At 47.6% G+C, this 60,948-nt stretch overlaps 3 protein-coding genes and 1 non-coding gene across 7 annotated transcripts; 3 read left to right on the top strand and 1 right to left on the bottom strand.

Moving 5' to 3' along the window:
* The first annotated feature begins 586 nt into the window (after positions 1 to 586).
* ATP6V1G1 (ATPase H+ transporting V1 subunit G1) lies at positions 587 to 9,056 on the top strand. The gene is made up of 3 exons (XM_059657865.1): positions 587 to 760; positions 5,014 to 5,114; positions 8,531 to 9,056. The coding sequence occupies exons 1-3, from the start codon at positions 679 to 681 to the stop codon at positions 8,702 to 8,704; spliced, it is 357 nt and encodes a 118-aa protein (XP_059513848.1). The 5' UTR covers positions 587 to 678; the 3' UTR covers positions 8,705 to 9,056.
* LOC132212901 (small nucleolar RNA SNORA58) lies at positions 5,993 to 6,128 on the top strand. The gene has a single exon (XR_009447840.1). It is a non-coding gene; the product is annotated as a small nucleolar RNA SNORA58 (small nucleolar RNA).
* Positions 9,057 to 16,693: 7,637 nt separating the features above from the next.
* On the top strand, positions 16,694 to 39,254 carry TMEM268 (transmembrane protein 268). Of its 4 annotated transcripts, none has more exons than XM_059657863.1 (9): positions 16,694 to 16,852; positions 21,181 to 21,367; positions 25,503 to 25,612; positions 27,862 to 27,969; positions 29,297 to 29,446; positions 32,570 to 32,680; positions 34,575 to 34,655; positions 35,538 to 35,726; positions 38,029 to 39,254. In XM_059657863.1, exons 2-9 carry the CDS (start codon positions 21,259 to 21,261, stop codon positions 38,206 to 38,208), a joined length of 1,038 nt encoding a protein of 345 aa, XP_059513846.1. In that variant the 5' UTR covers positions 16,694 to 16,852; positions 21,181 to 21,258; the 3' UTR covers positions 38,209 to 39,254. The 4 variants fall into 4 exon arrangements, with proteins under 4 accessions (XP_059513846.1, XP_059513847.1, XP_059513843.1 ...); XM_059657860.1 differs by lacking the exon at positions 16,694 to 16,852 and adding an exon at positions 16,897 to 17,120; XM_059657862.1 differs by lacking the exon at positions 16,694 to 16,852 and adding an exon at positions 17,152 to 17,266.
* Positions 39,255 to 49,751: 10,497 nt separating this feature from the next.
* Positions 49,752 to 54,044, bottom strand: TEX48 (testis expressed 48). The gene is made up of 4 exons (XM_059656233.1): positions 54,041 to 54,044; positions 53,696 to 53,809; positions 51,095 to 51,226; positions 49,752 to 49,843 (listed from the first exon to the last, which is right to left on the bottom strand). Exons 1-4 carry the CDS (start codon positions 54,042 to 54,044, stop codon positions 49,752 to 49,754), a joined length of 342 nt encoding a protein of 113 aa, XP_059512216.1.
* Between the last annotated feature and the right edge of the window lie 6,904 nt (positions 54,045 to 60,948).

The following is a 60,948-nucleotide window of genomic DNA, read 5'->3' as shown; positions in this document are numbered from 1 at the left end:
CCTCCGCACCTCCCATCAGCGCCCTAGGATCACAGCAGGCATTCACGAAATACTTATGGAAACAGTTCAATCCTCTCCTGAGCCCGGGTTCAGAAAAGGAACATGTCCTCCCCAAACCACAGAGCAGATCAGAGGCAGACTTGACTCCCAGTCGCCCTTCCTTTTCCCAATCCAGGCTCCTTCCAGAGCCTGGCAAGCATGTTCCTAATCTCCCACATAATATAGTTGTCCCAGGAAAGTTCCAGAAAGGGGGAGAATAGAGCAGTGTGCAGAGTAAAATCACTTGGCTTGGCCCCTCCTCGCTGGACCGTAACGTGGGCACCCGGTCAAACAGTGTAAAGGGAGGGATCATGGCGATAACGACGTGGCATGGCGGCGACAACGATCCTACCAGTTGAGGGAGAGACACAATGGAAAGAGGACCGGACTGTGGACCGGAAGAAGCGAAGACAGTGCCCGCGCAGGCGCAGTAGAGACTCTCCCTCTCCCTTCCGCCCCGCCCCTCCTAGTCACAGGACACCACAGACAGTCAGCTGACCCGGCGATGCGGAGATCACGTGACGGCAGACGTGGGCGCCGGAGCAAGGCGCATGCGCAGATCTCGGGCGGTTTGGTCAGCTGACCTGCGGGGCGACGGAGCGGATTTAGGCCGCTCTCCTCTTGGGGGTCGCCGGCGCCATGGCTAGTCAGTCGCAGGGCATCCAGCAACTGCTGCAGGCCGAGAAGCGGGCTGCCGAGAAGGTGTCCGAGGCCCGCAAGCGTGAGTTTCGGGGTGGGGCGGCCGGGCGGGGCGCGAGGCCCAGGAGTGCGGCCAGGCCGCGGGAGGTGGCAGGTGGTGAGGCCCGAAACACTGCGGGGCGGAGGGGTGGTTCCAATCGCGGAAGCTGCGCGACTCGAAGGCCTGGATCTGAGGCTCTGGAAGGCTTGGGGGGCGACGGGAAGTTGCCTTGTGGGGTAATAGATCGGGCGTCGAGACATAACAATGGGCGGGCGTCCTACTTGGTGTCTGGGAGGCGTGTAAAACGGATTATCCAGGCGGAATTCATTGTCTTTCCCCCTCCCACTTGCTCCTCTGGGGGGGGGGGGTGCCCCATCTCAGTGAAGGGAGCCACCATTTGCACAGTTGCTCCGTCTAGAAAGAGTCCTCTTTGCCACATCATCTTCGTTCTCCACCTTCCTACCACGTCCCTCCCGCCACCATCTTAGTCCAGGCCATCAGGTTCTCTGAGGCTCCCATAGCAGGCTAAATCCTTGAGTCCTTAAATGTTTTTAAAATGTGGCTGATAGGTGCCAAGCCCGGTGCAGGATGTACCTGTGGCTTCCATCATCGTGGTGTTTAGAATCCCAGGGGAGGAAGCCCATGCTGGGTAGGTCAATTGCAGGCGAGGTGGGAGGGCTAGGGTGGAGAAACGAGAGGTTGCTAAAGAATTGAGCAGGTAGACCTAGTCTGTGTTCTAGACCGGTGAGTGGGAGAAGTTTCCTCTCCTGCAGTCCGTTCTGGCTGCGGTTCGCACCCCCCTGACTGTCCCACCGCCTTTACCGGCAGCAGGCGCTTAGAATGCCTGCAGAACAAAGCCCCAGTGCCTTGTTAGGGTGCTGGAGGCGCTTGGGGATCGGTCTCTTGCTTTCTCCCCTAATATCACAGGTACGCGCCTCCAAGAAGCCTTCCCTGGCTTCACCCTCTCCCTTCAGACTAGGCTAGGAGTCCTTCCCAAGTGCTATGTCTGCCATCGTAGTGCAGTAACCTGTGTCTTCAGTCACTCGATTAAACAACTGCAGATCAGGGACTGTGTTTAGTTTATCCATTCGGTTTCCCATCTGCTGAGATAGATATTTCTATCCCAAGTTTACAAATGGGTAAAATGAGGCTCGGAGAGAAATGACTTGACCATATCCTGGGAAGCATAGCTGAGGTGTAGAAGGCTCCATTGTTTTGCAAGGATAAAATACCAAGAAATACGTATTTTAGTAATTCTCTGGTATTTCCCCTAGTATAAGACTTACACTCTTCAATCCAAGTACATGGCTCTTGTACTTACAAGAGTGGTTATGTGATACTCTATATTTCATAGGGGAAGTTTTCTTGGAGGGAACTGGGGATGGGAGCAAACCTTTCAATCATGCGCTGGTGACAGGGAAGTTCTGTGTTCTTCACAGAATGTTTCTGATTATGTTCTTGATACAGTATTTCCAGAATGACATCCCACAATTAGTCATGTGATGGCTCATCAGTAACAAGTTGTATCTGTTGGGAAGCATATAAGAATATTTGGGGCAAGTGCAGGAACAAATACTTGGAACATGGTAAGAATAATTCTGAGTGCCTTGGAGAAATGGGTCATGTTTTACACCTTATTTTATTTTTTAAAATGTTTTCTTTTTTTATTGATTTCAGAGAGGGAGAGGGAGAGATAGAAACATCAATGATGAAAGAATTATTGATCAGCTGCCTCCTGCACACCCCCTACTGAGGATGGATCCCAAAACGTGGGCATGTGCCCTGGCCTGGAGTCTTTTTTTTTTTTTCTTAATATATTTTTGATTTCAGAGAGGAAGGGGGAGGGAGAGATAGGAACATCAATGAGAGAGAATTATTGATCAGCTGCCTCCTGCACACCCCCCACTGGGGATCGAGCCCGCAACTCAGGCATGCACCCCTGAACAGAATTCAACCCGAGACCCTTCAATCCACAGGCGGACGAGCCATCCATTGAGGCAAACTGGCTAGGGCTGGCCTAGAATCTTAACCGCGACCTCCTGGTTCACAGGTTGACGCTCAATCACTGAGCAACACTGGCTGGGCAATCTCAGATTTTGTGATTACTAGCAACAGAAGTATTGAGAAGAACTAAAATTGGAAAATTATTGCCTGCCTTGATTTGTAATTATAATTGACTTGCCCAGTTAGGGATTGGAAAGAGGCGATACATGATGTGGTAAAATGGTCCAACCCACATTTTCATGAAATTGTTGCTTTGAACCGTAATATGTATGTATTTAAAAATTGTGTTGTGGTTTATTTCATTGGAATGAAACATAACACTGGCTTTCATATATAAGGTCCACTAAAAGCAAGATTGAAAATAAATATAATTTCTGGTTCAAATATTTTTAGTTTTCAGAGAAGACTATCAAAATTGAACATTGAAGATGTTTGCTGATAGGCAGAGAATATATTAAGTGATTAATTCGGGGAGCCGTGGGAGTTGGGAGTGATCAGGAGAGGTATTGTGAAATTATGTGGAGCTACTGCATAATCTTTGGTGCATAAATGTTATTTGTAGATTGTTTGTTTGGAAAAGATCTTTGGCTTTGAAATAAGGCTTTGAATACACCTGATGAGGAGGATAGCATGTGGAGCACTGGGGTACAGGTTGGTTTGAGCAGAGGACAGCAGTAGGCCCTAAGCCAGTGATGGCGAACCTTTTGAGCTCGGCGTGCCAGCATTTTGAAAGACCCTAACTTAACTCTGGTGCCGTGTCACATACAGAAATTTTTTGATATTTGCAACCATAGTAAAACAAAGACTTATATTTTTGATATTTATTTTATATATTTAAATGCCATTTAACAAAGAAAAATCAACCAAAAAAATAAGTTCGCGTGTCACCTCTGACACGTGTGTCATAGGTTCCCCATCACTGCCCTAAGCCATACTGAAGTAAATATACATGCAGAAATAGTCTTGGGGTGCTCAGAGAGAGAGAGATCTGTTGGTTGTTTCGGACTGCCCCATCATGGGGTCATTAGGTTCCACGCAATTTCTTAATTAGGAGATGGAAGGTTAAATTTAATTTCGTTCATTCACATGAGTTGAGTAAGATTTGGGCAATTGATATACAATGATGTATAATAAAGCTTAGTTTTAGATGCAGGATGTTTTTTGCTCTTAAATAGATGTTCAAATTGTTCGCTTAGGACCTTTTTTTTCTGTTTGGGTATCTGAAAAGTTAGTGAACAGGATTACAGTTATCTGTTGGTTGGTCTTGGGGTCTATTTTTATACAGGCTTGGTTAGAACCTAGAGAATTTTCCCATCTGTGTATTAAACTAGTCTCTTCTACAAACCAGACTGAAAGGGTTAAGAAGAATAAAACAGGGCAGAGAAAAACTTATTGTGCTTAGCAGATACATTGCAGAAAGCTTGCAGCCTTGAACACCGCATAGCTCAGGTAACCAGAAGACACCTGGCAGTGGGCGGAACAAAGGCTATGTCAGCCAGCCGAACTGCATGCAGCCAGCAATAGCTGATAAAAGTCTTCCCCCTCCCTGCACTCTCTGCTGACTCCCCTTTGTCCATTCAACCCTTCTGCACCCAGAGGACTGCAGTGAAAGCTTTTTGCTACATTATAGCCTCATGTCATAGGCGCCACCCGGGCCAACTCCGAACCTTTCACAGACCACCTGTGTCTCCTCACCTCTCAGATGCTGTGCAGTCTTACTGTCCAGTGCTCTCTGTGGAGGATGCCTTCCCAATACCACTTTCATTCCTGAGAGCCTGTGCACGGGCATGGTTTTTAGTTTCCAGTGTGACATCATCTTTTCATTTAGTTAGGTTTTGAGAGCCTGGAGGGCAAGGGAGGAGAGGTTGCTGTCCCTTGGGAGTATATTAGTCTTCTTGCTAAGCTTCTAAGCAGAGTTCCAATCTTAATCAACAGCATAATTATGTGTTTACTTCTTGGGAAGAGGAACAGTTCCTTAAATGGTTAATGTCACCTATTTGATGTTGGTTTGTAGTAGTTGAGATTGGGAGAATATTCTTACACATTCCAAAATTTTCCCCATCATTTTTACTGTCTGTCGTTAATGGCAGTTCTTTTTATCTAGTCATTTTCTAGTTAAATAAAGCCTGCAGGAGGCAGGAACCTATACTATTAGTTACCTCTGAATTCCCTCTCTCCCCTGCATGTCTCTTGAGACTATTTTAAAACCTTTTTGTTTACCATCTCAGTCTCCGCTTCCTTCTCTTGTCTTTTGACCACTTCCTGATGTAGCTCTTTTCTTTTGAAAACAGGAAAGAACCGGAGGCTGAAGCAGGCCAAAGAAGAGGCTCAGGCAGAAATTGAACAGTACCGCCTGCAGAGGGAGAAGGAATTCAAGGCCAAGGAAGCTGCGGTGGGCCCCATTTGTTTTCCTTACTGCTTTGGTTTCTTGAGGCTTCCCTCTCCTCCCCTTCTCTCCCGGCTCTCAAAGTACCCAGCATAGCTTGGTAATGCTCATCCTGATTGGATTTTAAAATGTTAGTTATTGTATGTTTTATTGGATGCTTAGGCTGAATCTCTTAGGGCCGGGGTCGGCAAACTGCGGCTCTCGAGCCACATGTGGCTCTTTGGCCCCTTGAGTGTGGCTCTTCCTAAGCCTTAGGAGTGCCCTAATTAAGTTAATAACAATGTACCTACCTGTATAGTTTAAGTTTAAAAAATCTGGCTCTCAAAAGAAATTTCAATTGTACTGTTGATATTTGGCTCTGTTGACTAATGAGTTTGCCGACCACTGTCTTAGGGTGATCCATTTTTAACTAATAGTGAGTCCTAGTATTCACTTATTCATTCATTAATAAGTTTGTTGAACAGTTAACATGTGACAGGTCCTGTGCAGATGCTAAGGGCCGAGCTGTGAACAGAAATAGACATGGTCCTTGCCTTCATGGAGCCTAGCTTACGGGCTGGTGGTCAAGGAGACTCAATGAAATGCAAGTCATGGAAACATGCAGCTTGCACAGTGTGGTGGCAGAGACACACAAATCTTCCGGAGCCTCATGTTAGTGTAAAGACACGTACCAGCTATAGGCTAGATGACCATGCATAAGATGTATACAATCATAGTACAAAAATACATCACAGAGAGTACAAGGGAAGCAAGGAAAATTCTGGAAAGGGGAAAGAATGGAGGAGGGCTTCACAGACCAAAGAAATTCTATTAGGACTCTTGGATGTAGGTAACAGAAAACAATTCAAGCAAGTTTAAACAGAATGGAATGAATTAAAAGCCCCGGGCATACCCGTAGACCTTGCCTGACTGTGCTCATGGCCAGGCAGGGGGGACAGTGTATGCAAGAGTAATTTGGAGTTTGTGCCAGTTCTAGCCAGCCTACTCAGTGGCTGGATAAGTTGCATTTCTTCAACATTTACAAAAAAACACACACAGAAAACAACAACAATCCAGATAAAAGGCTAACTTGATTTTGATCCGGAAGTTTAAAGAATGATTTGAGGACACCAATTTCATCGCTCAGCTCTGCCTTTGGCTTTGTGGGCTTCATTCCCAAGTTCTACATGGTGGCCTCTGCTAGTTCCAGGTGCACATAGCAGTGAGTAGCAAAAGTCTCATTCATCTTTGCATTGGGTGATGATAGTGTTATTAAAACTTAAAATATTTCTCTGACTTAAACTGGGGCAGATTGTAAATTGTCAGACTGCCCACAGAAGAGTGTAGAAATACTCTTGTGTTAGGACAGCCATCTCATCTCATTTTTACATCACTGCTGTAATTGTTTATAGAGTATCGGTGTTGTACACAGTGTTCCAGTGTAACTTCAGTTTTGTGTACTGGGGCTTGGCATATAGTTTATATTCACAGAATAGAGCTAGTGGCCCCCTCATACCCCCAATAAGAGTTATGGACTTTTAAAAGATATGATGTAGCAACTGAACTAACCATTATGAAATGCTTCAAGGTATTCCTATACTATGAACAGTTCTAGTACTGCATGGGTTAAAGAGCCCCAGGGTTGAATCTTACTGTGTTCACCCTGATCTCTTTGAGCCTTGGTTTTGAGAGCTAGCCTCCTCATTGGTTATGGAGGAATAGATAACATCTGAGAGAATGCTTTGTAAACTCTCTTGTGTTATACAGGTAGAAAGGGATATAGCTGTTAACATATGTAGTGAGGCGACAATAGGAGATACAAAGGGTCAGACACAAAAAAGTTATGTCTTCAAGAACCAGATAGGTCACTCTCTAACAACGTACAGCAGATAACAAAAAGCCAGCCATACTGTGAAGGCAGTAGAAGGTAAATGTTAGCAATCAGTGTTTGTTAAATTGTAATGGAAACGGAAGGGGTAAGATAGCCATACAGTAAAATATTTAAGCAATTAAACGGGGCAACAGTGAGAAGTTACTCTCCAACCTAGACCTATAGTCCTCAGAGAGAGTCACTGTTAAAAGTATCTTGTGTATTCTAGAATATTTATGTCCGAAAGAACAGATGTTATGTATTCATAATAGTGGTGAATCTACTGGTAAACTTAAGAACTAAAACATTAGCCCTATAGGTTTGGCTCAGTGGTTAAGCGTCAGCCCGTGATTGAACGGTTGCAGGTTCAATTCCTAGTCAAGGGCACGCACGTACCTCGGTTGCAGGCTTGATCCCCAGCCCTGATCAGGGCATGTGTGGGAGGGAACCAGTCGATGTGTCTCTCTCGGTGTTTGTTTCTCCCCCTCCTTTATCCCTTCTCTTTTCTCTAAAAGTCAATGGAAAAATATCCTCAAGTGAGGATTAAAAACAACAACAACAAAAACATTAACCAGTCATAGTGAAACTCTGTATATTCTTCTTAAATTGTGTCCCCCTTGTGCCTTTGTGTTTATTATTTTTTAGAGCTTTTTTTTTTTTTTAAATATATTGATTTTAGAAAGAGGAAGGGAGAGAAGAAACATTGATTTGTTGCTCCACTTATTTTTGCATTTGGTTGATTCTTGTATATGCCCTGACCAGGGATCAAACCCTCAACCTTGGAGTATTGGGACGATGCTCTAATCAACTGAGCTACCTGGCCAGGGCCAAGAGCTTTTTAAAAACACACCATATGTCCCCCATTTAAAATCACACAAGGAAACTTCTATACCAACGACACGGATACCACTCTGTAGCTTGCCTTTCCCTCTTAAACTGCATGCTTTACAGGCCATTTCTTCTTGCTGTGCACATTTACCTTATCTCTTAAATGGCTGAAGAGTATGCTCTGGTGTTGATGCACCATCATTTGTCCAACTAGGCTTCAGTCCTTGGGCCTTTAGTTCATTCCAGTTGTAGGCTACACATTAGACCAGTGGTTCTCAACCTGTGGGTTGCGACCCCTTTGGCGGTCGAATGACCCTTTCACAGGGGTCGCCTAAGACCATCCTGCTTATCAGATATTTACATTACGATTCATAACAGTAGCAACATTACAGTTATGAAGTAGCAACACAAATAATTTTATGGTTGGGTCACAACATGAACTGTATTTAAAGGGCCAGAAGGTTGAGAACCACTGCTCTAGAGAGATGGGAATATGTCATTCTCTGGGATAATTTCCTAGCAGCGGAAATGCTGTGCAGTTTACTTTCTGATAGATGTGGTAAGGTTGGCCACCAAGTGATTGCATCAAGCGTTGCTCCCATTAACTCTGGGAATGCCAACTTCCTGCATGCTCTTCAATCAGGAGGCTCCATTGCCTAATGCTGATTGTTTACATTCACTAATGAGCCTGGGTTACCAGATGTGGTTCCTAACATTCCCTGTGTGTCATTACTCCTCGACTCAGGCTCTGGGATCCCACGGCAGTTGCAGCACTGAAATGGAGAAGGAAACCCAGGAGAAGATGCTCATCCTCCAGACCTACTTCCGGCAGAACAGGGATGAAGTCCTGGACAACCTCTTGGCCTTTGTGTGTGACATCCGGCCAGAAATCCATGAAAACTACCGCATAAGTGGATAGGGAAGAGAAAGAAGCACCTGTTCTATGGGTTGGCATCTTATATGCCTCCATGGAATATGAAGCTTTTGCAAAGCTTGAGTTAAAATCTTGTGAAAAGGCATTAAATTATTTCTGTGTACTGTATAGTAGGTCCTTTTGCTTTTGGGAGAACAGCAAATCTAGTTTCTTTCTATAAACTTAGAGTAGAGTTTATCCAAAGATTTCATCTTTTTACCTCATATTTCTTAGAAAGTTAATGAGTATACTTTGTCTGTTTTTCTATGCCTTTTAACTGAAGCAACATATAAATATATATAACAATACTGACTTTTTCTTCCTTAGACATGGTAAGAAACACTTTTTTTTTTTTTTTTTTAAGAAAGAAAGGGATTAAATTAATTTTTTCCCTTAAGCTTTCTTGAAGGTCAGGGGCTTTATCTATGAAAAAGTAGTAAATAGTTGTTTGTAACCTGTGTAAAGCAGCAGCCAGCCTTAAAATACGAGTAGTCCTTTCTGGTGAAGGGTTAGAACAATGAATAGTAGTATAATTGTTTGGGCTGCTTTTAGTATTAATCCAAATTACTAGATGATAGAATTCAAGAACTTGTTACATGTTGTTACTTGGTGTACTGATAATCGTTTAAAAGTAAAGACGACGTCATGCATTTTTCTTCTCTGGTTCATCCTTTTTGTTAATGCAGTGTGTACTTTGACCCAGACATTTTGCAGAATTTCACTGAGGAAATTAAATCAGCATGTGTGGCACACACATTCCCACACATACTTAGAAAATATTCTTGGTCTGCATCTTGGCAAGAAGGAAAGAATCACTTTTGCATTTACATTTCCTAATCCTCGTAACAACTTTATGTTACGAGATATGAGGCAGAGAGGTTAAAGAACCAGCTCACTCATGTGTTAGAGCAGTGATGGCGAACCTTTTGAGCTCGGCGTGTCAGCATTTTGAAAAACCCTAACTTAACTCTGGTGCCGTGTCACATAGTAGAAATTTTTTGATATTTGCAACCATAGTAAAACAAAGATTTATATTTTTGATATTTATTTTATATATTTAAATGCCATTTAACAAAAAAATCAACCAAAAAAATGAGTTCGCATGTCACCTCTGACACGCGTGTCATAGGTTCGCCATCACTGTTTTAGAGCCAGGATTCGGATTGGCAGACAGATTTAGTAGAGTAGGTCCTTGCGTTATGTCGGAGATCTGTTCTTATGGACAGACTTAACGCGATTTTCACCTTAAGTCAGAACCCACCTATATAAGCACCTACGTCACTCACATGGAGCACACAGCAGTAATGAAGTGAAACAGTAAAAAAAATTTAAAAGAAAGATAATTCCTGACCTTTACTTGTCCTATGTAATAAAAGAGAAACATGGTAATTAGCGTACGACCGCTACCCATCCCATTGGCTAATCAGGGCGATGTGCAAATTAACCACCAGCCAAGATGGCAGCCGGCAGCCAGGCAGCTTGAAACTAACATGAGGCTTGCTTGCTTCAGTGAGGGAAGAAACCAGTGTTCCCCGCCTGCCTTGCCGGCCTCTGAGCCTGCAGTTTAAGAAACATTGTAACAAATATAGAAGCTAAACAAAACCCCAGAAACCTGCTTTCAGCAAGCCGAGCCCAGCCGGGATCTCAGAGCTGGAGTTATACATTGTTTCGATAATAGAACCCAAACAAACCAGATACCTGCTTTCAGGAGCAGAGGCCTCAGAGCTGGAGCCAGAGCTAAAGCTGGCCCAGAATAAAAAGAAAAAAAGCAGTTGGGAGCTTCATCCCTCAGCCCCTCACCCAGGCTGGCCAGGCACCCCAGTGGGGACCCCCACCCTGAAAGGTGTGTGACCAGCTGCAAACAGCCATCATCCCCTCACCCAGGGTGGCCAGGCACCCCAGTGGGGACCCCCACCCTGATCCAGGACACCCTTCAGGGCAAACCAGCCAGCCCCACCCATGCACCAGGCCTCTATCCTATATAGTAAAAGGGTAATATGCCTCCCAGCACCGGGATCAGCGGAGCCGAGAGGCCTCCCAGCACTGGGGGCACTGGGATCAGCGTGACGGGGCAGTGCCCAAACCCCCTGATGGCCCTGTGGCTCTGTGTGACGGGGAGGGGCCACAACGTCCCTATCCGCCTTGCTCTGTTCGTGACAGGGGAAGGCGCCCCAACCTCCTGATCAGCCCTGCTCTGTGCCTGATACCGGGGAGCTCCCCAAACCCCCGATCGCCCTGCGGCTCTGTGTGTGACAGGGTAGAGCCATAACCTCCCCATTGGCCCTGCCCTGAGTGAGAGTGGCAGTGCCCCAACCCCCTGATCGGCCCTGCTCTGTAGGTGATAGAGGGCGGTGCCCCAATCCCCCCCCCCCCCACGGGCTCTGCTCTGTGTGTGATGGGGTCGAGCCATAACCTCCCCATCGGCCCTGCCCTGAGTGTGACAGTGGCGGCACCCCAACCCCCTGATTGGCCCTGCTCTGTGGGTGATAGAGGGCGGCGCCCCAACCCCCTGATCCCCCCTGCTCTGTGTGTGACAGGGGGCTGTGCCCCAACTCCCCTATCGGCCCTACTCTGTGAGTGACAGGGGGGAGCTCCCCAACCCCCTGATCAACCCTGCTCTGCATGACAAGGTAAGGAGCCCCAACCCCCCTGATGGGCCCTGCTCTGTGCGTGACAGGGGGCAGTGCCCCAACCCCCGGATTGGCCCTGCTCTGTGTGTGACGGGGTGGCACCGCAACCTCCCCATCAACCCTGCCTTGAGTGTGACAGGGGGCGGTGCCCCAACCCCCCAATCAGCCCTACCCTGAGCGTGACTGAGGGTGGCATTGCAACCTCACAATCCGCCCTGCTCCTTGCATGACAGGGGGCGGCGCCCCATCTCCCCAATTGGCCCTGCTCTGAGCCCGACCAGGGGCTGCACCTAGGGATTGGGCCTGCCCTCTGCCACCCGGGAGCAGGCCTAAGCCAGCAGGGCATTATCTCCCAAGGGGTCCCAGACTGCGAGAGGGCACAGGCCAGGTTGAGGGACACTCCCTTCCCCCCGAGTGCACAAATTTTTGTGCACCGGGCCTCTAGTGATAAATAAATAACAAAGCAATATGTACATATGTCGAAATGACAGAACTTTTTTTATAAATACTGTAAATGGGAGATTGTAACGTAACCATGAAATGACGTATGTCGAGTCCGACGTAACCTGAGGACTGCCTGTATCTGCTTAACCACTCTGCATATGCTCAGAAGTGAGGTTATCATACACCTTTTATGTACCACACAGATTTCCTTCATCTCCCAAACCCTAGATTGATTGCTCCTCTGGCAATTTCATGTCCTGTCTAGAGAGAAAAATACCCCCAATATCGCCCATTACAAGTACAGAAACTGACCATTCCACTTGGTGCCACTGCTCAGACCTACTCAAGTTCTTGAAAGAAGGCATAAAACACTGTGTGGCATCTTATACAAGTTCCCTGAAGATTTACCACTTCCACTTTCTGGGCGGAAAAAAAACCTCTTGAGGTTCTGAAAGGTGAAGCAACTTGTCAGGCTGTGCAGTGAATCTCTGCATGCTAGGGAGGGAGCTCTGTTCTGTGTCCGGCACTGTTTGTAAACCTACAGCCCTGCAGGGGGATCCCACTCCATGGGTGGGAAAGCTGAGGCCCAGAGGGGCTGGGAGAATGTTCAAGGCCTCAGAGCCAAGGAGTGACAGCTGGAACTGAGTCCATCAGACCCGCCGGAAGGCTGCAAGAGTAAACTGACCATGCTTTTTCCTTGGCATTTGGTGAGCGGGCACTCTGAAGCGAACTTGCATTTCCTGGCACATTTGTGCGAACAGTGATGGAGTGATGGTTCCAGAAGTCAAGGAAAGTTGTTTGGCGGGAAGGGCCTGTTGGATGAGTCTCGCATGCCCCAGGTTTTTCACCTTTTCAGTTTTTCTCCTTCAAGCACCATCTGGCAGATCTCAAAAGTGTTTTTCTCCTGTCAACTGATCTCACACCATTTCAGTGGCTCTGAAGTTGTGGGAAAAGCTGCTGCACAGGCAGGCGGCTCAAGTCTTGCTCCCCCACTCCCACCCCGTCCCCTACTAGTAAACTGGTCTTAGGAGGCAGGAAAGGCACATTCCCTATTGAAAGATTAGGCCAGTGGTTGGGGAGAGGAAGCTGCCGGATCATGTCAACATCGATCTCCTATGGCTTTTAAAAAACCTGAAATGACACTTACTAGCTCCTGGGTCAAGTGTGAATTCAAGGCGGTAGCTCACAGTATTTGGGTGATTGATGGAGATTGGTGGGCCTAGAGGGAACAGACAATATTCCCCTCTCGCCTTTTCTACTAGAAAAGAACTCACAAAGGGAAGAACGGCAGGGAGTATAGAACTGATGGCAGCAGTGAAGATCGGATTAGGAGAGAAGCTAGGCTGGTCGTTCTGAAAGCATGATGGGGTTGTCTAATATTGTCTTACAGAGTTTTTAAAAATAAAAAGACCCCAGAGTCTAGCTCTAGTTAAAAGCCCGATTACCTTTTTTTTTTTTTTAATATTTTTTATTGATTTCAGAGAGAAAGGGAGAGGAAGAGAGAGAGAGAACCATCAATGCTGAGAGAGAATCATTGATTGCCTTCTGCACACCACACACTGGGGATTGAGCCTGCAACCCGGATATGTGCTGTGACTGGGAATCGAACCATGACCTCCTGGTTCATAGGTCAATGTTCAACCACTGAACCGCCTGGCTGGCCAGGCCGATTACCTTTTCATTGACTTTCCATCCTCTCCCAACCAGATGTGAGTGCTCCCTCTTCGAATCCTGCCCCATCTCATTCCCTTTGTACCTGCCAGTGGCTCTTATCTTTCTGCACACAGTGTGGAACTAGATTGCTGACTTTTCAGGGGGGTTGCTGGCCTCACTGACAGGAATTCAGAGTTTCTTCTGCTTTTGACCCAGTTTCCTGACAAACAGTACGTGACCTGTTTTACTCCCTGCACATTCGTGACAAGCACAGCTGTGTGTTCAGTCCCAAGTTCTTGCATGTGTATTTTTTCATGGGGCACTCATAGCATAATGTGACTTCCAGGATTCAGAATCAATTTAATGCAGCCATTAGCAAGGGAACATTCTTTTGGAAATGGACGTGCTTTGGGGAAAAAGTTTAAAAATAGCTCTACTGAGTGGTAAAGGCTGGATCTGAACCCGTCTATCTGACTTCCCAGCCTGAATAGCTATCCGATTCAGTTCAGTTTGCTCAGGCCCTGGTAACATTTCAAGCAATATGTTTCTAAAAGAGCTAGCAAGTCAGCGAATCTATAACTGGCAGACCCATTCCGAAAAACAAGATCTCACTTTTGATCTTCGCTTTTCATTTACTCACCCAGAGGCTCTGAGGCTCTCCCTTACCCCATCGGCTGCCACGCTTGAAGTTTCTGCCAGCCTGGGAAGAATTTCATTCCTTCTTACTTCATCCAGGTTGCCAGATAGTTGGCAGATGGCCCCCAAACACTGGTCTGTAACCCTTATAAACACAACAGGACAGGTGGTGCAACTGCTGAGTAAGGGTGGCTTTGGCTGGGGTTTGTGGTTACAGTCACGTGTTGCTTAATGATGGGGATACATTCTGAGAAATTTGTCCTTAGGGATTTCATTGTGCAAGCATCATAGTGTGCACTTACACAAACCTAGATGGGATAGCCTACTACACACCTAGGCTCCATTATAGACTTTTGGGACCGCCCTCACATATGCAGTTATTATGGGGTGCATGACTATTTGAATTTATCTGTAGTTGAGATGCTGATGATTTCACTCGTAGCTATTTATTCAATAACTCAAGTGCATGAGGGGAGGGTGCTGGGGGACAGATACGAGCATGGGCAGAAACAATTCTATGCCCCATAGGTTTATTCTCTTTTTGGGAAATGGGACATTGGCTGTATGTTAAGCAAGGGTCTATGAGAATGGGGGACTGGCCTGGGCCCAGGACAGGAACGGGCTCCCAGAAGAAGGGTCCTTTTACCTAAGATCTAAGAATGTGTCATCAGGTGATGAGGTGGGGATGAAGTTTGGGGTTACCTTCCAGATGGCGAGGGATGGCAACCACTGAGAACTAGAAGTGAAAGCGAGTGTGGGGTGGGGGAGGAACTGAGAGATGTTCTGCAGTCTTGGAGTTTAGGGTTTTTAGTGGTTAAAAATTAGTACAGGGCAGACTGAGGGTGGGGAGGGGCTTGGGCCCAGCACATAGAACCTTGTGAATCCGTAGAGATAGCTTTCCTGGAGTCTGCTTTCCAGAGGACTTGACTAGGTATTTCTCACCTTTTACTGGATTTTTATTTACCTTCCTCCATTCGACATGGAGCCCCCACTCCCTCATGCTATAGTATCAGGCCTTGCAAAAGGCATGATGCCTTGCTGCCCAAGACTAGCAACTCTTTACTGAGCACTTTCTAAGCACATCATCTTCTCATTTAATTCTTAAGGTTTTGCCGGTATTCTTTTCCTTCTCTTACAAATGAAGAAATGGAAGCTCAGAGAGGTGAACCGACCTGTGCAAGTTCACATGCCAGTAAGTGGCGGAGCCTGGTCAGCCGGTTCCAAAGGCCCACGTCTTCTGTGCCTTCCCAGCTGAGGAGACTGATGTGTCAACATGGAAGTCCATGCTGGCGTGGGAGGAGCCGTGAGAATGCCAAGGGAGGCAGCCTAGCCTGGCAGGAAGAACAGGCGAATGTTATCAGGCTTCATGGAGGAGGTAGGCCTTGCTGGAGAGGCAGGATTTGGATGGATGGTGACCAGGCCACCCATGTCAAAGGATCCCTTTCTTTTTTTCCTCAATATTTTTATTGATTTTTAGAGAGGGAGGAAGGGAGAGGGAGAGGGAGAGGGAGAGAGAAACATCAGTGTGAGAGCAGAATATTGATTGATTGATGGCTGCCTCCTGCATGGCCCGTACTGGGGATTGAGTCCACAACCTGGCCATATGCACTGACAGGGAATCGAACCAGTAACTTTTTGGTGCATGGGAGGATACCCAATCAACTGAGCCATTGATCCTCCAACTGATCCTCCTCAGGGCCAGAGGATCCCTCCCAATATCCGCTCGGCAGATATAAAGCTCCAACATCCCATGGACTCTTGCTTCCATCCCCCTGAATTGTATTCTGGGAAATTAGGCAAACTAAATAGGGATCCGGTATGTCTTGCTCACTGCTGCCCAGTACAACGCCCGGCACTTAGCAGGCACCCAGTGTCGTTTCATTTGCCTGGGGAATGAGGGTCCCTGGGCAGTACCTGCCGCTTACTTCCTCAGTCACTGCTGGCTGCCCCCCAGCACTCTGCCTGTGCCTGTGGCCGGGCATGCAGTCAACTAAGTCCTGTGGTCTGAGAGGCCCCCTGCAACTTGGCAGTATCTGTTGCATTAAAAATACACCCCCATTCTGACTCAGCTGTAGAACGCAGGCTGTGGCATGTAGCAGCACTGTGGCTGTGACCATCCAGCACAGCCTGTGAGCAAGAGTGGGAACCACCTACAAGTCCATTGTGGGGGAGGGGCCTTCTCACAATATATGGAGGTCTGTGCACCCCTTAAAAAAAAAAAGAGGCAGAGTGGGGTGTTCTGGCATGAGGTGAACGCCAAAGAACTTTTGTGGAATTAAAAAGTAGCGTGCCCAGCAGAATAGAATAGGCTCCCTTCCGTATGGACACACATGCGTGTGTGCATCTGTCCATCTGTGCTCTGTGGGGAAATACACAAGGTTCCTGCCTTCCTCGGGGCGGGGGCCCTTTGCACTGAAATCCCCAGTGATGGCGCTGGGGGTGGCAGCCAAAGTCTAGTGGAGCTGCAGCTAGATAGTTTCTGGCAGTTGCCAACACACAGATTATCTCATTAAAGCACAATCCCATGAAATAGTCTATAATCTGTTTTTTTTTTTTTTAAACAGAAAACTAAGGCACAGAGACGCTCAATAGTTTACCGAAGATGATCTCAAAAGCCGAGACCTGGTGGCTTGGAGCTCATGTAACCTGGTCCCCAAACCGATGATCCGATAATACAGACACATGTAGTTTTCCCATGAAACACAAGTCCCTGGGACGTTCCTGATCCCCGATGTTGCCTCATCCACCGGGTCCCGTGACTGTCTGTGTTCCGCGGGGCCGGACCTCGGAGGTAAGCTGCTGCTCAGACGAGGGGCAGACCACACCGAGCCTCCCAGAGGGGCCGGAACTGGTCCCGGAGGGCCACCCCCACCCCCGCCCCCACCCCCTGCGCCCCGGAATCGCTGCACGTGGTCGGCGAGCGCGGAGGCGCTTCCTGGCGTCCCAGGGGAGCCCGGGCTGACGAAAGGCCGCTCCCAGGTCGGCTGTGCCGGCCGCGCGGGGCGAAGGCTTCCCCCCGGAGCCCGAGGCGAGCCCCACGGGCGGCTCCCACGGGTGGGGTGAGCGCGCGGGGCGGCCCGGGGGCGGGGGCGGGACCGGGAAGGGAGGGCTGCGCGCGCGGCGGGCCGGAGGCGGAGGCGCGGAGGGGCGGCGGCGGCCCCGACCTTCCGTGTCCCCGGGCGACGGCGGCGGCGGCGGCGCGGGGGTGAGTGTGCGCGCGCCCGTGCTACCGGGAGCCCAGATTGGAGCCGCGGGCCGGGCTGCGCGACCGCCGGTGCCCCTTCCTGGCCGCGGTCAGCGCGGCCAGCTCCTTCCGGACGCACCGGGGCCCCTTCCCCCGCGTCCTGGGCGTGGGAGCTGCTCTCGGGCGGGTCCCGGGAACCGGTGGCCCGCGGGGGTGATTTCTGGGGTGAGGGAGACCCCGAGACAGCAGACCCAGAGCAGGACTTGAGGGCAGGGACGGGGGCCAGACACAGCTGCCCAAGGCCAGGGCCAGGCCAGGGGGTCGTCCCCAGCATTCGCTGAATGGGCCCGGTTCCGTGTTGGTCTCGGTTCCGTGTTGGCCCCGGCCCCGTTTGGCTCCCTGACCTTGGATAGTTCACTTTCATTTTTGGGTCTTAATTTTCTCATCTGTTAAGTGGAGAACTTGGGCCCATTGTTTCTCAAGGCTTTGTCATTTCAAAACGTCTGTGACAGGTCCTCTGAGGGTTCCTTGGGACTTTGCAGTTTAACCAAAAACAAAACCTGATTAGTAAAACCTGGGATCTTTCTTTCTCTCCGAACCCCCCTACTTGTCCTGCTCCCCCCAAATCTCAGTGAGGCATCTGGTTCCTGGAGAGGCTGGGCACTCAGTGTTTGCAGAAATGGAGACCTTTGTTCAGCAGGACTTAGGACATCTGCCTTTGCAGGGACTTGCCACCTCGCTAAAAAAGACGGGTAACTGGGAGTCCTGGTTACATGCAGAGTTGGCAAAGGCAACTAAGGAAACCTGGAGAAGCTGGGTGGGGGACGGATGGCCAGTTATTTGCAGGAGCCCCAGAGCTCTGCTCACTCCTGGCTCCCCCTCCACCCCATGCTTGTCTCTTTTTCCCATGTTCCCCATGGGACGGGTGCAGCCCTGGGCAGGGTCCTGAGCTCAGCGCACGCTGGTAGGTAAAGGGTCAATGTCCTTCCGTGGCCAGTCTTGCCAGCACCCCTCCTGTCCTCTGCATCTGATCTGTACCTCTCCCCTTCTTGGCAGTACCTCCCTCACCTCCACCTCTGCCCAGCCTTCCCACGGCCTCAAGGTGCTGCTGCCCACTCCCGCTGACTGCTTTGTGTGGTCATAGACTTTCTTCTTTCTCTTTCTCTAAGTTTGTCTTTTTCCTCAGATGGTGATCCCCCGTTGGGGGAGCTGAAGAGGGACTTACAATGTTATTTCTGGTTTTATAGTGGAGAAAGCAGGGTGCCTGGCACTATTTATTAGGGAATGTCTCTGGAGTAAAAATAACAGCTATCTTCCTTCAGTGATTCCCCTTTGCCTAGCCCTGCTTTGAGTGATTTACTTGGAGGGACTCTAAGCCTAAACAACTGAGTTACTATTATTATCTCCATTTGCATGCAAAGAGGGGGCAGAGAGAAGTTAAGTAACTTGCTCAAGGGCACACAGGTGGGAAGTGGCGGCGCAGCCGGTTCCTTTTAGCCTTTGTGCTAGATAGCCTTCAGTGGGAAATGGATCTGTTCTAAGGACTATGTTTTCCTGGTGGGCCTAGGAGGTGAGCAAGTGAGGCAGGAAAGGGCTTCAGGGATTGCCAAGTGCAGGGCGGACATCCTTGGGTTGTTGCTTTCATGTCTCTGGGGGTACAAGGTAAGAGGAAGGAAGTAAGGGGTGATAGGACTGACTGGTAAATGCTCAACAATGTTTGGGAGTACCTGCTGTGGGCCAGGTGAGGGGCGATGCTCCCTGCCCTCCCAGAGTGCGGCATCTCAGGTGCAGGCTGGAATTTGTTGCTAGATCACACCTTTCAGACCCCCTCGACCCACTCCTTTCTTTCTTTTTTTTAAAAGGTGGTGTAAGGAACAGGCTCAGACATACCCAGACCTGGGTCCTGAGGCTCAGGGGCATGGGAGTTACGGGCTTGAACTCTGGAGCCAGATGGCCTGGGCTCACCTGCGGGCCCCACAGCTTCTAGCTTGGGCAGGTCTCTGGGCAGGTCTCTTCACATCTTTGACCCTCAATTTTCTCTCCTGTGAAATGAGAAAAACCTTTGAGGAAAGGGGCCTGATGGGTGCAGGGTATTGGGTGTTACACTTGCATTTCTTTCTGTTCTCCCCACAGCAGTTACGCCAGGTAGGCCTCCATGAGCCCGTTTTACAGATGAGGACGGCTCAGGGAGTTAGTTAAGTACCTTGACAGTGAACATCACAGAGCATGGGAGTGGCTGAGTGGGGGTTCTCGTCCATGCTCTTTGGCACTGAAGCCCTCGCTCTTTTCCCAATAGTTTATTGCCCTCTTGCCTCGGAGCCTGAGGCAGGGCAGTAAAGGCTCATTTTTGCATATTCTTGGTCCGTGGAAGGGGTTCCCGTGTGGTCTTTGGAAGCTTAAAGTCAGGGCTGGCTCAGGTGCATGCAGTCTGCTCAGGCACACAGGGCCCCCACTTGGCTGAAGGCCCTGCTGTCACTATCTTGAAATTCGTCATCATTTTTTCACAAGGAGCCCCACATTTCTATTTTGCACTGGGCTCCACAAATTATGCATCTGGCCCTTTTTAAAAGACCGAGAGGGTTGGAAGGTGGTGAGGGAGTGGGAGTCAGTTCTCATTTTTAGGGGAACTGAGCAGTGGCGGGCACCTTGGGCCAGCTTGGCATCAAGCAGATGTGTGCTGACCGGACACTTCCTGGCTTCACCAGTGTCGAGAACCATGGCAGCAAAAGACAATTTTAGTGTTTTGTTTATTTGTTTGTTTGTTTTTTTAAGACAGGCAGGGCTGGTGTGTCATCCCAGGAACTTAGACTCATCCCTTTGGTGAGGGATGAGTCTTAGGCCCCAGGTGGACACACCACAGATAAGGTGTGCAGGTTCCACCCAGAGTGTATGGCACTATAGAGACTCCACATTGACATCAAGGAAAGACCCATTTCTGCTTTTGTTGATGAAGTGGCTAAGGGTCATGCCCGATGCACATACCTGACCTGGCTCCTGAGGCTTCGGAAACATGTCCAAGGTCTTTCAGTGCTAAGTGCCAAGAGGATGCATTGCTCCCTCACTCTCAGGGTTTTTTTTGTTTTTTTCTCTATATAGGTAACAGGAACTATTTAACTGACACCATTTCCATTTTCTCTTTGGCCTCCTGGAAGCTCAAAACCAAATTCTTAGATCAGGCATGGCAACTGTGTCAAACGTCACCACAGCAACAACCAGAGATAGTATTTATGGCATGTGACCCTTGTTCCATATGCTGTTAAACGTCCTTTATTTCTATCATCCTATCGATTCTTTGCAGCAACCCTGTGGGGAAGGTACCACTGTTTAAATATAGGGAAGCTGAAGCTCTTTGAGGTTAAACCACTTACCCAAGTTTACCTAACCTGTGGGTTGTAGAACTGACCTTTAGACTGGATAGTCTGACCCTGGGGTTCATGTTCTCGAACCTAAACCTCTGCTAGGGACCCTGATGGCCAGAATATCTGGGTATTTTTATTCTTCATGATCATAACTTCAAAGCATTTTTTCCCCCCACCATCCTGATTTTCTTTATCATTTGTATTTTGCGATGTCTCTGGGGAACTCTTTGAGATCCTTCGTATGAACAAGTCTCCCATGATGAATGTACCTGTGCTGCCCTTAGTAAGGGAATGGAAATCCCACATACCTGGGAGCCCCCCCCCCCCCCCCCCCAGACTCCCTGATGCGTCCGAGCTGGGGCAGACCGGAGGCCGGAAGGGAAGTTCTCAGTCATGGTGTGGAAGGGTTTTAGTTCTCCTCACTCCCCCTGAGAATGTTCCTCAGCATGAGCGGAGAGACGAAAGGCAAGGGGAGAAGACTCCAGCTGCCTCTCCCTGGCCTTGTGATGACTTGGGCTGGGGAGCCCAGCCTGCTCAGGTCCCGGCCTGAAGTTCTTTCTTTGCTGTTTTCTGAAGGCGAGTGGAGCTGAGCTGGCTGTTCCAGAATGAACCGTAGCGCTGAGAAGGGGAAGTAGACCCCGCTGGTTCTCTGCTATGGCCTGTGAGCCGCAGATGGGCGCTGGCGGGGCGGCCGGCCCCTTGCCCACCTCCTCTCCTGGCTGGAGTGCCCTGCCGGTGGGGAGCCCTCCTGGCTGGGGGCAAGGTAAGGCCATGACTTCAATTCCTTTCCCCGCTACTCTCCTCAGGGTCCCGAGTATGGAGGGAGGGCAGTGGAGGGACACAGAAGTGCCTTTAGATGAGGGTGGGCATTTGGGGATTTGTTCCCAGGCCAGTGTCTGTCATCTCTACCCGTTCTCTCTGTCACTACCTCCTTAGATCAGGCCACCATCGCCCTCTGCTTGGATTTTTGCTGTAGCTTCCTAGCTGATCTCATCCCCATCTTGCCTCTTTTATCCATTCTTTATTTTTATTTATCTAAAATATATATATATATTATATATATTATAAAATATATATATATATTTATTGATTTCAGAGAGGGAGGGAGAGAGATAGATACATCAATGATGAGAGAGGATCATCAATCAGTTGCCTCTTGCACGCCTCTGACTGAGGATCGAGTCCGCAACCCTGGCATGTGCCCTGACTGAGAATCGAACTGTGATCTCCTGGTTCATAGGTCGATGCTCAACTGGCCGGGCTGCTATCCATTCTTTATATGGCATCCAAAGAGATCTTTATTTATCTTTAAAGATTTTTCTTTTAATATTCCATGAGATATCTTTTTTTAAAATAAATCTTTTTTTAAAAAATATATTTTATTGATTTTTTTACAGAGAGGAAGGGAGAGAGACAGAGAGTTAGAAACATCGATGAGAGAGAAACATCGATCAGCTGCCTCCTGCACATCTCCCACTGGGCATGTGCCCGCAACCCAGGTACATGCCCTTGACCGGAATTGAACCTGGGACCCTTCAGTCCACAGGCCGACACTCTATCCACTGAGCCAAACCAGTTTTGGCTAAAATAAATCTTTATTGTTGAGAGTATTATAGATGTCCCCATTCCCCCCCCCCCCACCTCCCCATTGCCCTCCTCCACTTGGATCCCTACCCGCCCCTGGCCCTCACCACCTTATTGTCTGTGTCCATGGGTAATGCATATATGCATATAAGTTCTTTGGTTAATGCTATGAGATATCTTGATTGTATTTTTTCCGAAGTACTTTTCCTGCCACACCTTCCAAAAGATTCCATTTGTCTTTCCAGTGCAATAAAAGATGCTGGATTCTAGTTCTGTCCTCGCTTCCGTTTTGAGAGCACCATATTCCTAATGACTTCAATACATACATTATCTAATAAGGAGAAACATTTACAACTATCAGAAAGATGTGCATTACTTTTGAATGGAGTCAGCATTTCGTGGGTTCCCAAAAAGGCAGCAGTTTGAAATCACGACTGGTGACACGCCGAGGCAAGGGCCAGAGGGCACAAGGGTTCCTTCTTTTACTACTGTTGTTAGGAAAGCAATTTGCACATACACATCAGTGGAATGAAACGGAATGAAATAATTTTCCTTCAGAACTTTGAAGACATTACGCCACTGATTTTTGGCAAGCCAGTTCTTATTTTGTAGGAAATTGCCCCCCCTCCCCCCAGCCACACACACTCTCTCTCTCACACACACACACACACACACGCACACACACGCACACACACAAGCACACACTCACACACTTCTTTGGTAGCTTTTCAGATCTTTCCCCCTAATCTAGGTGTGCAAACAAGTCTTTCTAAGTGGAGGAATTGCAATTTTCACTTTAAGGAACAGATGAAGGAGATGATTGCCGAGAATCTGGAGCTCCTGGTTCGGAAGGCAGACAGAGAAACCGCGGGGAGTGTCTGCATTGCTTGGGCAAACATTTGTTCAGTGGCAAAGCGCCTGCTGGGGGGCAGCAGTCCCCATTCTCTGTGTGGAGTCCAAGCCTCCGTGGGCTCCCCATTCCACGCTGTGTGATGGAACGGGGAGCTAGTCGGGGCCCCCTCCAGCATGCGTGTCTGCATTTTGTGTATTACCTTTTCTCCTCCTCATTCTCTTTCTTACTTTCACTTCCTCTGGTAACATTGGTCAAGTTCCTTTGTTCATCTTTCAAAGGCTCCTTTTCTTTTTCATGATAATGGTGTCCACCTCTTAAGGGCCCTTGGAGGAGTAAATGAAATCATGACTTGAAGCCTGGTGCATAGTAAAGGCTCAAATCCCAGAAGCTATTCTTATTTTACTTTATTATTCTATTTTATCCTTATTTTACTTTATTGTTTTATCTGTCCTTATTTTCTTATTGCCTAGTTTTTCTCATTTGCTTATTATTATTATTATTATTATTATTTTTTATTTATTTTTTTTGTATTTTATTTATTTATTTATTTTTTTATTGCTTAAAGTATTACAAAGGGTATTACATATGTATCCATTTTATCCCCCCGCATTATTATTATTTTTAATCCTATTCCCCAAGGACATTTTTTCCATTGACTTTAGAGAGAGTAGGAGGGTGGGAAGAGGATGGGAGGGAGGAAGGGAGAAAGAGGAAGAGAGAGAGAGAGAGAGAGAGAGAGAGAGAGAGAGAGAGAGAGAGACGGACATCGATGTGAGGGAAACACTTTGATTGATTGCCTCCTGCATGCACCCCGACCAGGGCAAGATGAACCTGCAACCGAGGTACGTTGCCCTTGACCAGGAATTGAACCCGGGACCCTTTGGTTCTTGGGCTGACGCTCTAACCACTGAACCAAACCAAACCAAACCAACCATGGTGTTATTATTATTATTTTTTCAATCCTCACCCTAGGATATGTTTTTATTGATTTTTAGAGAGAGAAGAAGGGGGAGAGAGAAAGAGGGAGAGAGAGAAGCATTGATCAGTTGCCTCCTACATGTGCCCTGACCAGAGATTGAACCCGGAACCTGGGCATGTGCCCTGACTGGGAACTGAACCTGCAACTTTTTTGGTGCATGGGATTATGGTCCAACCAATTGAGCCATCCGGCCAGGGCTCGCTCATTTGCTTATTTTTAAATCTAATTTTGTAATTTTATCTTTTTAAAATTTATTTTTATGAAGCCACCTTAAATCCTTTCTGGTGTGGGAGTGAAAACAAATACAGTTGACCCTTGGACACACGGGTTTGAACTGTGCGGCCCCACGGACATGCTGATTTTTCTCAATAGATACCTGTGCTGTTCTCAGTCCGTGGTTGGGAGTTTGCGGATGGGGAAGGCCAACTGTACACCATTTCATGTAAGGGGCTTGAACATCTGCGGGTTTTGGTATCTGTGAGGGGTCCTGGAAACGATCCCCCGTGGATCCTGAGGGGCAACTTACGTGACACTTGGAGCCAAAAGTTGCGCTGGGATTTTCACACTGGGCGGGCTGCCGGTAAGTCCGTGTGCGCCTTCTACAGTTGCTATAGTGAATTACCGCTGGCATAGGGGCTTGCAGAACATAGGTTACCTCTCTGGGTTCTGCCTTTGGCCTCACTCAGTGGACGTCCTCACCGTGTCAGCAGAGCTGCATTCCCTCAGGAGGCTCAGGGGAGAAGCTGGTTCCTTGGCTTTCCCAGCTGCTGAAGGCTGCCCACATTCCTTGGCTCATGACCCCTTCCCCCCTCTTCAAAGCCAGCAGTGCTCTGTCTCTCTGTGCCTCTCTTCTAGTCACATCCCTCCTGACTCTTTTGTCTCCCTCTTCCACTTTTCAGGATCCTTGTAGTTATATTGGGTCCACCCAGATAATCCAGGCCAGTCACCCAATTTACAGTCAGCTGATTAGCAACGTTAAGTCCATCTGCAACCTTAATTCTCCTTTACCATGTACATAACACATGCACAGGTTCTGGGGAGTGGGGTGGGGATCTCTGGGGCCCATTGTTCTGCCTACCACAGTTGGTTATCTGAGACTCTGCACCCACTGGGAATGCAGTAGTTGAGCAGTGCTTGAATGAATGTCTACTCCGTCATCTCCTCACTGTAGTTTATTGTTGTCTCTGTTGAAACATCTCTTGTGATGGGGAGCTCACTACCTTCCATTCTGTGTGGACAGCTTTCATTTTGGGGAGGTTCTTCCCTACATGGTCTCTCCATGTGTCCTAATGGCCTCCATGCTCCGGCCCCCAGTTTCTGCCCCTGGGGGCTTTCCTGTCAACTCCAGTTCTTCTGTAGGGAGTTGAGGACAGCCACCTGTCCCTCCTTGCCATGGGAAGGCTCTAGTGGCCAGAGGAGGTGGCAGGCTCATCCTAAGTAGTAGTGATTGCTCAGCCAGGTGAAGCTCCTGTCTGCTTTCAGATCTCCGCAATGGCCAGGTCCTTACGGTTCTCCGGATCGACAATACCTGTGCACCCATCTCCTTTGATCTGGGAGCCGCAGAACAGCAGCTGCAGACCTGGGGCATTCAGGTGAGGGCTGATTTGATTACATCCTTACTGTTTTTCCATCCATCCATCCATCCATCCATCCATCCATCAATCCTTTCATCTAGTTATTCACAACATATTTTATTAAACATGTAACATATTCTTGATATGGTAAGGGAAAGAAGGGAGATGTGTTAGAACTGTCCTCTCTTCTGCATTATTTCACTTAACAGACGTGCATTTTGGATACCCACTCTGCCAGGCCCGTAGCTGGGCACTAAACACAGGAGAGGTGAATAGGCCCCAGAGCCCAGTGGGGAGATGGACATATGTCGGATGAACCTGACAGTCTGATATTAATGCTGCATGAGAGGACTGTAAGGCATGGAAGACGACCTGCACAGGAGAAAATGAGAAACCTGCCTGGTGTGCGGGCAGTGGTTGTAAAAGCTTCACAGAGGAGCGGATACTTGATCTGGGATCTTGAGGAAAAGTAGGAGTCTGTTGGGTAGACAGGCGGAAGGGAATTTTAGGAGAGGAAACGTTATAGGACTCATTAGCTGATAATGCAGTACCTTTAAGCATAGTGACTCGAGGTCTAGGCATCACAGATCCATAGCTCTGGATGCAGATCGAGCTCTCCTTACTGCCTGTGTGACTTGGGACAGGTGGCTTAACCTCTCTGAGCCACAGTGTCATCATTGTGCAGGCAACATTAACACCTGTTGCATAGGGTTTTTGTGATGATTAAGTGAGATAATGCCAGAGGAACACGGCACTGTCTCTGGCACAAAGTAAATGTTCAATAAATTGTAGCTATTGCTGTCGTCATTAAGGACTCCAGCTGCGGTTTCCCCCCCCCTGCATGGGGGGCCTTTCCCTGCGCTTCCCAGGGAGGCTCAGTTATGGATGGGGAAGGTACTCTGCTAATTTTACCCTGCAGATTTTAGAGTTCACGTCTTTAAACTGAATTGCATTATTGTGAAAAACAACATTGTGTTACCCTTAAAGGGAAACTTTCCAAATTGATAGTACTAAGCCCACATCAGTACAACAGCTGGTTTATCTCCCCCCATTTCCTTCCAGCCTTTGTTGAGAACATTTTTCTTAAACAGTTATCTTCAGATGGGGTTTTCTTTACCCATGAACAGTTTACATACTGTCTTGCTGTGTTCCTACACAGCACCTTTCCTGGTTAAATTCTGTTTTCCTTTTTTTAAAAAATACGTTTTTATTGATTTCAGAGAGAGGAAGGGAGAGGCAGAGAGGGTAGAAACATCACTGGTGAGAGAGAATCATTGATCGGCTGCTTCCTGCACGCCCCACACTGGGGATTGAGTCTGCGACCTGGACACGTGCCCTGACCAGGAATCGAACCGTGACCTCCTGGTTCATCGGTCGATGCTCAACCACTGAGCAACACCAGCCACGCCAAATTCTGTTTTCTTAAGCAGTCCACCCTTGTGGGGCCTTTTGCACTGTGGCATTATTGTTTGGGCAGGAAGATGGGAGTTTTCAGTACTTTGGGCTGTATTAATAGGCACTAATATTGCAGTACTGATAATAGCACTTGTTCACCGTGGAACCAGCACTGGGCCAGCATACACATACACTTAGATACACATATCTGTCCAAGAAGACAAAACCAACTGTGGTCGGCAGAACAAAGCCCCCAAAGATGTCCAGATGATATGTATAAATATAGTATATATATATATATATATATATATATATATATATATATATACACACACACACACACACACACACACACACACACACACACACACACACAGTGTTATCTTATTTAATAGGCACACCACCCCTACAAGGTGGGCACTCTTATAATCCTTGATTTACAGAGGAAGAGTCTGAGGCGCAGAGAAGTGCAGTTACTTTCTCCAAGTCACACAGCACATGAGTGGCAGGGCCAAGGTTTGGACCCAGGGCCAGCTGACTCCCAGGCCTGTGCCTTAAACTTTAGGCTATCCCGGTTGGCCATGAGATACTGAGCCCCCTGCTGCAGGGATCTCTCTGTAGGATGTCTTCCTGGCTTTTGAGCTGCCCCACCTCACTGGGGAGGCCTGACCTTTCCTGAGCTGGGAGTTGTGCCCTGTGGTCGCCATCAGTGCTCTGAGCTCCTCATTCTGCCTCTGGACCAGCCCAGAGCCAGCTGGATCCCCCTTCCGCATGATAGTCATGTGAACTGGGAATGACATGCTTGCTGGCGTGAAGGAGGTGGGGAAGGTTCTCTGTTTCTGACTGATCTCTTCCCTTGGGTGGCCAAGCAGGTCCCGGCTGATCAGTACAGGAGCTTGGCTGAGAGCGCCCTCTTGGAGCCCCAAGTGAGAAGATACATCATCTACAACTCCAGGCCCATGCGGCTGGCCTTCGCTGTGGTGAGGAGGGAGGTGGGCCCACACTGTCCTGCTGTCGCCCCTGTGGCATTGCTGGATTCGGCGTCCTGTGGTGAAGCCTGTTGGTGTGGGTATGGGTTTGGGGGCTGGTGGCCCCGCTGCCTGGCAGAGAGCAGCACCAGGGACCTGGGTTTGGGATAAGGGAATTTATGGCAGGGAGTTGTGGCCAGGTCCCCATGTAGAGGGTGGGAGCAGGGTTTACTGAAGGCAGAACTTGGCATTGTGGATCTGCAGACCCACCACTGAGGCTCTGGACTCGGCGTCTGGCTTTGGTCAAGACTTCTCTCCTCTCTGGGACTTGGTTTCCCCATTTGTTCAACAGATAGGTCTATTTTAGCTCTAATCGTGTGTGTGTACATTTATATATATATGTGTATATATATATATATATATATATATATATATATACACATATAAACATACATATACACCTACATATATACACACACACACATGCATACATATATATGACCTAGCCAGTATTTGAACCCAGGCATTCTGGTTCAACCCCTCTTAATCACTGCAGCTTGTTGCCCCTCTAATGGAAAATGGTCAAATACCACTCTTAACCCCTATGTCCTGCTTCTCAGGAAGGAAAAAGGATGGCAACTGGCTTTTATTAACTTTCTAATAAGTGTTATGCTGTTAACACATTGTTTGCGGGTAGTTTTAATTGTGCGCTAAAAATGGCGCGGGCCATTTTTGCTAATTTTTTGCGCAAATGGCAACGTTCAGTAAAATTACGATAACTTTAGTTTACGCATTTATACGTTACCCGCATTCTACCGCTAGTCTATAAAAAACGTATTAATACGTGTCCCGCACTCTACTACACTGGTAGAATGTATAAATACGTAAAACGTGTAAACACGTTTCCCGCATACTATGTGTTAACATATGTTATCTTCTTAATCCCTATATCAGCCCTGTGGAGTTAGTATTATCCCCATTTTACAGATGAGGAAACTGAGGCTCAGAGCGTTGTTATAACTTGTCCAGGCCACATAGCTGTTGAAGGATCACGGTGGGTTTCTGCCTCAAATTTCTCTCCCTCCCAAGCCCCCTGCCCTTTTCTGCTTTATTTAAAATCAGTGCAAGCAGGGATTTGGAGTAACTATTCTCACCCCATTTTCCTACCTTCACTCATGATCAGGGAACAAGGGCTCATTCTCACAGGCCCCCATCAGTCGCTCACGGGCCCTGTGAGCTCTGTGCATCCAAGGAGGTGGCAGAAATGTGTCCCCTTGAGTGGAGCTGCCTCGCGTGAGGACTGGCATTCCTGACCTTGCTCTTGCCCCACTTCCCGCAGGTTTTCTATGTGGTGGTGTGGGCCAACATCTACTCCACCAGCCAGATGTTTGCCCTGGGGAATCACTGGGCGGGCGTGCTGCTCGTGACCCTGGCCGCGCTGAGCCTGACGCTGACTCTCATGCTCATCTTCGAGAGACACCAGAGGAAGGTGAGATGTCCGGGGACCCCAGCCACATCCCGTCTGGAGGGCTGTGTGGGCAGGAGGATCCCCAGTCAGAATTTTTCCTTTCATCCGCTTCAGCAAATTGCTGCATCCTTGAAATTCACACTGGCTCCTGTGCCCAGTGACTCAAAGAAATTAAGTCACACATGTGATTAAATCCTCTCTGTCTTTCCTGTCGGGTCCCTGTGGGTTGTTTCTCTGGAAACAAGCTCTCTTTTGAGAGTCTGGGAGGTGAGAGAGGGCACAGAAAGCCGTATTTGTGTGGCACTTAGAGGTTACTGAGTCCTGTCACCTCCTCCCCGCGTGCTCAGGAGGGCTCTGAGCGAGGAGGGGATTACCGAAGGCGGGGTGCCTGAGGCCGAGGCTTGAGGGAGCTGGGTGGGTGCTGGCTCTGTGCTCTGTTGTCATGTCTCATTTAACTCAGCAGCTACTTACTAGGCAGTGAGTGGGTGGTCAGAGTTAGGTAACTTGGCCCGATCCCACTGTGAGTGGCGGAGCGGGGGTTCAAAACCCGAGACCTCTGATTCCCCATCTCATTCAGAAAGGAGATTGCTCCCTCCGGCGTGTGTGTGGCTCACTAATGTATTCTGCTTCTTTAACATACTTATGGAGCACGTCCTATGTGGTTGATTGTCTGTTAAAGGCTTTATGTACATTAACTCATTAAACCTGCCCAGTAAATCTCTGGGTAGAGTCTTCCATAGTCATTTTACAGATGAGGTACCGCAGGCTCCAAAAGGCTCCAGCAGTAGTCCGAGGTCATCCTGGCAATAAGTGGCAGAGCTGGAATTCAAGGCCAGGACACTGAGATTCCAAGCCAGGTTCTCAGTTAAGACCCGGCTCTCTTGGTATTTCATAGGTGCTGTGGCAGATCGCCGTAAATGTAGTAACTTAAGCAACACAGATTTATTTGCTTACGGTTCCGAGGTTTAGAAGGTTGACACAGCAGGGCTGCATCCTCTCTGGAGCCTCCAGGGAGTCTCTGTTTCCTCACCTTTTCCTGGAAGCCACCTGCATTCCTTGGCTCATGTTCCCTTTCTCCATCATCAAAGCTAGCAGTGGCAGGTGAGTCCTTCTCCCCCCCCCCCCCCCCCAGATTGTTTGGAGAATTAAATGACTTAATACATGCCGAGTGCTTATAATCGTACCTGCTATAAAGTACGTGCTCAGTAAGTGTTAACTGTTAGAATTATTGAGTCTTTTGGTCAGTGGGGAAAAAGGCTCAGAGAGGTTAAGTAACCAGTCCCTGGCCACACAGCTTCCTCAGTTCTTGCCTCAGCTCAAGGACTTCTTCCTCCTTGGATTCCTTGTCACTCATGACCATGTATATGCCTCTTCCTGACCATTGTCATCTTACTGTTAGTGGCCGACCTGCATTACGTAGCATCCTAGAGAGCCTCCGCACTTTGCATATACTGCCTGCTTCCCCTTGTTTGGGCATGAATATCCTTTCTCAAAATCGGAAGGTGTGTGGGGAAGGCAGGTAAGCCCCTGCCGTGTATCCGTACAGAGTAATGCACGTTGCGAGGGCATGTGTGAAGGTCCTAGAAATATTTGTTGCGGCCAGCGCGGTACAGTGGAAAACACTGTGTTCTCAGTTCAGTATCATCATCGTAATGATATCATTACCGGACATGCGTTGAGTGTTTATTCTTCCCAGGGTTCTGAGTAGATGAACTCATTTCATCCTTATTGTAATCCTTGCTATGACAGGGTGTTAGTGTCTCCAATTTGGAGATGAGGAGATGGAGGCAGAGACATAGTGAGTAATTTGTCCAAAATGATGCCGGTAGTGAGAGGTGGCGTCAGGGGATGCAGGTTTCTGAAAGGGGAAACCACCCTTGCAAACATTCTAGGCAAAACACAATCACTCCTTGATTTTCATAGTAGTGGCATTCCTGGAAAATTCGCTGTATTTTAAACCTGTTTGAAAACAAACCCACTTTGGGTTTAAATATAAAGTGGAGTTAGGTTGGCCAGCCAGAGAATGATGAGTAGAACTTTCACCCAGAGGACATTTTTAGTCCAGGTTGGCTAGGAGACGATTCTGTGTGGGATTGTCTCTCATGGGGCATGGCCTCAGTGGGAGGCACGCAGTTAGCATCCCTGGCCCTTGTGCCTCAGGGCCAGCTTTGCCCTCCATTCCTGTGGCAGCAGAAAGAGCCTTCTCGCGTTTCCGAAAGCTTCCTAAGGGGGTCCCGCTCCTTTGGGAACCATTGTCCTATTGAGCTGCTTTCTAATGGCATCTGAAGCCCTGAGTGTCTCTTCCCCAAACCAGCACTTTGGACCCTGACACCCTTCTCCTCCCGTCTCCCCAGCCTGCTTAGTTTCTACTTTGTCAGCTACATCTATCAGGTCATTGGTTTGGGTGGGAAAAGGAGAGAGTTGCAGAGGGCACCCACGCTCCACTGAGGGCCAGGCACTGTGCTAGATGCTTCGGAAAGTAGGTGCCTTATAGACGGAGTAGGTGCTTTCCTGACACAATAAATGCCCAGTCCCCCACCCCCATTCTTTGCCTCGCCATCTCCCTCCATCCCCCAACATCCCCCCTCCATCCCTCCTTCGTTCCCTATCCCCCTCCATCCCTCCTCCATCCCTCCTTCGTTCTCTCTCCCCCTCCATCCCCCCTCCATCCCTCCTTCATTCTCTCTCCCCCTCCATCCCCCCTCCATCCCTCCTTCATTCTCTCTCCCCCTCCATCCCCCCTCCTCCTGCAGATACCTGTGGCACCTGACTGTGTCCCAGGCACTGGCTTCATGCTTCACACACACAAACTCACTTCAATCTCAGCACATGCCTAGGAGACAGAGACAGTCTTTTTCTTTGTTCTCCACGCCTGAAGAAAGCAAGACTCAGGGAAGGGACAGACCCTGTCCAGGGCCCCACAGCCCGGAAGTAGCAGAGCTGGGCTTCAACTCTGCCTGACACTATTGAATGGATTGTCTCAGCAGCTCCACAATCCCATTTGATAGAGAGGACGTGATGTGTCGCGAAGAAGAGGACTGTCCCATGGTGTCTAGGGGTGGGGTGAGGTGTGGTCCTTTCCGGTGCCCGAGGGCTCCCTGGCAGCGTGGAGGTCTGGCCACAGGGCTGGTGTTTGTCTTACAGGCCAACACCAACACGGACCTCAGGCTGGCGGCTGCCAACGGAGCCCTGCTGCGACACCGGGTGCTGCTGGGCGTGACGGACACAGTGGAGGGCTGCCAGAGCGTGATTCAGGTACGTGTCTCCGAGAGACCTCTCCTTGACGGCCCACTTTTGGGCTGATGGGGAGAGGTGGCCCCAGGTTCTCCCAGTCTGCACAGTGTCTGCCCGGTCTGCTAATAAGACAGTGTAGGTAGCCCTTCCCTTCCTCCCTGTGCCAGTGTTCCATCCTGGAGACTCTTCTCTGGGTGGTACCCAGCAGCCTGGAACCTCCATGGGGCAGGCTGGAAGGGAAGCTCAGGGACAGTCCAAGCCTCACTCATTCAGCATTTATTCAGCAAACCGTGGGGCCTCCTCTGTGCCAAGCACATGCAAGGCCCCGGGAGAGGCAGGTCAGATCCTGAAGGCATTGTCCACCTGGCCCGGTTGTTTTCTTTGCCCTAAGGACAGTGGGGAGAGCGTAAGTGACTAGTATGAGGTCACCCAGTGGGTCCTGGCTGGGCTCCCCAGGTGGGATTGCTAAATCTATTTAGCACTGCATCTGCCCCTTGCCCTGGTGGGAGCACAGAGTGGGCGGGTGGCGGGGACCTGGAAAGAATCTCCTTGTGCGCATCACCTGTTCATCCTGCAAATATTTACTGAGAGCCTAGTGTGTGCCAGGCACTGCTCTAGACACACACAAATCCTTGTGTTTAGGGAGCCTGAGATGGTGTAGAGTGTAAGGGGATCTTGACTGACACCTGGGGGTGAACTCGATGGCATTGTAAGGTGTCTGGCAGTTCAGATGTGACATGGAGACTGACATTTCCTTGAACCAGGGGTCCTTTCAGCCTCATTTGTCTCTGAGTCCTCTTTATGGATTGGCACATGGGGTGACTTGGCAAGTGTTAGTTGGAGGCATAGAGGGATGAATGACCCATGAATGGACACATCTTTAAAAATAATTGGGTTCTTTCATTTTCAAAGTAGTATCTTGGGATGAGGTGATACCATATCTTGTTTTTTTTAAAAAATCATTGGGGTGGGGCAGGGTGGGGTGGGGGATGGAGGTGTCTGGGGTGAGTGATGGGTGGGGGTGGAGATGAAACAAGAGTAGCCATGAAGTGATAATTGTTGAGCCAAGATGCTGAGTAGCTGGAAGTTAATGACATCATTTGCTCAACTTTTGCATATGTTTGTAAAATTTCATAAGGAAAAAGAAAAGAAATTAACTTAAAAAAATGTTCCTTGAGGATGAGACAGTGGGAGAGATTAGTTGGCAAGAGGGGTGTGACCGTGGGTCTCATAGGTCGGTCACTGGGAGGAGGGAGGTCAGGGGCAGAGGAAGGGGTCAGTGGTTGGAAGTGTGAGACATGGGCTACCAGCTTCTTGCAGAACGTGGGTGAAGCGTGGCAGGTGTGGAGCTGGCAAGATGATGTGATGTGTGAACATGGAGGATTTCGGCCTGGCTGAGTTTAATCTGGCTTCCTGGGGACTGTTGAGGCTGTGGCGGAAGGGGAGGTAATGGTGAGGTGAGAGGACTTCGTCCCCTGCTCCCCTCCCCCGAGAGCACCCACGTTGATTACCTCTGACCTGGCCGTGGGTAGTGGGGGTGACAGCTCTGAAGGGTTTCATTCATTTGCATGTTGGATTCCAGACCGAAGGGCCCCTGAAGATGAAGGCAGTATCCCTGGATGAATATGTGATGTGCAGGGCGGCTTGGAGTCTATCAGATGCTTAGTGACTGTGAGAGGTGGGGCTGCAGCCTTTTGGGCAGGTGTACACATGGAGCCAGTTTTCTACACGAAGGAGACTTGCTCCTGCGTGGGGACTCTGGGAGAGAGCAGAGTGGCATGTTCCCGCCAGAGGCCAGGATACATCCAGTGGGCCTCCAGCAAGGCGGCAGGAGACAGAAGACCATCTCAGGGAGGGAGGGTTCAAGGTCAGGCTGGCTTTGAGCCCCAGGGCTCACAGCTTCTTCCTTCCCCAGCTCTGGTTTGTCTACTTTGACCTGGAGAACTGTGTGCAGTTTTTGTCTGAACATGTTCGAGAAATGAAGACTAGCCAAGAGGTAAGATACCTTAAATGAAAAACAAACGGACAAAATAAACCAGGAGACCAGATTGTAGAGTTTGCCTTACCTCCATGTTGGGAAATGTCTACGGAGGAGTTACTTAGAAGGCAGGACACCTGTGTCAAATCAGTGGTGGTTTTGCCGAGGGAATGAAGTCTTTGTAACTAAGCACATGGTAAGTAATCTCCTTTTTTAACTATTGGCATTTTCCACATTTCCTATAGTGAGCATATGTTTATTTATAATATAATAATAATGAATGTTAATAATAATAATGAGGATCCTGGTAGAGGAAAGTACCATGCATTTAGGCGGCTTTCACTTGTTCAAAATGCCTGCCCACCGTTTATAAACAAGATCAGGGAACTCTTGCTCTGATTCTACAGATGAGGAAACTGAGGCTCTGAGAAATCCTGTCGCCACCCTCAGGTGGTCACAGAGCCAGTTGGTGACTCCCAGTTTGGGACCCGGCCCTCCTGTCTCCGAGCCCTGGAGTCAGCCTTTCCCTGGGCCCTATGGTTGGTCTTGAAGTCAGGATTGTGGGCTAGCCCTGATCCTGGCCCATTGGTTCCTGTATGGCTTTGGGCAAGGCCTTTGAGCTTCAGTTTGCTCATCTGCAACGTACAGGGAAAGTTTTCCCAGGCTGCTTTGAGGAGCAAATGTGAGTATAAGGAAAAGTGCTTTAGAAGCTCTGAAGGACCGTACTTTTGTGGGGAATGACCTGGTCTCTCCAATGTGGCTCAGTTCCACCTTCTCCCAGCGTCTGAGCCTATAGAAGGCCCATCCATCCTCTGTGATCTGCAGCTCAGGCAGCGCCTTGACCTCCCACGTGCCACCCAACTTGGGACACCACCCGGGCTCCCTCTGTTTCCTTTGCAGTCCCTGCTGAGACGCAGGTTGAGCCAGCTCTGCGTTGTCATGGAGACTGGGGTGAGCCCCACGACGATGGCGGAGGGGCCTGAGAACCTGCTGGAGGAAGCTCCCCTCCTGCCCAGCAGTTCCCGTCCCGCAGAGCGGCCTCTCGTGCAGACTGAGCTTCACCAGCTCGTTCCGGAGGCTGAGCCGGAGGTAATGGGCCCCCTGGGGCGGTTGGGCCACCTTCTCCCCAGGGATATTTGCATAGACTCCGAGTGGGGCCCTCAAGTTGTACATTCCGAGGAACCTGGCTTTCCTCAGTTGGTAGAGACCATACAGGTCTAGCCTACTAGTTTTGAATATTTTTTTCCTCACCCCCAGCACTTCCGAAATTAGTTTATAGGAGTTATTTGTTACTCACTGGGTTTCTCCCCCATTTTTAATATCTTGGACATTCTTTTTGGCAGTTTCACTGGATGTGTAGTTGTGTGTTGATGGATCATAGATTGCCTATAACAGTGGTCGGCAAACTGCGGCTCGCGAGCCACATGCGGCTCTTTGGCCCCTTGAGAGTGGCTCTTCCACAAAATACCGACTTCTGCGCATGGGCCACGAAGTTTCAATCGCACTGTATGTGCGCGCCCGCACGTGGTATTTTGAGTAAGAGCCACACTCGAGGGGCCAAAGAGCCGCATGTGGCTTGCGAGCCGCAGTTTGCCAACAACGATCCTAATCCTGGACATGTTGATGAATATTTGGATCATTTTAAAATCTTTTTACCAATCTATCTACATGTTTTGCAGTTAGATATTTAAGTCTTAGCCGGTGTTGCTCACTGGATAGAGCATTGGCCCTTGGCCTGAAGGGTCCTGAGTTTGATTCCAGTCAAGGGCACCCACCTCGGTTGTAGGCTCCAGTCCTGGTGGGGTGCGTGTGGGAAGTAACCAACCGGTGTCTCTCTCTCACATCAATGTTTCTCTCTCTCTGTCTCTCCCCCTCCCTTCCACTCTCTCTAAAAATTGATGGGAAAATATCCTCTGGTGAGGATTAACAAAAACATTAAAAAAAAATTAAATCTTATATTCATCTCTGTTGAATTCCAGTTCCTCCAGCCCAAGAGTTCTGTTGGTCTTGCTAAACTGCCTGCTGGGTTTGGCCAGTGCTGGTAGACCAGAAATCTGATACTGTGTGTGTGGCCCATGCCGCCCTCTTCTCACTATGAGGATACACCCACTGTCTGGGAGACATGCAGTAAGGAGTGAGCTCAGGCATGGTGTGTGCAGGGAAGTGGGGGGTTGCAAATAGGACCGTTAGGAAAGAAAAAGATAAATATATATTAATCTCTTTACTTGAACCTCATGGTCTTTTTAAAAATAGTTATTTTAAAAAATATATTTTTATTGATTTGAGAGGAAGGGAGAGGGAGAGAGAGAGATAGAAACATGAATGATGAGAGAGAATCATTGATTGGCTGCCTCCTGCACGCCCCACACTTGGGATCAAGCCGGCAACCCAGGCATGTGCTCTTACTGGGAACCGAACTGTGACCTCCTGGTTCATAGGTTGACACTCAACCACTGAGCCACACCAGTCGGGCCCCATGGACTTTTAAAAGCACACGAAAGATGGATAATATCACGTACTCTATTGTGGCATGCATGTCTCGGTTTATGTGAAATAGCCTATTAAATATGATGGGTCTTTAAATTATATTTTCAAATTCATTCAAATCAATAGTAATACAATTTCCTGCTGTGAATATCAAATCTCAGTGTGTATGCACATGTTTGTGAAGTAGCTGCCCTTATAACTTAGTGAGAAAAAATATAATCAATGCCCACGTCTTAGCATGAGCCAGGCGTCGTATTGCAGTCGGAAATCTGTGCCTGTGAAAGACGGAGAAATAGTTATAATGACCTCTTACATTTTGACAGCTTTTTGTTTTATCATGCATAAAATTCTTTAGCATGATTTCTGAGGTATGGATTAATTTTTCTTCTCCGATGGATGAAATAGCTTCTAAGAAGTCAGCTGATGTGCGCGAGGTCACAGAGCAAGGGAGAATGTGGCAAAGCCAAGGGCAGAAGCCGGGGGTATTCTGTTCCTGCCCACCCCCATTCACTCGTGATTTTCTTCAGTGTGTTTCCTTGACCTCATGCTTTTTACAGGCTCATAGACATTGGAAACTGCAAACAGTGTGTGTGTATGTGATTGGCTGGGATAAATCAGGGCTAAATTCTCTAGCACTTTGAGGCTCCGTAGTTTTTGTGTGCATATCATAATCGCCTATCAGCAGTTAGGTTACCCACTTCAGAGATAAGGAAACTGAGGCTGCAGTTGCAGAGCTGGGGTTCCAGACCAGACCAGGCATCTTCCAAGAGCCCCAGATGAGGGCCCGGCCAGGTTCTTCCCAGGGAGCATCCCTGCCGGCCCAGGGGTGTGAGGACCGCTTGGCTTCCCTACGTGCACGAGCTGCGTCTGCGTGGCCCTCACTCTGCTTCCCTGCCTCTTCCAGGAAATGGCCCAGCAGCTGCTGGCAGTGTTTGGTGGCTACTACATCCGGCTCCTGGTGACCTCCCAGCTCCCCCAGGCAGTGGGGACACGACACACAGACTCTCCAAGGGTTCCGTGCCCCTGCCAACTCATAGAAGCCCACATCTTGGGCACAGGGTGCTGCCCATTCCTGGCCAGGTGACCTAGGCACAAAGGTACTCATCCTCCTCCAGGACTGAAGGCGAGAAGTCAGGGAGGCCTCAGGAGCCCAGGGTGGCCCATGGTGAGCCCTAGGCGAGGAGAAAAGCATCTGGGGACACTCTGAAGGGTGTGTCACATCAGCAATGGGGTGTCGTGCTCACTCCAGGACCCTGCACAGAAGTGACTGTTGACATCCCCTGGTGACTCCAGGCCTTTTCAGAAGCAATGGTTGCCAGCTGCTCCCACCTGCAAACTACTCTCCGGGATGCTTGGAGCTGTGGGCCTGGAGGGAAGGGCCGCTCTGCCATCGCGTTCACTGTCTCAACAGCCCAGCAAATGTGAAGATGACCATCAACATTTGGTCTCTGCTGATGCCCCCGTCTCCACCCTCTCACGTCAGATGGGGTAACAGAGGCCCTGGGAGGATGCTGCTCTGTGTGGCCCTGCCTTGGGCCTCTAGGATGACAAGGCTGCCTCTTCCCAATCTGAAAAAAAAGAAGTCGATTCTCAGAATGTTCTCCTTCTTTAAGTTTTCTCCTGTATTTAAGGAAAAACAGTGGTACCTCTGCTTGTTGTCTGCCAGTACACAGGCTACCAGGAGACAGAGGAAAGAAAGAAGCAGCATGTAACTGCTAGTGGGGCTATTTGGAGAAGACCCGTTTTGAGGACTTATTTCGCTCAAAGGCCTGTGTGCTTGTGGCTGTGGTTTTATGCTGCAGGTGGAGAGCAACGCCCGGTTTCCTGGCCCTGGCCGTGGCCTGGAGGAAGCATCCACTGCCACTCGTGGGTCCCATGAAGAGCTGAGCCTTCATTTGCAGTTTGGCCTCACCTCCCACGAAGTAAAAAGTTTCATAAGTTGAAACGTTTTGCTGGACTGACATACCTATGCCATAGTAGCTGTTGGTTCCTATGCATGCTTCAAAGCCCCGCCTTTCTTACCCCACCTTTAGGAAGCTTTCCGACACAGCCAGGCCTGCTACTGTTTGCCTCCTTTTACATTCTTGATGTAGCTGCTGCCTTTACTGATTTTTTCTGTTATTGATTCTATTTTCCTGTGCACATGTGTATTTTCCTAGCTAGACTATAAGTTCCTCAAGGAAAAATACCACACCTGACCTTTTGTGAATGGCCTGGTCCTGCTAAAGGGTAATTGCTTTGTCATCTCCATAGTAGCTTTTGCAAGTAGCTTTTTGTGAGATCAAATGATGAGGTTGGTACAGACCTGGGTTCTGGTCCTGAACTGCCACTTCTAGCTGTGTAACTTTTGGCTGGTCCTCAGTTTACCCATCTATGTAAAGGGTAGACTCCATGACTCTTAATGGCCCCTTCCAAAGCCAAAGTTCTGGAAATGTCCTTTTTTTTTGCTCCATTATGGCCCTTTGTCTGTCTGACTTCTTTGCCTTTATGTACATGTAGAAAGGTTCTGGAGCGGTGGCCACCAACCATTCGGACCTCACGGACCACCAGTGGCTCGCCGACCACTGGTTGGCAACAGCTGCTCTAGAGCCCCACATGGATGAGGTGTCCCAGAACCAAAGCACCTTTGGACAGAACACTGGCCTCGCTAGCAGGAGACCTGGATTCTCATTCCAGATCGGCTGCTTCCTAGCGGCGTGACCTTGGCTAGGTCACTTAACCTCCCCGAGTGTCATTTCCCTCCTTTATAGATGGATCTGGTGAACATGAAATGTAATAACATGGGTGACTTGCCGTGCAAGAGATGAGTCTAACTCTTGCTTTCTCTGGGCCGGAGGAGAGAAATCGTGTGTAGAGCAGCCCTTGGAAATGGCCGTGTTAGGCATTTCTCTTTAGCCAGCTTTTAGGGCAGCTTTGCTCAATGAGAATTATTCATGAAGGTGATTATTACTCTCTTTGTCACCTGCCACAGAGGAAGTGTGGGTTGTGAATGTGATCAGTAGAAGCCCATACTTATCATCCAAGCATAAAATCCTGGTAAGTATAATAACTATAAAAAATGTGTGGAAAATGACAAAACAGCAGTTTTCCCGTGTTAGGGCTTAAAGGGTCCTTGCGTGCCCTTCTCTGCCTTTCTTTTTCTCCGTTTCTGATGGTCTCCCCTGCCGGGTGGGGCGTTCAGCTGTGCCCATGAGGTACATGCTCAGCTTTCTCATTAAGGAATTCTGTCATCTCTGTCTTGCCCACTTCACAGGGCTGCTGGGAAGATCAGGTTCCACAAATGAACGTGCACCCTAAGTTTGAAGGTCCTGTGTTCATGGCAGCCATGGCGATGGGGAAGGTGGGACAGTGTCTGAAGTGGGTGCTGGGGTTCTAGAGTCACACTGATTCCAATCCGAGTTCTCCCCACCCTTAGGTCTCACTCCTCCTGTGTGGAATGGGGATAGGGGTACCTACCTGGCAGGTTATTGTGAAGATCACATGACATAAAAAAGCTTTGAGTTGCAAGCTTGAGAAAGAGCTCAATAAATGGTTGCTATTTTTCTTAAATCTCTCACTGTCTTGTATATGGTAGGTGCCCAATGTATGTGTTTGTTGATGTAGTAGGCCATTAACAGTTTATGTTTATTCAGTCTACATCAGACCTCAGTCACTCCAGCACTGTGGGGTATATTTATGTGAATAAAGTCAAATCTTTCTTTTTGTTTTTAATGCTCTTATGTCAGGCCAAACCTTATTTTTTTTTTTTAAAAATTTTTTTATTGATTTCAAAGAGGTAGGGAGAGGGAGAGAGAGATAGAAACATCAATGATGAAAGAGAATCATTGATTGGTTACCTCCTGCACACCCCACACAGGGGGATCGTGCCCACAACCTGGGCATGTGCCCTGACCGGGAATGGAACCGTGACCTCCTGGTTCGTAGGTCGTGGCTCAACCACTGAGCCACGCTAGCTAGGCAGATTTCTTTGTATATATCCTACTTGGGGTTCATAGCACATCTTAAATCTGTGACACAATATCTTTGTCAAAGCTTCTACCCTCTTCTCTCGCATATGCGTGTTAAGACCTTTTCACTGTATCTTCCAAGACTGTGTTTTCCCTTCTTTTGGTTCCTCATGGTTCAGCCTATATTTTCTACTCTTGCCCTCCTTCGTGTTTTGTTGTTAATCCTTTCAAATTATTTCTTAGTTTCAGCTATTGTGGTACTTAATCCTAATTTTCTAATTGACTTCAAAAAATTGTTTACAGTTCTCAGCTGAATTATCTGTCTTCACTGGTTTTCTTCAAGATTTTAAAGTCCACGTCCGCTATCTCTGGGATCTGGTTCCTCTGTAGATCTGATTCTGTTGCTTTTTGTTCAGTGGATGTTATCTTCTGGTGTTCCTGGTAATTTTTGATTGAATGCTAGATTTTTTTTTTTAATGAAGAGTTATGCAAGACTCTGGATATTCCTTCCCAGAGGAATTACTTTGCTTCTGAGGAAAGTGGGGTTGGGAAAGATTTGACTCTGGGTTTTAGTCCTGTGAGACCTGGTCTGTTTCTGGTTAGCCCCTTCAGGGATTTTAACAGAAAAAAAAAAAAACCTTTTTAAAACCAGGACTCCTTCTCCAAGGTGAGCCCTCAACCTCCAATTTTTGTTATTCCAGGCTGTGAATCTGCAACCCCAGGCATGTGTCCTGACAGGGGGATAGAACCATGACCTCCTGATTTATAGGTCAACACTCAACCACTGAGCCACGCCGGTTGGAACAAAGATTTAAAGGGATCAGTTCTAGTTTTTGAAAAGCAGGCAATGAGCGACACATTTGGAGCCCAGAGAACAACTAAATGGCATTCTATCATCATTGTGAAGGGCAGCCTAACTGGTTGGTTAAAAGTATAGCTTCTGAAGTCAGGCTTCCTGGGTTCAAGTCTCAGCTCTGCCATTTACTATTATAACCTTAAGAGACTTCTTTTTTAAAAATATTTTTTATTAATTTTTTATAGAGAGGAAGGGAGAGGAATAGAGAGTTAGAAACATCGATGAGAGAGAAACATAAATCAGCTGCCTGCTACACACCCCCTACTGGGGATGTGCCCGCAACCCAGGTACATGCCCTTGACCGGAATCGAACCTGGGAACTTTTGAGTCCGCAGGTCGATGCTCTATCCACTGAGCCAAACCGGTGAGGGCGTAAGAGACTTTCTAAGCTCTCTGACTCAGTTTCCTAATTTGTAGAATCAGGGTAGTAATAGTACTAACACTGTTGGGTTATTATAGTAAGTTGATCTTTATAAAGCTCTTAAAAGAATAAGCAATATACCAGGCTTTATGCATTGCTATTATTACTCACACTCCTTCCTTAAAATTGCAGCATCTTTTAAAATTCCTCTCTTTTCTGAGGTGGGGGCAGGCCCAGGGAGTGCTAATTTGATGAGTTGTCCTCTTAACTCACCATGTTCACATTGCAAGAGTCAGAAATCTGGCCATGTTATTTTGTGGCTTAAAACTCATCTGTGGCTCCCCAGTACCTTCAGAATAGAGTCAGCTCCCTTTCCCTGGATAGCAGGCTCTCACTGCGCCGCCCCTCACATCCCACCACACTCTGGCTCAGGTTTTCATTTCAGTCATTCCGCACATTGAAGTTCACTGTTCTCATACCCCGCCCCCCCCCCAGGCTGTGCATTCTGTTTCCCAACTTGGCTTGTTTTGTTCCCTCCTTCTGGGGTATGATTCACCCTCCTCTTCAGTTGGCCGATTCCCTTTTCAACCTTCAGGAAACTCAAGCACCATCTCTTCCAGAAAGCCTTCCCTGGATCCCCGAGTTAGTTGCAAAATGCTCCCCCTCAGCGTTTTGCTCTCCGAGTTGTTCCATGACGATGAAGTGATCTGCTTCTGTGCCTGGCGCCCTGGCTAAAATGGAAGGCATTCGGGATCCCCTGCATGTTACTCATGTTTGCATGCTCTGTGCGGTAGCAGATAGCTCCGTGCAACTGCACTATCACTCTAGGGCTGCTAGTTGCACTTGCACAACCTGCCCACTGCTCCCTGTGGTCCTGAGCACCAAATGGAGTCACACAGCAGGTGAGCAGAATTGTGCCCGCAAGATCTAGTCATGTATTACAGGATCCATGGATGGCCGCCCGTTACACTAGCTGGCCTCTCCTAGACGCGTCCTTGCTAGGTGGGTTGGGAGCGACTGAAATGTTTTAGAATGATAAAGCCACATTTCTTTTTAAGGCACTAGGTCAGTTTGAAATGAATAAAACTAAAAAAAAAAAAAAAAAAAAAAAAAAAGACCGTACCCTTTTATGTAATGATGTTTACTTTGAATTTATATTAGTTCACACAAACACTCCATCCATGCTTTTGTTCCGGCCCTCCGGTCCAGTTTAAGAACCCATTGTGGCCCTCGAGTCAAAAAGTTTGCCCACCCCTGCACTAGGTTCTAATTGCTCCACATGCAAGGGAATCGCTGAAGTAGGGCTGGGGGAGGGGAAAAGAGGGACACAGTCCTATGATGCAACCAAGGACTTTAATTGGAGGCAGCTCCTCCAGCAGTGGCTTTCTCAGGAGCTGAAGTGACTTGCTGGCGGCACAGGGGTGGCTCCGACATCTTCTCCTCCTCGGGGGAGTTTCTGAATCAGTCTTCATGGTCCCTGTGCGCCTCCCTTTTCCTCCTGGAGTCACTCCCGCAGCTGTGACCTGCTTGGGGCTGCTTCCTGACTAGAACCCTCAGGGTCTCCCGATAGTGCATGCCCTCATCATCGTGTTGTTGGGGTGGGGGCACCTCTTTTGACCACCATTTCTGCCAGAACTTGCGTTTAGATCTGAAAGTGAAGGACAAGGCTTTGAATCACACATGAATAAACAATCGTGGTCATATCGCATTTGGGGATCGCTCATAACATGGCTTAATACAATTCTGCTTGCTTGAGCTAAGAATAATCCCAAACGGGGTTAAATAGTTGAGTTTACTTGTCACATCAGCATAGCCTAGCTGGTCCTGACTACTACACATACACAGTTTCCATTTGTTAAGTACCGTCGTGTGGGGCCGTATTCTAGGCACTTATCTATGTTGCCCCATTTCATCCTCCCAACAGTCCGAAAAGTAGACGGTGTGTTATCATCTTCATTTTACAGAGGAAGATGCTGAAGCTCAGAGAGATGCACTGACATGCTCCAGCTCAGTAGGTGGCTGAGGCAGAACTCAAGCAGGTACGTCACATGAAAACCAGTGATCTTTAATATCTAATAAATATAGTCTTTAAGATGTATCTTAACAGGTTTAGGTAATTACTCCCTTCCTACACCCCCAAAAGGCTGAAAGAAATCTGAGGGTGTTCCAGCAAAAGGTGGCTGGGGAGGCTCAGGTGTTCTTGCCAACTACCTCACAGCCACGTCTGGAACCTACCAAAGGCCCGTGGATGATTCTGTTGGTTCATTTCTGCATTGTTAGGAGGCTCCTTGCTGGCCTCGCAGCAACAACAGAAGAACTTTGACCCCATGTTTTGGTGGGCTGTGGGGAGAGGAAAGGGTACTGGGGTGGGGCTGGCTCTGCAGCCCCAATCCCAGAAGCCCATTGTTAGTTCAGCGGTGTGTCATACTGGGCCAGCCTTTCCCAAGGTATCACCCCTCCCTCCCAGACCTCCTGAGATCCCTGTGGTCAGCAGGCCCAGGCTCACCTGCAGGGGCCTACCTCTGTCCAGTCCTTCCTCCTCTTACCCAAGAAAGGGCTCAGAGCCTCTACTCTGATGGTCTACCTGCAGAGGCATCCTGTTGAGTCAGCAGACCTGGAGGTCTGAAACAGTTCTCTGGGCAGGGCTGTTTCCTGAGTGAACGTGAGACTGGAAAACGCCAGCAGAGCCCAGCACACGCATGCTGCAGCGCCCATGGAGAAGCCCGTGTTTAGAAGTCAGATTTACCTTCTGCTTTCTAGTGTCTGCTCTTGGGCTGATTCTGTAATCTCTTTGAGCCTCGCTTTCCTATCTGGAAAACAGGAATAGTGGTACCCACCTTGGAACAAATGGTTAACTGTACGTGAAGGGACCACAGTGATGGCAGGTGCACCTAGGTCAGTGATGGTGAACCTATGACACACGTGTCAGAGGTGACACGTGAACTCATTTTTTGGTTGATTTTTCTTTGTTAAATGGCATTTAAATATATAAAATAAATATCAAAAATATAAACCTTTGTTTCACTATGGTTGCAAATACCAAAAAATTTCTATATGTGACACGGCACTAGAGTTAAGTTAGGGTTTTTCAAAATGCTGACACGCTGAGCTCAAAAGGTTCGCCATCATTGACCTAGGTGCTGGTTCAGTGCTCACCCTCTTTGCCTTCGCTTTCCTGGGTTTAGCTATTTGCTCCCATCTATTCCAGCCGGGCTCTGATCCCATGGGAGCGTGACGCTGCGGCTCAGTCGTGCCAGTGGAAAGCCTGGCTCTGCACTCACTCCCTGTGTGGCTTCGGGTTAGTCCATGCCTGTGTCAGGGCCTAGGCTCCCATTTTGAACAGGTGGTGGGTGGACCTCATCATCTCTCCAAAGATTCAGCTCTTACGATCCACGTCCAAAGGTTGTACATCCTTAACTCATTTCCAAACTCCTTTCTCTCTTCCGGGCCCCTCGCCATCGCCTGCTCTCATTCCTGTCTCCCATGGCCAAGTTCGCAGTCTAACACTGCCTTCCCCCACCCCTCCCTGCTGTCTCCTCCCACCCTCCAGCCCCTCCATTCTGGCTGCCTTTGCATGGGCTCCACCTTCGGCCTGGAGTGCTCTTCCCCAGAGGTCCGACTCAGTCCCTCCCTTCAAACCTTGCTTAAAGGTCACCTTTCCTAGAGAGGCCTCTGGCCTGTTCACCCTATTTAATTCACCCTATTTAGACCTTCCTTCCCTCAGAACTCCCTCTTCCTTCCCCACCTCATTATTCTCCAAAGCCTTTGTCATGTTTGGGAATGAGACGTTTGCTCAGCATGTGTTTTTTTGGGGACCTACTGGTGGCAGCACCGTGTAAAGGAGATGGCAGTGAATATGGGGGAGAGATTCTCGCTCTCAAGGAGGCAGGGATGGGTCCAGTGAATTGCTGGACCCCAGCACTGAGCACAGGGCTTGGCACAGAGGAGGTGCCCTCGCAATATCGTGTGAACAGACACATGAGCCTTCTCCTGTGGAGAACAATATGCCCAATGTTATCCCCATCCTCCCTTCTACTAACAGGGGTTTTACTCCCTGCTCACAGATGGATAGAAACATCCTGATTCTGGACTTATCTCATTTTCCCAGTGACTTCAGTCTTAGAAAATACAGAAGAAAAACAGCCAAGGTGTCAAGGACAGTGGCATTCGTTGAGCATCTTGGACAGGTCCTTAGGCATCTATCAGCTCTTGTAACTTTCAATGTCATTCTACAAGGCAGGACTTTGCCTCATTTTGCAGGTGTTGGAACTGAACTTTCCCAGGTCTCACAGCCGAGAGCAGCAGTGGGATTTTAGCGTAGTATTGTCTGGTGCCAGAGCCTGTGCTGTCTATGGCCTCACCCTACAGTCAACTCCAGAGGAAGAGATGCTCAGAACCACCTTCGCAGAAGGTTGGTGGCCGCTGGTTTTCAAATGGAAAGGTTCCTCCTGAAGCTTGGCAGAGCAATGAAGAACACGTTAAAATTTTTTAAATTGATTTCAGAGAGTCCTAACCGGTTTGGCTCAGTGGATAGAGCGTCGGCCTGTGGACTGAAGGGTCCCAGGTTCGATTCCGGTTAAGGGCATGTACCTTGGTTGCAGGCACATCCCCAGTAGGGGGTGTGCAGGAGGCAGCTGATCAATGTTTCTCTCTCATCGATGTTTCTGACTCTATCCCTCTCCCTTCCTCTCTGTAAAAACCAATAAAATATATTTAAAAAAATTGATTTCAGAGAGAAAGGGAGAGGGAGAGAGATAGAAACATCAATGATTAGAATCATTGATTGGCTGCACACCCCCTACCGGGGATTGAGCCCACAATCTGGGCACGTGCCCATGAGTTGGCACTGAACCGTGAACTCCTGGTTCATAGGTCAACACTCAACCATCGAACAACACCGGCCAGGCCATACAATTTTTTTACTTAAATGGAGGTGGGCTATACTAGTCATTCTTGCTGGACCATGCTGTGTAATTTAGAGCAGTTTAATCTCCTCGGACCTCAGTCTTCACTGTAAAATGGGGTTGGTAAAACCTACCCCAGTACATTTCTGTGAGGCGTGGGTGACAAAGATGTCTGGCACATAGCAAGTGCTCAGTAATGCGAACGATGGTGATGCAGGAGAGGTGCTGGCTGGGCTGGTGGGGTGTAGTGTTTCTTGCACTGCCAGTGCCCTCCTCTAGGTGGAAGCAGGAGCCAAAGAAAAGGTTGTCCCCTGTGGGCTCTGAACTTCAGGTCTCCGGTGACCCCAGAGGAAGAATAGGTCAGCAGGAAGGCTTCTTGTGGAGCTGAGGAGCCCATGGGGGTCATTTGGCACAGGTATGGAGACTGGGACCCAGAGAGAGAAACCGTGGGGTCAAGGTGAGGGAGAGTTACCTAACTTTGGAGCCAAGAGAAAAGGTGTCCAGGAGTGATGGAGACAGTGTCTCTTTAGAACCTGGCCGCCTCTCCCCCTCCCTCCCCCCTGGCCACCCCCGTTCCCCCCTCCCCCCGGTCTTAGGTCTAACCTCCGAGCCTCACTCATCTGGAGCAGAGAGGGGCTTTCTGTGATGTCACAGAGCCTGGGAAGGGGCACTGAAATTAAGAGAGTTTTCTGTTAAATTAAGAAGAAATAGAGAAATTCATCAAAAAACCACACTCCAAAGGCAACAGGCCCAGATGGTTTTACAGGGGAATTTGACCAAACTTTCAAAGACCAGATAGTTCCAATGCTACATAATTTGTTCTAGAGCATATACAACAAAAGAAAGCTCCCAAGATTTTTAATGAAATGCATTTTTTATGAAGCAAGTATATAATATTGATAACTAAGTCTGCTAAAGACAATGAAAAAAAATTACAGTGATATCACCTATTGATAACAAAACTATTAAGTATTAGTGAACTGAATCAGTCTTCATATTATCAAAATAATACATTATGATCAGGTGGACTTTATTTGTGGAATAGAAAGTTGGTTAAATATGAGAGATTTTCCCCATAGATGCTAGAACAAAGAAAAAAAAGGAAATCGATGGATATTCTCTTAATATGATATCTATCTCTGTCTCAATCTCTGGACAAACAGAGGTACTTCTTATAAAATACAGAAAAAGCACAGATATCCACTATCTCCACTATTTAACATTGTACTAGTGGTATTAGCCATCGTAATTAGACAAGATAGATTAGAGATGTAAGAATTAGAAACGGAAGAAGCTATAGATGGTATAGAAATATTCCTGGTAAGCCTTAAGGGAGTCAATGATAAAATGAGCCCAAACAATAACAATTCAGAAGGGAAGCAAGACATAAAATAACAGATAACTCAATAGTGTTTGTACCCTCAAACAATAACTAGTTACAGTAATAATGACAGAAGAAAAACCCAATTACAATGGCAACAGAAAAAATAAAGTACTTAGAAAAAAATTTAATATGAATTTTGCAAAACGTAAATTAATATTTAAAAAGAGCCACGAAAAGTGAAAAAAAAAAAGGGTTTGAACAAAGGAAAAGCCATTTGTAGATGGCAGGAATCACCACCACCGAGGTGCCAGGTTAAAGGAGAATAAGGAGCTGTGACTACCACATGCAGCCGATGGTCTTGGATTAGATCCTGGACTGGGCAAAAAAAGTAGCTATAAGACATGTTGGGGACAATAGGTGACATTTGAATAGTATTGTATCAACGTTGAATTTCTTTTTTTCTTGTTAATCCTCACCCGAGGATATCTTTTCCATTGACTTTTAGAGAGAGTGGAAGGGATGTGTGTGTGTGGGGGCAACATTGATTGAAGTGAGAGAAATCGATTGGTTGCCTCTGGACAGGTGCCCAAACCATTGTTGAATTTCTTGTTTTTGCTAATTGTCCTGTGGTTATATAAGAATGTCTGTATTCTTGGGAAATACACACTGAAGAATTTAGGGGTAAAGGGATATGCTATGCACAACTCACTCAAATGGTTTAGAATAAAGTTCCAAGGAAAGAGAGAAAAGAAATGGTGAAGCAAGCAGAGGAGAGGTAACCATTGGGCAAATCCGGGTAAAAGATGAATAGGAGTCCCCTGTACCATTCTTGCAACTTTTCTGTAAGTTTGATATGATCTCAAAATGAAAAAAAAGGCTATCCAAAGAGTTAAAAAATTTTGTTTCAGGTTAGCTAGATGTTGTGTTAGCGTATTTCAAAAACGGTAAGACGTTTGGAAGACATTCTCCGGGGTAAGGGGGAGGGAAAAAGAGAGACACAGTCCTGCGATGTGACCAAGGACTTTAATTGGAGGCAGCTCCTCCCCACCCCCCAGTGGCTTTCTCAGGAGCTTGAGTGACTGGCTGGCTCATAGGGATGGCTCCGACATCTTCTCCTCCAGTGGGGAGTTTCTGAATCAGTCTTCATGGCCCCTGTGCGCCTCCCTCTTCCTCCTGGAGACACTCCCGCAGTGGTGCTGCCTCGGAGACCTGCGTGGGGTCCCCACCTAGAATCTTCAGGGTCTCCCAATGAGGCACGGCTGGAATGGCCACTGATTCTGCGCGTAGCGGTCTAGGTTTCTCTTTTGAAAACCTCTTTGGGGAACATCTGTATTCATAGATGAAAGAAGAAAGGAAAACATGCTGATGAAGCCTTTACTTTGGGCCTGGCTGGATGGCCCCTTCTCCCCCCCCACCCCCCAAACGCTCTTTGTCTGATTCTGGAATCATGTCTGAGCCAGGAAGACTGCATCCAGGGACTCCGAAGTTACTTGTGAGAGGGACAAGGCCCACCCCCTGGGCAGTCCTGGTTCTGCACTGTACTCCGTGGGTGCATTCAGTGACCGCACGGGGCCTGGCTAAGTGCAGGGTCCTGGAAAGTGGGCCCATCCTGGTTCTGACATGATGCCACGCCCTGGTGGGCTTTTGGAAAGTTCTCTCCCTATACAATGAGATGCGGGTTTTTTAACTGGGTTCCATGGAGCCCTCTGGGGAGTGCGGAGGGGAGAAGGCAGGGGAGGGCTAGCTAGTGAGGCTCCTGGCCCCCCACCTCCTTTCAAGTAAAGCGGGTCCCCCTTTGATCTTCTATAGAAATTGCCCTTTGTGTGAGCTTTTGTTGGCAAGGAGGGTTTAGCTCTTAGGAAAATTCTGGAATGCCTGGACTGCTTGGTTCTTAGCTCAACAGCCGGCCTCATAGGGAGGCTGTGAGCTACATGAGCTCACAGAGTTGGTGCCTACCAATGTGGCTGTGTTTCTTCTTCCTGGACTGTGCCCACTGTCCGGACCAGGCTTCTGTCCTTCCACGGCCCAGAGACCTTTCACCCCCACTGAGGTCAGGACTACGCTCACTTCCTAAGCATTTCCTGGCACTGTTGACTTACCGTGCACCTTGGGTGCGTTTGGGGGAACAAAACTGATATGGGCCCTGGCTTCCTGGAACTAACTGACTGGTGCCCGAAGCAGAGTTAAGCAATCACACAAAATACACATAGATGACAGTGCCACAGGGCTTCAAAGAGGAGGATGGGTGTGTGTGCTTTCCTCCTAGACCTTTGTAATGAAGGCTGTCATTACAAACTTCCCCCTCACTCTCTTCCCGTGTGCACGCAGCCTTGCAAGCTGTGTGTCCTCCAAGATCTTCTCTGGGTAATTCCTTGCTTGGAATAGCATGCAAGCAGGTCTTACCCCCTTGGCCACTTTCCAGCATGTTCCAGAATATGACTACAGAGCCCTGATGGGAGTGATCCTGCTCCTTCTGTGACCTCACTTAGCTCAAATATCAGTGGTGTTTGGTCACCAGGACAAGGCCCCCCTTGCCCAGGAGTTCCTGGCCAGTGTTAGATCCCAATTTGCAACTCACCATCAAAATCACTGCTGCTAGACCAGGAGTCCTTTTCTGACTGCATCAGGGGTTGTCCCAAAGGCAAGCCTGAGGCTGTACTGGTGTACTTACTAGAAGAGTTCTGTTGGTCAAGCTCATTCGCCTGCAAACCTGGCAATGAAAATTGCATGTGGTCATGTGGGGAGGCACAGAGGAGATGCCGGAGGGGAAGGCATTCGGCCCGCGCCGAAGCAGTGGGCCATCGCTGGTTATTTATGGGACGGGGAGCACCCCAATCTACCTACCTCCTCTAGTCTCCCGAGTTCCCCCATCGTATGCAGGTGCTGGATTTAAGATGTGTATTCTTTTTAAAACATAAAGTTTACTTTTTTCCTGTTTATAAATGTAATTGCATATCCATCATAGAAAAGCTAGGAAATATTGAAGACGGTGAAATAGGAAAAAAGTGCCCTGAACACCCTTCCCCTCAGATATGATCACAGTTCCAGTCTTTTCCTATGCATGTCTTTACAGTCCACCACTTCTTGTACAGTACGAATGCATTTTACTTTACACATTAGATCATAAACATTTTCTCACGTCACTCAAATTTCAGAAGTAATGGTTGCATAATATTCTATTTTAGCCGAAACCGGTTTGGCTCAGTGGATAGAGTGTCGGCCTGTGGACTGAAGGGTCCCAGGTTCGATTCTGGTCAAGGGCATGTACCTTGGTTGCGGGCACATCCCCAGTAGGAGATGTGTGGGAGGCAGCTGATCGATGTTTCTCTCTCATCGATGTTTCTAACTATCTCTCTCCCTTCCTCTCTGTAAAAAAATCAATAAAATATATTTAAAAAAATTCTATTTTAGGGATAGTTCAAGGTTTATTTAACCAATGTTCTACTGTTGGGTGTTTATACTGTACATAAATACTATTGTGCAGTAGCTGGTTTGGCTCAGGGGATAGAGCAATGGCCCAAGGACTGAAGGGCCCTGGGTTCGATTCCGGTCAAGGGCATGTACTTCAGTTGCAGGCTTGATCCCCAGTCCTGGTCGGGGCCTCTCTCACATCTATGCGTCTGTCTGTCTCTCCCCCTCCCTTCCATTCTCTCTAAAAATCAATGGAAAGATATCCTCAGGTGAGGATTAACAAAAACAATAAAAAATACTGTTGTGATGAACATTTTTGCATATAAGGCTTTGTTTTTATATGCTCCTAGATTCCTGAAAGTATACCACAGAGTTTTGTCAACAGACTGAGCTGTGTTCTGTGATAGAATAAATGGTTCCGTCAGATATGAGCTGCATTTCTTGAGCAAATTGCTTCACCCCCCTCCACCTGTTCCCAGATCTGCAGAGTGAGACATCCATTTTGGATAATAATGTCCATTTCTCGGAGGAATTGTAGGGATCAGATAATAGTACTTTACTAGTGTGTAAGCTCTGAAAAGTAGAGGAGGCATTTTATCTCAGCTAGGATTCTAGGGCCCAGACAGTGTCTTGTGTGTGATAGGGTCTCTGTAATGATCACTATTATTATCTTGGAAAAAGGGTTGACATTTTAAAGCTGCTTGGTTTTTACTGTGAAACCACTTCCAGGGGAACTATTTTAAAGACCACAGTACTGATTTCTGGGAAAACATACCATGTGAATTTTCCCTGGCCATTGAACTCTCTCTCTTGGCATGACTGCCAGATGCCAAGTCCCACACTGCCTACCACGTGCCCGTCAGTCCTAGCTTTGCCTGAGCTTGACAGTAAACCTTCCTTTTGTTTTGGTTTTTCCTTTTCCGTCTGAAATTGGTGATTTTGACCCCCCAGTCTTGTCCACTATGACCTTCATTCGCCCTGGATCATCAAGAAGGTCGTCATTATAAACTTCCTCCTCACTCACTTCCCTTGTACACGCTGCCTTGGAAGCTACGTGTCCCGGAAGCCCTGGCTGAAGACATTACATAAACAAGAAACACACTTTCATTTTGTAAACCATTGAGATTTCAAGACTTATTTGTTTTAACAGCAGAGCCTATCCTATCCTGGCCAAGATCCATATAGAGTTTCCATTTGTTGATGTTGGTTGAGTGGCTACTTTGTGCAGTCCCTGTGCCAGGTGCTTAAGTATATCACCTCATTTAACCCTCCCAGCGATCCTGGAAAGTAGTAACCCGTCATGAATGTGCTCATTTTGCAGGAAAGGACACTGATACTGAGAGTGAGAGGTCAGGTGACTTGCCCAATTCTGTGGCAGAGCTGGTTAGAACTAGTCAGATCCCGAAGGGCAGGGATCGTAACCAATTTTTTTACCTTTAAGAAAGCATTTTCTAAAACTAGAATGTACATTCAGATTTACCCAGAGGCCATGTTAAAATGCAGGGTCTGATTCAGTAGGTGTGGACTGGAGTCTGAAAGTACAGTTCTAACAAGCTCCCAGGTGATGCTGATATTGCTGGTCCGCAGATCTAAGCATCAAAATTTTAAGCTCTATTGTGCATTGGTTTGGGTACATGGCCACCCAACTCCCACCTTATCTTCGGTAGAAATTATCCCTCAGAAGCTGAAAGAAATCCAAGGGTATCTCAGCAGGAGGGGGATACGCAAAACGAGGTCCTGAGAGGCCTGCACCTGGTCTGGTACCTACCACGTTGCTGCTCTTGGATTTGACTGGGGATTGAGGAGTCGTCTGTGGAAGAGTCGTCATCGGAGTCTTGGCAGCATGAACAGAAGATCCTGGAGGCCAGGTTTCGGGAGGATGCTGCCGGAGGACAAAAAATGAGGGGAGGGCCGTGTTGTGGTATCTGAATGCCAGGTGCCCACTGGGAATTGTTTGTGATTGAAGGTCCTCTTGGGTCAGTCTCTCCCAAAGTATAATAGTCTTCCCCTCTCTGACACCTTCTGTAGTTCCCCATGGCTGGCAGCCCCAGACCTGTCTGCTTAGGTTGCCCGCTCTTAAGGCATTCTCCCAATTCTTACACATTTTTCTTACCCATGGAGAGGAGTCAAAGCCTCTACGGTCCCAGCGTTGTCTGCAGGGCCAGTGTGTTGAATCAGTCGATGTTGAATTTGAGCCCAGTTCCCTGAGCAGGGCTGTTTCCTAAATAAACATAAGACCGAGGCTGAAAAATGCGAGTCCTTTGCCTGTGCCTACAGTCCAGAGAGGACCCCGCTCTGGCAAACTCGCGGCTCATGCAGAGATGCACCTGAGCATGCTCGGCTTTCAGGCAGGTCTGTGTTCTACCCCCTTTCTAGTTGCCTGTTTCTGGGTAAATTCCTTAACCTTCTTGAGCCTCATTTTTATCATGGTGCCTGCTTTGCAGAAATAAAGGGTTAAATATATGAAAAGTGACCCCTGGGGTGCTAGGCCCACAACCAGTGCCAGTCAGTGGTCATCTCATTTCCCTCCATGTGGCACATGGGCTGTGAATGATTCCAGCTGGCCTAGGTCCCACCAGAACATGGACAGAAGCACATTCTTGTAGGTTCAGGTCCTGGTTCTATTACTAACTTGTGATATGGCTTTAGGTAAGTCCATGCTGGTCTCTGTCTCAGACTCCTCATCACTAAGAAGAGTGTTAGGCTGGATGGTCTCTTCAAGGATTTTTCTAGTTCTGATGGTCCAGAATTATAAAGCCTGTTTTAGTCCCAAAGTTCTTTTTCTGTGTACCTTTCTTTGTTCCAAACTCTTTTTATTTTATTTTATTTTTTGTCTCTGAACTTCCTTTCGCACTTCCCTATCTGTGGCAAAATCCCCTTTTAGGGAATTGGTATCCTGGTGTTGGTTAATGTCTCTCACAATATCCAATTCGCTATGTGAGTTATCTCCTCATGGGCACTTGCTTTTCACTTTCTCTGCTGCACTATATATCCTGGTTCAAGCCACCACCATCTCTTGCCTAAATTATGGCAATAGCTTCCTAACTGATTTCCCTGTTTCTTTTACCCCTGACCTCTTAGTGATACAGAATCTTTACCTTCCTAAACATAAACTATTCAATATAGCACAATTTCTATATTGTGGCTAGATACATCCAACCGACTAGACACATACAGATGTCCCCATTGTGTGGAACCCTTGGACCAAAAAGGTTAGACCCGGGGTCCATTTCGCCCCAACCTGCAATAGTCTTTTGGATCTGTTGCCAAGTGAATTTTTCAATATGATTTCAGCTCTGACACATGTCACTGAGCTCTTTTTAATGAACTTCTTAGGATTTATAAACAAATAGGGATTTATATAAAGCAATCCAATCTTTTGTTTTGGAGATGCACCATTTAGCAACAATGCTTGCCATTAACATGCTTATTCTTATGCTGCTTGCTTTAGTTTCAGTTTTCTTCATCTACTCATATAAACTCTTGCCTCCTGGGTTTTTGTTGTTTTAGATTGGCTGGTGTATGTTGAATATGGAAATGTTTTGTCATGAAGGAATGGAACAAGCCCTGAGAGCTAATGGTTGGAGGTCTGTTAGGTGATTAATTTGTATAAACAAAGTAATTGCTTAAAATTTGCCTTGAATCCCTTGAAACGTTCATGGGCACAGTTTTTGCCTTGTCAAATTAATGAAAGAAGCTCACTTTAGTCAGCTTATGTCCTGTAGTCAGTGATTTCTAGGTTTGTTGATAGTGTAGCCTCTTTTAGGCTCTCCTTGGCCAAGAAATTCAAGACACCATGCATATGTCTAAACTTTTGATCTAGGAAAGTGTATTCTTTCCTTTTGCTGCCTCTTCCTGGAAAAACAACTGTTTAATATATATATACTCTCACTTTATGTACTCTCCTGTGCTTATCTTAATGAATGACAACATTTCACTTAGGTGGCTTAGAATACCAGTGCCATTATGGCAAACTTCCAATGTCAAAAATAAGAGATTTAAGAGGGGCTCTAGAGAAGAGAGAAGACAAAAAGACTAAGCATGCGATAGAAGGCTTTTTTTTTTTTTTGACTGCTGTATACTCTGGCCTGAAAAAGAAAGGAAAAGAAAAAGATCTCACTCCTACTCAAAACTTCTGAAACCTACTTTCTTTGCATCTCTCTCTCTCTCTCCACCTAGTTTTGTCTCTACCACCCACTCACACTCCTCTTGTTCCTTTCCCTAACAGCCTAAATAAACTTTATTCAAGGTGCATTTCTCTAGAAAAGAACAATCAACATTGCACAATATTCTCCTAGACCAGAAGGTAGATCCAGAGAGGTTCAATTTAAACTCTGGGTGAGAGTTGAATGGAGGGCAAATTTAGGATAGTCCCAAATTTCAGAAAGACAGAAAGTTGCTGTATAAATGAGGATTCTGTTAGTTACTCTGTTACTCATTGTCCTGAACTATCATATTTGTGCCAGTTAGTTCACTTAACTGTTGACCTTCAACAGTGGGGGAAATGTGGAAAAGCAGCAGGATGGAAAAGACCAGAAGATTTAAGTCACACACCTCTGCATAAATTTTAAAAAGTAGACTTGAGAAGGTAGGAAAAATAGGGAACACACCACATAAAACTATTTCAAAAGGCTTCCTCTTAAGGGTAAATTGGGCAAAGATTCAAAATTGCAAACAAAATCAAGATGAATCAGTAGGCGTCACTAGACTTCAGGATATTTTCAAAGAACATTCTAGGGCAGACCAGCACCTTAAGGGAGCCTTTTCCTCTCTTTTTACAATGACAGACCTGAAATAGGGGATTAATATAAAATTAATTGGAATGGGATATGCCAACATAGATCTGATCATTTTCAAAGAGTCCTAAATAATTAACTGGAAATCAAAATAACCTTAGGGCCGCTTGGATACAACAATTGGCTCCGGAAATAAAAACAGGACCCAAAGTTCCTCTGTTCTTAAGAAATATGGAGCCTGTAGGTAAGGACACTTTATTTACCGTGAGCAGAAAAAACATCGGAAGAGCTCATGTTCCATATGGAAGGAGGACAGCTGTCCAAATCTGCCCAGTGATACAAACAAGTGTTGAGACCTTAGTACTCAACATTTCCTAAGCTTCCTCTAAACTCCCAAGGGGAACGGTCGATAAATACAGATGGACAATGATACTGATTGCTTGTTGGACATGGTTTGTTCCTTATGTGGATATCAGGCTGACTCTTCACTGCCAACTAGGACTAAGACTGATTGTTCTGTGTGACCAACACTTGGACCACTCCAAGCATATGACTCCCCAACAGCCTGCGTGGACTACGTTTTCTTACTCAGCATTGGGAGAAGTCAATTGGGAGAAGTCAACCCAGCAGACTTCTGGGGACAGGAGCTCTCCATAGGAGTGGACAACTTCAGGTATTCACTGTCCCTGACCTTGGCTGACATAGTATACAGCCCAACTAGGGCACACTGACCAATCGACAATCCTTAGCTCAAATAATTATGGATAGTAATTAGAATACCTTTGAATTTTTAGTTTGCCTAATCAAGGGGAGCATGAACTACTGCCAGCACTTCATGCTGGTTCTGGATTAATACCATCTAGAGCCGTGATGGCGAACCCATGACACGTGTGTCAGAGGTGACACGCGAACTCATTTTTTTGGTTGATTTTTCTTTGTTAAATGGCATTTAAATATATAAAATAAATATCAAAAATATAAATCTTTGTTTTACTATGGTTGCAAATATCAAAAAATTTCTATATGTGACACGGCACCAGAGTTAAGTTAGGGTTTTTCAAAATGCTGACACACCGAGCTCAAAAGGTTCGCCATCACTGATCTAGAGGCAACCTGGCTGTCCAAAGTAGACCCAGGGAATCATTTGAAATGCATTTTCTTGATCATGCCTGGGAACATCTAGGACCATGGATTCTCTCCTTAAAATACTTTAAATTATTATTGTTTGTCTTATAGATGTTCAGAGGCTGTTGTCCAGAGAGTCAAATACTTTTATGCAGCCACTGTCTCAGCATATGATTCCACAGATGAGTCAAAGACAAAAGCAAGAAGACATCAGGCTAGTTGATGCTGAAACAGAAAAGGTCTCTGTAAGTGGACAAATGGAACTTTTTAAAAAAAGTTGATGACAGTGGTGGGGATCTGGACAATCCCCAAGGATCTCTCCTGCAGCTTTGGTTGAAGGAAGACCAAAAAGGGGAAACAGGATAAAAAAGAAGTTCTCACAGTCCTAAGTAAAGACAATTGCTCTGTAACCATGGTAACAGGTAGTCACCAGAACCTATTTTAAACCCACTCAATAATCCATTAATGAAACTCTGCCTTGGTGACTCTTCTCCTGAAAGTAATAGACACATGATAGTAGCTATGCTTTCCCAGCTGATAGTCTCCATTCCTAAGCACTCCTCGCTCTGAAATCCCACCTGCTCACCACTCAACACCTCCCCAACCTCCTTATCTGTCTGCCCTTAGCTTTGTTCAGAGACTTTGTCACAGAGGCAGTAGTTCTCTTGTTTAACCAGAAATAAGTTCAGCAGTTGTTTCACATATTGGATGGAAGTCTCTTCCTCTAATGCAGCACTTTCTCCTCTGAATGTTTATAGCAAAGAGTTTTGAACTTTTGAACCCTTTTCAGAAATGCAAAGGCTCTTGGGGAGAGCAGCATAGCAGTTATTAGCACATTCTTTGAGGTATAGTTCTTTTTCTTTCTTACTTCATTTTTTCCATCACCATTTATCCCGCTTATACTCCCTCCCGCCTCACCCCCCCTCATCCCAATCACCACACTGTTATCCATGCCCATGACTTCTTCTCTTTTCTTTTTTGCTCAATATGCCCCCAGCCCCCGACCCACTATGGGATATCATTCTTAAAGATTTATTACTACTTATTAGCTATGAAATTTAAGTTTACTTCCTCAAACCTCAGTTTCCTAATTTGTAAAATGGAAAATATAATAATAGTCTCTGCTCTAGGAAGTGGTTGTGAGGATTAAATCATGATGGAAAGCGCTTAGCACAGCTTTCTGGACATTGGAAAGGTTCAATAAACAAATGCCGATGTTGATGAAAAGTTGAGTTGATGCCAGCTGGGGCAGGTGGGGTGTGGTGGTTCTTGCACTGCCAGTACCCCCCTCTAGAGGGAAGCAAGAGCCAAAGAAAAGGGCCCTGGGTTGTCCCCCTGGGGACTCTGAACTTCAAGTCTCCAGTGATGCCACTGCACTTGGACTACAACGAGAAAGATCAATAAGATCAAACAGGAAGCCTTCTTTGGGCGCTGGAGGAGCCCCTAGGGGTCTTTCAGCATAGGTGGGAACCCTTGGACCCAGAGAGAGAAACAGTGGGGTCAAGGTAAGAATTACCTAACTTACTTTGGAGCAAAGAGAAAAGGTGTCTAGGAGTGATGGAGACAGTATCCCTCTAAGTACAGAACAAATACCCCTTCTACTTTTAGGTCTAATCGTTGAGCTTCACTCACCTGCAGTTGGTGGAGCAGAGGGGAGGCTGCCTGTGATGTCACAGAGCTGAGGAACCAGGGAATGTGGGGGGGGGGGCTCTGACTGGGCTGCAAAGGCAGGGAGAAGGGAGCAGGTCATTGACCCCTTCCCCAATGGTGCTTCCCTCAGTCCATGATGCCATGCTTGCCACCATGGGGACACTGGAAGTGAGTATTCTTTGGTGCCTCTTCTGAAAACATCTTGAGGATGGCTGGGCCAGAAGGGGGCAGTACAGCATTAGAGGCAGATGACCTAGGTCTGAATTCTGTCTCCTACACCAGGTAAACCTTAGGCAAGCGGACTCTGCAACTGGGTTTCCTTAACATGGGAATTATGATAACAATTACGTATCCTATATATATCTTTCGGGTTAAGTGAGATCAGGTAGACATTTACCATATTGTTTAGCTGTAGTAAATATTCAAGAAATGGTTGTTAATAATATGTGCAAAAATAAAGTGGCATTCTGTTCCCAATCTATCTTTAAGAAAAAAGGGGAATCACTTTATATTTGAGTCCTCATGGAATCTATTACCCATCTGTTGGTGTCCCTGGGAGGAATTGACCTCCAGGCCAATTGGCTGTAAGGAGCAGCTGTGACTACAGTGGGAAAGCTGCTATGCAGGAGACGCCTCTAGGGAGCGGGACTTGCTTCAATGGGGCTTTGGTGCTCACTGAGTCTGCCCCTTGAGTGTGTCGCTTATGGATGTGTAGAGTTGTAATCTGGTATGGTCTGACCCTGACCACTGGGTACACTGGCTCTTGGGTTTCCAGGGAGGCACAAAGTCAGCCACTGCCTGAGGCCACCCAGTAGGAGCTACAGAGAAATCTGAAGGTTCCTCCTCTTTGTATCGGGTTTGGAAGTGCCCAGACGAGGCCCAGCTGTGAAGCAAGGCAGGTTGGTGTTGGTGCTGGGTCCTGGGCCTTTTTATTGATAGGTTTGAGGCTCTCTGACCCAGCTGCAGTTGTTTGAGAGATTTAGCCTTTTATATGCAAAAGCTGCTGCACACAGCTTGGGTGGGGTTATAAATTATATGAGGCGGGGTCTTAGGAATCACCAGGGCGAAGCATACAGAGAGGGCTGCCAGTCAGCCCTGCAACCAGGGAGGTCCCAGCATAGGAACAATGATCCCTGGGAGCACCTGCATCTGGGAGAAAGCCACCCTGAGTTCCTGCCCTGATGCCAGACAATCCAGTTCCTCCTGGTATGTGTCTGTGTTCCCAGAGCCTCACCCTGGCGCTGCAGCTCAGAGGAAGCAGAACCTTGTAAGTTTAGTTTATGGTGCTGGCCTTTAAGAGGGACAGCTGGGTCTCCAGCAGCCTCTGTGTCACTGAGCCCCAATCCACCCGGGTTTTTACAGCCCGTAGTTCTTACTGCCCATAGGGACTTCTTTCCCAGCTCTGGGACCCTGGGCTGGGGGTCTGGTGTGGGGCTGGGACCGCTTGTTCCTCATGGGTGGTCTCGCTGGGACAATTTCCCTCCCAATTAAAAAAGCAGCACAAATCAGC

This window comes from Myotis daubentonii, chromosome 11, assembly GCF_963259705.1.
Source record: "Myotis daubentonii chromosome 11, mMyoDau2.1, whole genome shotgun sequence".
In the NCBI taxonomy this organism is placed as follows: Eukaryota; Metazoa; Chordata; class Mammalia; order Chiroptera; family Vespertilionidae; genus Myotis; species Myotis daubentonii.
Note: the sequence above shows the minus strand (reverse complement) of the source record. Positions and strands in the feature narration are given on the sequence as shown.

Coding starts and splice junctions, on each gene's coding strand:
- ATP6V1G1 (XM_059657865.1), top strand. CDS start 679: ATGGCTAGTCAGTCGCAGGGCATCCAGCAACTGCTGCAGGCCGAGAAG. Junction 761..5,013: donor GGTGTCCGAGGCCCGCAAGC/GTGAGTTTCGGG, acceptor TTTTGAAAACAG/GAAAGAACCGGAGGCTGAAG. Junction 5,115..8,530: donor TCAAGGCCAAGGAAGCTGCG/GTGGGCCCCATT, acceptor TCCTCGACTCAG/GCTCTGGGATCCCACGGCAG.
- TMEM268 (XM_059657863.1), top strand. CDS start 21,259: ATGGCCTGTGAGCCGCAGATGGGCGCTGGCGGGGCGGCCGGCCCCTTG. Junction 27,970..29,296: donor TGCGGCTGGCCTTCGCTGTG/GTGAGGAGGGAG, acceptor CACTTCCCGCAG/GTTTTCTATGTGGTGGTGTG. Junction 34,656..35,537: donor AAATGAAGACTAGCCAAGAG/GTAAGATACCTT, acceptor TTTCCTTTGCAG/TCCCTGCTGAGACGCAGGTT.
- TEX48 (XM_059656233.1), bottom strand. Junction 51,227..53,695: donor AATCCAAGAGCAGCAACGTG/GTAGGTACCAGA, acceptor TTTCATTGCCAG/GTTTGCAGGCGAATGAGCTT. Junction 49,844..51,094: donor TAGCAGCAGTGATTTTGATG/GTGAGTTGCAAA, acceptor CTATGAATACAG/ATGTTCCCCAAAGAGGTTTT.